The sequence below is a fragment of the Gobio gobio genome (assembly GCF_949357685.1).
Source record: "Gobio gobio genome assembly, chromosome: 5".
NCBI classification, from domain to species: domain Eukaryota; kingdom Metazoa; phylum Chordata; class Actinopteri; order Cypriniformes; family Gobionidae; genus Gobio; species Gobio gobio.
In genome coordinates, this window is record NC_137101.1 from 54,989,431 (window position 1) to 55,061,519 (window position 72,089).

At 37.9% G+C, this 72,089-nt stretch overlaps 1 protein-coding gene across 1 annotated transcript; it reads left to right on the forward strand.

Moving 5' to 3' along the window:
- Positions 1–32,254: 32,254 nt before the first annotated feature.
- LOC307126576 (uncharacterized protein) lies at positions 32,255–50,224 on the forward strand. Its single transcript, XM_079817172.1, has 2 exons — positions 32,255–33,059; positions 48,911–50,224. The coding sequence occupies exons 1-2, from the start codon at positions 32,300–32,302 to the stop codon at positions 49,735–49,737; spliced, it is 1,587 nt and encodes a 528-aa protein (XP_079673298.1). The 5' UTR covers positions 32,255–32,299; the 3' UTR covers positions 49,738–50,224.
- The last annotated feature ends 21,865 nt before the right edge of the window (positions 50,225–72,089 follow it).

Consider the following 72,089-nt stretch of genomic DNA (forward strand, 5'->3'; position numbering starts at 1 on the left):
ATTCACATCATAATGGTGGTCTTCAGTAGCCTGGGAAAACCCAGACAACTTCCGGCAAATTTAGATTTGCTCTGCAAGTAGTCTGGCAAAGAGTCCATTCAAACCCATTTCTAAACCCTAGAAATCGCGGCACCAATTAGAAACGTTGGGGCGGGCTTTACACGATGACGACAGCGCAGCGACGTTGAAGCAGATTTGCCACTGCTGTGGAGCATAACTCGTTCGAATCAGCTATCGCGTCTGTTTTAAGCGATTTAAACTTCTCCTTTTCGTTAAAACCCGAGCAAAGAACAACACTCGAAGCCTTTATATCTAAAAAAGATGTTATCGCTGTTTTACCAACTGGATTCGGCAAAAGTCGTGTGGAAAAACGAATGGGTCTTTGCGAGAGTCCTCTGGCAAGGCAAGGCAAGTTTATTTGTATAGCACATTTCATACACAGTGGCAATTCAAAGTGCTTTACACAGAAATGAAGTTAAAATAGTTACAAGTGAATAAAAATAAAAACATATATAGTATAATAGTTATAAAAGGAATTAAAAGGAAATTAAAAGGAAATAAAAATAAAGATGAAATCCCCTATCCGTGGTTGAAGAAAATGGAGAGTCAGGTTTACTTTAAAAAATATTTGTCAGGTAACTGTGCGTTTAGACAGTACCCTTACAGACAAATCTTCTTGGCCTAACTTGAGGGTGTTCTCTAGATGTTTTACCCGCCAGAGCAGATCTAAACGGGTCTTCCTCGCACCAGAGCGAGTACTCAAAAAATATTTGTCAGGTAACTGTGCATTTAAACATTACCCTTACAGACAAATCTTCCTGGACCGGAACACCAGGGCTATCCTCTTACCACCAAGGCTATACAGATCTATCCGTCAGAGCAGATCTAAACGGATCGTCCTCGCACCTATGTGGACTCGAACCACAATAACATTTATTCAGTGATGCCACTAATCAGGTAGTCAAAACCAAATTCATGTCTTACCTGATCAGAGACATCACGTCGGGGTCTAAATTGAGGATAACTATGTGGACTCGAACCACAATAACTGTTTAAGCTCCCCCGTCTCTCAACCTCTTCCACCCAGACAGCCTTAACAAAATAAAAAGTAGTGTTAATGTTTTACAAAATATAGTTTTAAGTCCTTTTCAGGAGTGAATGAAGTTGTTTAAAGCTCAAATCTGTGGTTTATTTATAAAGAGAGCGCCTTTTTTAAAAATTTTATCTGCCGTTTTCGGAGTTGTGAGTTCCAGTGGTCCAGCGGCGCTCAATCGATCATTGAGCCCGCCGAGAGGCGCCTTTCCTCGGCCAGTCCTTCTGCCGTCTGCCGCTGGCTCTGATGTCTCTGTAGTGGTTAAACCGTCTCGTCTTGTGTAGATCTAACGGCTGATCTTTACTCTCATTAATCTATCATTTGTTCCTAGACAGATCGTTTTATCTGAGGGCAAAGTGAAGTTTCATTACTTTATATTTTTAAGATATTAAACTTTACCGTTGTAGTCTAGCGCTGACTTTGACTGAATTGCTTTATTTATTGTATAGCTTCTTATACCTTTTACTTATACTTTTATAATTGCTATTGATGATCACACATAAACTGACATTTAACAAAAAGAGACTGGGTTGTGTTTTGTGTCATATTTAATTTATTACAGTGATATTCATAGCCTATATTATGTGTGTGTGTTTTTTTTTATGTAAACGAAAAGAGGCTGGGTTTTTTATATTTCGTTTTGTTATAAACATGCATTGAAGATAATATGCATTGCCTGCACTACATATACAAATATATACTGAGTGATACTGTCAAGAGCATAGTATGCGGACTAGTGTCCTCCCGTCCTCGGGAGTTCGTTCTACGGAGTCAAACTTGGTAAGTCACGGACGCAAGTCAGAAGTTCGCGTACGAAATATGTCATAAAACACCACTGCCTCATTTCATAAAAAAATAAAAATTAAACATAATAATAATAATAGCCACACGAATGTGGTTCAGGCAATGCGTAGCTAGGCCTACAATGATTATCTTATATATTTATAATAAAACTGTAGCGACTATGAGTCAGATAAAATAATAACTCAACGGGGAACTGAATTAAAATGAAAGACTCGAATGACACTATGTAGTATAAATAATTCAGAATTAATGTTTACACCTTAACTTATTCGTCCGCCGATATGTAAGGACTTAAAGGGGGCTCTGTTAAAGGGAAACATGTATATTTAGCTCAAATGAATGAATTTAATGAATTCATAGGGAATTTTGAGAGTCTATTTTACAGCCGAGCAAATGACTCTTCTAGCGTTCATTTGAACGGGCCGTAAATATCAACTCTGCAGCGGATATTAATATCCGAACAATAGTGAAACACTATTTAACAGCCAGGTAACTTAGATCGGCAGTTCAAGACATTAAATTGATAAGCACATAACACAAGAACAGTTATCTTTGAATACAAACGGAACTTTATTGACTAATCTAACACATCAAACTAATATCTAACATAAACACACACACTCGCACATTCACACGTTGCAGAAAGGAAGAAGGTGAGGAAAGAATAAGTTCTAAGAGAGAGAAATTATGAAATCCTAAGCAATCTATGCATTTATGAAACATGACCTGAAGAAACCATTGATCAGTAATTTAACCTCCTATCGTTTCTTAGGCAGGGTTATTACATTTGATCTAATGCACCAGTTCAGCTTGGAATCAAAAAGGCGTTACTTGCGTTTGGGTTTCGCGTGTCGTCTGACAAAGGGGGATTCCCTTCTCCTGGCTGTACAGGGATTTTCCCGGATCTTTGATTCGCTGAAGGTCTGGTCGACGTCTGGGGAGGCCGAACACGTGGGGTGTTGGCGGCTGGATGAAAGTCTTGTGGGCGTTGTTTGAAGTTGGAGCGCGCTGTTAGAAACTCGTTGTTGAGAGACTTTTACGGCGAAACTTTAACAGACCCGAGACTTAGCGGAAATAAAATAAACTTTAAGTAAAAGAAAGGAAAGTGAGAGAAAAGCCGATGGCCTGAATGAAATCGTTGTTAACCCATTTTCTCTGATGTTGGTCTGTCACGATCGTCAGATCGTCTCCTGGGAGCTCTCCGTTCCGAACTCTCTCTGGTCATACTGCTAGGACTGAGCTCATCTCTGAACTGCGAACAGGCCGCGAACCAGCTCGAACCGAACTGGAACCGAACTTGAGCTGAACTCTGCACTGCTTCTGGTCTGAACTGTACAGAACTGTAGAGAACAGAACTGTGAACAGAACTGAGAACTGAACTTGAGAACAGAACTGAGAACTGAACTTGAGAACAGAACTGAAAACAGAACTGAACTTTTCGTTCGTGTTCTGAGACTAAACTCAAACATTTGCCCATCCCCTGGATGGGTTCTGGCCAATTAGGCTTCAGGGGTGACTGTGTCTCCACCCCTCCCACAAAATTAGGTTATCTCTAGAATTTAGTTTCCTGCTCTTAAGCAGAGAGTAAATTTAGACCTAATTTCTTACTATAAGGACATGATCAATTCTATAAAGATTTCATTCAGCTCATCTGTTGGATTATACCCATACGAACGCACCGGTACCAAACACGATGCTTTTTCATCCACTCATTCAATAGTTACATAATTGCATGAATTGTGAGTAATATACATGCATGATAGTCATGTGTATTAGTTGTAAACACACTAACAAGTTATGTCGAAGGCTATTTGAATGAAAGTCCAATAATCAGTTATTTGATGTACTCCATAAGCTAACAGTTTCTGTGAGCTTACTCTGAGTTTTAGCTGTCACGTGGAGTTCATTTGCTGGTCATGCAAAGACAGAGGTCTGGTTGTTTCTTTGTCTTGTGACAACCACGAGCCTTTTGTCCTCTTTTAACTGAGTTTGGTGGCGAGTCCATAGGAAGTCAGAACTAGTAGCTCCGGGCAGAAACAAACCCCCCATCTCACTCGTGATGATGATGGTTTCCTGGAGCTGCATTGTGCTTTGTTGAAAAGGATGTTAATTTGATCGAATCATTGGAAGATTAACTCATCTATATGTCTGCGTCCATAATTGCTACAAAACGAAGTATAAAACACCCTGCCTTTTTTTTTGTTTACATTTTAAAAATAATATATTAAACATTAATATGCGGTTTAGGTAAGGTGACCAGATTTTTTAAATGGAAACCGGGGACATTTCCTATTTGAGAACACAAGTACAGACAAGAACGCATATTGAGAAACGGCCAGTCAGATGTTTCTCCGTCGCTCTGCATACGTCATCTCCCTCATCGCTCTGATTGGTTTGAGGTCTATCCAATTGCGCCGAGAGGCATTTGAGCGACGCCCGTTGGTGACGCCCTTTTGGAAATGATTTGTCTATGAAGCTTTGCCAGACCATAACTCAGTTACTACTGAGAATGGTCTGGTTTTAACCAGGCTAGGTCTTCAGATTAACAGCACTCCCTCTCATGTGATGTCGCTTAGCTTCACTTCAACAGCTTATCCCATCAGAACCATGGATGATTGTACACACATAAGTTAACATTACATTACCCCTGGAGTTTCACTTTCAGAGTTTTCTGAGAATGAATCTGGTAGACGTTCACTATAGGCCAACTGGTCATTCTGATCCTCGGATAATTCTGGGAAAAAGCAACAACAATCAAACAGGAAACTTTTACACTGATGTGATGTGAAATTACTTGGTTTGTATTTAACCTTTATACTATACAGAGAACTTAAATGTATATGCAATGTGATTATTTACACAACAATAAGCAAAACTGTTCTCTCAATTTACCTCCAGAAGTGGTTTGGACAGTGATTGCAGGGGTTTGGTTTTTCGTGAGTTCAGGAAGCTTTGGAAATGCCTGCAAACCTGTATTCTTATCTATACATAAAACAGTCAAACGGGTATTTATACATCACTCAGCACACTATGTTGTGATAAATCTGTCGAAAATCCTTATTTCTAATAGGTTCAAGAAATGTATTCCCCCTTACTTGACTTTTTCTTGAATTTTGAGACATCATCTTCTGAGATAAATGGCCCTGCAATTGTTATATCAGTAAGTACTTTTGCAAGTAAAATAATCAGTACAATTTTTTAGAAAACATGTATGCACTTACATTCCATATAATCCTCAAATTTCCTCTTTTTTTACAACTCTCTTCTTATCTGGCATAGTGGCGATATTTTCATGGTCAGTTTGGGCTGATGACGTGTAGTCAAAGCTCACAGTCTCACGTTTTCTGCTAAATTAATTACCAAGTTAAATAGAAATGTAAAGTAAATTGTATGTACTTAGAGGGAGGAGGGGGCAGAAGAATGAGATAAATAAACAGTCTTCAATAAATCAGAACACTGGGGACTTGCAGGTGTAAAGCTAACACATACTACACATAAACAATGATCATAACTGACAGAACAGACATACATGGTGTATTTGTAGGTACACAACAGTGTTTCCCATACATAAGCTCTACTTTCCCAGGTAAATTGTGACCTGCCCAAGAAGATACAATCAAATTCCACTTTACGAATTTCCGTATTTTCTGACCTGGATAACCCGTGTAAATTGCGTAAACCCGTTTTTGGGTTTTTTGCTACCCGTGTTTTATACAGTCTATGGTGATAAATGTGAAACTGCTAAATGGAGAAGGATAGGAAGTAAAAAAGGCCGGAAAAGAAGGAAAGAAGATGCATCTAGCATAGGCAACCAGAAAGGAAAATGTTGAAATCAATATTAAGTTATCTAAATCAGAGGGAAAGAGCATAGTGTGGAATGAAACAATGGATATATGGCAGCAACAGTGGCATAATGAAACAAAAAAGGAGGCATTTATATTCTATACAAAACAGAGTGGATGTATTAAAGGGATAGTTTACCCAAAAATGAAAATTAGCCCATAATTTACTCACCACCAAGTCATCCTAGGTGTATATGACATTCTTCTTTCAGACAAATACAATCTGAGTTATAAATTAATAAAGTCCTGGCTAATCCAAGCATTATAATAGCAGTAATAGTTGCTCTGTTTTTGAAGTCCATAAAAAATGCATCTGTCCATCATATAACTGCTCCACACGGCTCTGGGGTGTTAATAAAGGCCTTCTGAAGCGAATCGATGCGTTTGTGTAAGAAAAATATCCATATTTAAAACTTTATCAAGTAAACTTTCGGCCGACCGCCTTCCATGGAAAAGTGTTGAAAGTTGAAAGTGAAACTCAAGATGCGTCCGTGACGTCTGACGAGCGGACCTGGTCGCGTTAGTCTTTCGATCAGCAGGGGAACTTTCAACAATTTTTCCATAAATTGAACACAGAAGGCGGTCGATCGAAAGTTTACTTGATAAAGTTTTAAACATGGATATTTTTCTTACACAAACGCATCGATTCGCTACAGAAGGCCTTTATTAACACCCTGGAGCCGCGTGGAGCAGTTATATGATGGGCAGATGCACTTTTTATGGACTTCAAGCAACTATGAATCCAATTCTAATGCTTGGATTAGCCTGGACTTTTGTAATATAACTCAGATTTTATTCGTCTGAAAGAAGAATGTCATATAAACCTAGGATGACTTGAGGGTGAGTAAATTATGGGCTAATTTTCATTTTTGGGTGAACTGTCCCTTTAATAGATAATGGTATGAGTGTAACGGAGTCCACTGAAGGCAAGTTTGCTGAACCCAAGTGCAGTTTTATTCATAATATCCAAAACTTAAACAAACACGTGGCAAAACAATAGGGATGGCTGATGCGAAACTGACGTTTCGGCGCTTTGCAGAGATCCCGAAGCGCAGATGTTTCGAAACACTGCTCTGAACTGTGATTCGAAACACCCATGTCATGTGACTATGGCTAAATGAAGCTTCAAATGTTTCATCAGGTGGCGTCTGTCGAAACCGCGTTGATTAAAGAGGGCAGGAACAAACCACACAGTCAGTCAGTCACACATCTGTATAATTCCACACAGTTTAAAAGTTAATCCATCTTCACCTCGGGGGTTTTTGTGAGAGGAGAAAGATTTTGTGATTGCATCGATAGCAGTGATATAGAGATTTATAGTGCACTTTGGTTAGTTATATTTAGGCTAGATTTAAATGAGATATATTGACTGATAGGTATAGACAGTGACAGATAGGATAGATATAGTGACACATTAATATAGGCTAAGTTAGATAGTGACAGATAGCACAGCATAAGTTATAGAGATAAATAATTATATAGATATCGATTAGGTGATATATAGGCTAGATAGATATATTAATAGAATAGATCAAAATGGAGGCTCCACGTAAGAGACATCTGTACATCTGTGGTGTGGGAGCATTTCCATTTGGAAACACCAAATAAAGTGAGATGTGTGTATTGTGATAGGCAGCTAGCCTACAGCAACAATACATCATGATGCGCCATGACGGTAGGTTAACCTTGCTTTCTGGAATAGCCCCCAGACCAGGTTAGGTTCACAGAGTAAGTTACCCTGGTAACTGAGTTTATTATTAAACTTTTAAATTAGTTATTAGTAGTGAGAAGTACTTCAATCAGACACAAAAAAATGAAGTGACTGCATTGTGTGTCATTGCTTAAATATATATTTCTTACTCTCAATGTGAACTGTATTGTTAACTTATCATTGTGATATTGTACTTCAATAATACATTCAACTCTGAATTTGGCCATCTTTTTAAAGGTCCTGATCCCATTTTTCAAACTTTAGTTAGTGTGTAATGTTGCTGTTAGAGCATAAATAATACCTGTAAAATTATAAAGCTCAAAGTTCAATGCCAAGCGAGATATTTTATTTAACAGAAGTTCCCTTTCAAAGCCTACAGCGAACGGCCGGTTTGGACTACAACCCTGTACTTCCTGCTTTAATGACGTCAGTAGAACAGTTTGTTGGCTAACCTCCGCCCACAAGAATACTCGAAAAAGGGGGCGTGGTCTTGTTGCTCTCCCACGTGGAGAAGAGGAAGTGTTGCGTTCGGTTGCGTTTGTAGAGTGTGTTTGTCGCCATGTCGTCGAGACGCTGTTAGGGCCCTATCTTGCACCCAGCGCAATTGACTTTGTACACCGACGCATGTGTCATTCCTATTTTGCACCCGCGCAAAGCGCGCTTTTCCCTCCACAGAAGCACGTCGCTAAACTAGTGAATGAACTTGCGCTACCTGGGCGGTTCAGCGCAAAAAAGGAGGCGTGTTCCGGCGCAAACAATCCCTGGTGCTATTTTGCTGTTCCATTAAACAATTGCGCCACTGACCAGAAAAAACCTAGTCTAAAGTCAGTGGCGCGTTGCGCGTTGTTCATTATGCTATTTTAAGGGCGCATGCTTGACCATAATGTATAGCGTTTACAACGCGCATACACTTTGCTCATGTAATCTACACAGATGCAACAGTTATTTTTGCAAATCATAAATTGTTACACTAAAAAATATTAACACGAGATGACGGAAATCATTGTGGTGTGCCACGAAGATGTGAAAAAATAGGCATAAATCTAGCTTACAAATTATTCAGGCTAATTGTAGTCTAATAATTAAGGAGACCTGTTTGCCCAATAGTGGCAACTTCTGGCAAGACATATATGTATATAAGGACATCTAACAAATTGGTTTGTCCGTCAAGAACCAGGAAAAAAAATCGGTGAGGGTGGACGCAGCGATGTCCTCTGCTGGCGTCAGGTCCTGAGTAGAGGCAGATCCACCTCCCGTTACACGGCGTGCCCGTGGCTATTTCCTTGTGGCTTTTTTTTGTGGCTATTGTGGCTATTTCCTCCCACGCCTGTTTAACCGACGCTATTTTGGGTGGGTTTCTCCCATCCCCATACAACACAACTTCTCTGTCTTTCACTGCTCTTACAAGAACTTTAGTCTCCTCGGCTGTGAACCGCTCCTGGCGTGCGCCTGGTAAATACGCCATAATAATAGCAATCCATAATGGAACTTGCGCACCTGCTTTTACAGGGAAGGTTGGATGACGCTCTGATTGGTTTATTCACGTTACGCCCAAACCACACCTATGAATAATGAAGCTACTTCAGACCAACCCATTTTAGATTTGCGCCGGGCGCAAGAGCCATTTATCCCGCCGGGAAAATAGCAACAGCGCCGAGACCCGCCCACAAAGTTACTTGCGCTTAGCGCTTTGACACTTGCGTTTCAGATCGTTAAAATAGGGCCCTTAGAGTCAAATCACCTTTCTTTGGACAGGGACGCTGTAGTTTGAGCGCATGTATCTCCCCGTTATGGTAAGAGGCGTGACTTTTCCGGGCAACGTGCGCTAAGCTGCTGTCGAATCACAACACGGGAACCGCTGGCACAATCAGAACTCGTTACGTGTTTCTGAAGGAGGGACTTAATAGAATAAGGAAATCATCAAGTCGTTTTTAGGACAGTGAAAACAGCGGTATACAGATAAGTAAATTGTGTGAAAAATACTGTGTTTTTTTACACGCGAAACATGAACACATGTTATATATTGCACACTGTAAACACAATCAAAGCTTCAAAAAAACTGGAAAAACGGGACCTTTAATATATTTTTTCTTAGGTAAATTTCTATGCACGTCTATAATTTTAGACAATACTCTGTGAACGGGACTTTTGTTTTGGTATATAAGTGTGACGTCATAAGGCTGCGTCGCGCTCCTGCATCTGTGGTGCTCTGGCTGGAGAAAGGTTTGCGTTTTAAGCATTTAAAGTGTTTAAAGCAACGCAGAATGAATGATATATTATTAAATGTGACACTGCATTGATTTATCTAACATTTATCAGCGTTGTGTGAGTAAATTAACACAGTGAAACTCATGAATAACAGAAGGAGCGGCTCATTTCGCTCTTTATTGTGAATCAGTTCAAACTTTAATTCAGTCTCTGAGGAGTGGCGAGAGAACCGGAGCTTTCGACTCTCCGAGTCATTTGAACCGATTGATTCAAAACAAATGATTCAGTGATTCGAAGCGCTGTTTCTTTTCTCGAGTTCTACAAATCATTAAATAGCTAAACTAATATATTAAGGGTCTGTATAATTTGCATTCTTTTATTAATTTGTTGCGTTAGTTTTGAGTGTTTTTGTTTAATCAGAGCCTGTATTTATCAAGCCTCTGAGAATTACTCACAAGAACACTGCTAAGAATTGACTTAGTGTAAAAAAAATCTTGGCTCAAAGCTGTGGATAAAAGTTAGTTATCAAGCATTTCAGTCATACTTTAAGTGAAGTGTAGGACTAAATCTTAAGTGTCAGTCTTAGAGATGATTTACGACACTTTGCTGTGCCACAAACAGGATTTTGGATGAAGACATCGGGTCAATGCGCAGATGAATTATCGCTTCATGACGCTGTCAACTTTACTTGATTTATTCATGCAGAGTCACAAGTCAAATTTTCTTCTATTGGATGTCAAACATTTACAAGTGAAAAATTTGTATATATTTAGATTTTACTTAATATTCTAGAATTATCTTTTTTTTTAATTATTCGCAAAAGATGCATGATTTCCTTTTTTATTTACTTAGCCATAAATCATTCTTTAATATTTCACATTTAATAAACATTTGTATTGGTTAAACCACCTTTAATGTTCTATAAGCACACTAACTTTCAAGCCATTTCAGTGCTTAATTGCATAAAAAAATAGTGTTTTTTACTATTTATGAGTTATTTAATAAACTGGGTCTATGACCTTCCTGAAACATATTTTAGCTCCAGTTTATTTAGTGGCCACCGAATAGTAGCTTTGTGTTTTTTTTTAAATGAATTAATCATCATACATTTTTTATTAATTAAACCACCTGTTCAGTACGAAGAAAACAAAAAATGTGCAGCAGCAAAAAGGACAAGACAATAGGACCTGTACAAAGCTTTAATCAAACAAGAACACATTCAGAACTAGAACATCGAACAACAACACATTAAATTGAAAACAATTCCCCCACCAAACTATTCTGAGGGGAATTTATCGGGGACACACACCCCAAGGTTTATCCCCCTGGCCGGCATCTTCCGGCGCTGCTTCACCGGGCTCAGCCCCTCCTGGAAAGAATGAGAACGCCAAAGAGTCAGTGAACACCCCTACACATCACAAACGGTTAAACCGACCCACAAGAAAATAAACTTACCGAAGCGGACTCTCTTGACTCTGGGCCTTCGTGCGTGCGTGGAGGGTGACGGGCTGGCTGCCCCTCGGAGGTGGCGGGGCACTTCCGGGTCGACGCTGCTTTGGGCAGTGGGGGGCTGGTCTGGGGGCCCTTGCCGTTCGGTTCCCCTGGGGTCCCGGCACGGAGCTTGCCTGCTTCCTCCTCCTCCGACAGGAGTCTGTCCGTGACCTGGGCTGATCTCCTCCTCAACTGGAGGTAGTGGCGGGTCACGTCTCTGAAGGCACTGCTCAGCGTGTCCAACTGCCCGTTGAGCTCCGCCACCTGATCCAGGAGCTTTAGGCAGCGAGGGTTATGGCAGGCCCGCTCCTCCTCCTCCTCCAGGTCACGAGACTCATCCAGATCCCGGGTCGAGGCCATAGGTAAGCCCGGTTCACTCGCCCGCAGCTCGGCGAGGTTGTGCAGGATCTTTCTCCTCTTCAGAGCCTGCAGGATCCTTTGCCGGGCCACCACAGTCATCTTCTTGTGGCCCTTCAGGTGGCGGTCCATGCGGGAGGTGGACTTACCGCAGTCGGGCACGGGGCAGGTGCCCTTGCGGATGTCCACCCTCCCGGACGCAATGGCAAGCAGCAGCTTGCGTTCGTCCGTGTTCTTGACCCCATGGGTCACCCTCAGGTGCTGGTTCAGCTGAGAGTAGCCACGGAAGCACAGCGGGCAGTCGTGAAAAGGCATTACAGATGAAAAAAAGTGTGTCTGGTGCAATGTATGTGTGAAGAAATGTCAATGGTGCGTCAATGAACAAATGTAAATGAATGACAGATTGTCTGTGCAGGGGTCAATTATAGACTTTCAGGTCCAGGCTAAAGGGATGGGAAAGTGGACCGACCAATCACCAGTGTGCGGGCGTAGGACTAGGCCAATAACCAGCAAGATTACATAAACGTCATTAAACAATAACAATAATTTGTTTACGGTTGCCATGGCAACTCTCAACGGCCACCAGGCAAGCACATTCTCATTCAGTATCTGTTAGATGAGATTTAGACAGGCCATGTCTGTCATTATTCCAAAGTTTTCTATGAAATATTATGCAATAAAACGTTTAACACCCCAGAAAAAAATTACTATTGTTAATAATAATATTGCCGCGTGGCGTACACTCTTCAGTTGTGGAGGCGTGCGCTGATTGTCACGTGACAAGTCACTGTATATAAAAAGATCGTTCATATTCTTAATTGTTGAAAAGAAACATTTATCTTAAAAAATCTTGTGTCTGACGTTTAATTACACAGTTTAAATGGCAAATTCTGATAATAACAACATAAATCAGAACATAAAGAAACCTGCAAATGATGGTAATGAAATTACGAGCAGGTGACGTTGCATTTATGTTGCCAGTAAGTCATGGAATTACCAATTCCAAAAGATTTCCTTATTTAAGAATATTCTCAGATAAATTCACATTGAATGGTGAAATTAAGGGGAGTCTGCGTTCAACACACAATAAAGAATTTTCAAGAGAATACATCATGATATTCACATTGGAAATGAAAGAGAAACAGGTTTTCCACTACTGTACAATTAACCAAAAAATAATCGAAACCAAAATTCAGAACCTCAGAACCTCATCAAGTGCCGTTTGAAGGCACACAGAGATGCAGGAGCAGTTATCTTTGTTTATAGAGGCCCAGATCACTATAGTAACTGCATGTTTTACACAGTTTATACAGGTCAGTTAATTGCCGTTCTTATAGCCTACGTGCTGCCACACACATACACACACACACACACACAGATGGCGTGCACAAACCCCGAACCCAGATCGCTTTCACTTTCGTCCTCATTAAAGCTGCAGTAGGTAACTTTTGTAAAAATGTATTTTTGTATTTTTTTACATATTGTTAAACCTGTCATTATGTCCTGACAGTAGAATATGAGACAGATAATCTGTGAAAAAATCAAGCTCCTCTGGATCCTCCCAGTGGTCCAATTGCCATTTGCAGAAATACACCGCTCCCTGTAAGAAACAACCAATCAGAGCCAGGAGGAGTGTCTTAGCAGTGTCAATCAAGCTCGTGTGCGCTGATCACACCCCTCTCATGCACAGCGCGTACAGGCGTTCAAATTCAAGCTTACCGGTGTGCCGCAGCTTTGCTTATGGCGGACAAACAATCCAAACTGCCAATTCCTTGAGTGGCACCTGCTCATAAAATAAAGACGGGTAAACGGAAAAAGACAGATGGCGATGATAAAAAGGACAAAAAGAAAGAATTAGATAGAGCCAGAAATAAAACGAGGGTAAATATTGGAGCGGCTTTTCCGAGGTGGAGGGAGCTACGTGTCCTGAAAGGATTAAAAACCGATGCAGAGTTAGCCACATTTCTGCTTGACAAGTAAGTATCCCGGCTTCCTCTTCTCCCCGTCCGTTTACTCCTCGAAGTCGCTGTGGGTGTGAATTCCTCGTCGGAGCCCATTGACTCAAATTGCCCATTGAGTGTCAAAACTCCAGCCGCATAACATACAGATAAAATGTCACGCACTATGCAAAGCAACTATTGAAACCTACTAATTCACTGGCTTGTCATGTTGCTGAAATAATGTACTAGCAAACCTTATTTAGCATTACATATCGGTAGAATAATTACTTGCATACTGTAACGTTAGTTACCGTTATATTATCTTACTAGCTATTTGTTATTTATAGAAATAGTGCAACGTCATATAGTTACATTACATGTATTGCAAAATACGTAATGTTTTGAGGACCAAGGCTGCGTTCGAAACCGCATACTTCCCTACTATATAGTATGTAAAAAGTAGTAGGCGAGCGAATAGTATGTCCAAATCCATAGTATTTATAAAAGAGTAGGCGAGAACTACCGGGGGTTTGGACTATTTCTCGTGAGATTCGGACGTGCGTATACTGATGTTGCGTTCGAATATGCCTACTTACCTACTATATAGTAGGAGAAAACAGTACGTGAAAGGAGTAGTATGTTCGAAACCTCAGTAATCATAAAAGAGTATGCTAGAAATCCCCGGATGGCCTACTGATTCTGCCCAGATTGTGAAGCACCCATCGTCGGACACTTTTCTATCCCTGCCTTCCCATGAGGCCACAGGAAAGGACACATCAGGCGGAGAAAAGCCAATCAAATGTGAGTATTACAAACCAAAATCATGGTTCCTTGTGTTAAAATGGCATTTGTTGAGCTACTGTAGAGTAACGTTAAACTGTTGAATTGTTGAAGGTGTAAAGACGACAGACAGTATAGTGTAGTTGTGATTGTGCTGTAAAAACACGTTTTATTATGTATGAGCTCCAGTAACACACACACACGTCTCCAAAGTGGATTCACATAAACCATATACATCTTAAACTTAAAGATGCTTACTAAATGTTTATTTAACATCTGACAGGAACATTTTTGATAAGTATTGCAGATGACATCACAGCATGAAACAGACATCTGATCAGAGTGATGTGTGTGTGTGTGTGTGTGTGTGTGTGTGTGTGTGTGTGTGTGTGTGTGTGTGTGTGTGTGTGTGTGTGTGTGTGTGTGTGTGTGTGTGTGTGTGTGTGTGTGTGTGTGTGTGTGTGCTATAATGTAGAGTTCACTGTTGTCAACACTGTTAACTTTACATGAACGTCAATAATGTTAATAAATCTACATAAAGTAACTAAACATAAGTTATCTTTTTTATTTGTCCATTCGTACTGTTGATGAATTGAGGAACATTAACACATTAGCAACTACCTCAACATTTAAATGTAGTATTGAGCACATCAACTTATGCTTTAATCAAGGTGTTGTTTAAGATACAGGTAACGTGAATGTTGTCTGATGTTACAGGGGCAGAAGAGCACGTGTGTGTGTGTGTGTGTGTGTTTATCTGGTGGAGACTAGAGAGAGGCTGTTGAAGGAAGGCGGTCATCAAAGGCTTTGAGTGAGTATACTACAGAAATGAATAAAACATCAATTTAAATATTAAGTTGTATTTTATTTAAATTTCAAACAAAGTTATTTCAGCACTTTTCTGATTCTTGATGTATGTGCGTTTGCTGCAGAGCTTCTGTGGTTGAGCCTTGATCAAGGAAACCTTCTGCTTATCAGTTCAGTGTTCAGCCCACTACACCACAAAAGGGATAAAGCTACAATACAAATAGCATGTAATTGTAAAAATATAAATATGGCAAGAAATGGGATGTGGACAAAATGAATTGTAAAATGTTTTCAGTAGTCATGCTGATGGAGAGCAGGCAGACGGATGTTTGGAGCAGACATCAGCAGTCAGAGATTGTCCCACACATGTTCTCACACTCTTGCTTCAGGGTTGTGGGGTTCAGGAGGGACATGATGGACGGCTGGGACAGGTGAAGGTGTTCACGGTGGTCAACTGCTTCATCAACATAAAGCCACAGAACTGGCGGAGCTGTGTTGAGATGGCAGCAGATGTGGGGCTTCACCGTCTGTAAATGTGTGATGGTTTGTTAGAACAATACGTTTGAATAAACCTTTGTTTCATGTGTTGTTGACTTTTATTCATTTTTTACTCATTAATTCATGTTTCCTATTGTTGTCAGTAAATAAAATATTTTATTAACTCATTCATTTATTCATTGCTTGACTGAAAATTGGTATTCACATCGGCTGCATTTGTCTAGTGTGTATTCATGCATCACTATGTCATATGACAACAAATTGCATTTTGCTTGTTTTACTAAAACGATATAGTTTTCAGTAAAAAAAAAAAAGTAATATAATTAAGTATTGGTCAGCATTTGTCATTATTATTGTAAGTGTTTTAGTGGGCTAGCAATGCAATTCATTCTGGGGTAATCTCAAGATTCAAGAGTTTTATCTTAATAATTAATCTTAATTATTTAATAGTGATACTTACATTTATCGAGTATAAATCAACAGTTTTCTCTTTGATCCTCGAGCAGCTGAAAGACGTCTCTGTGCAAACACTGAGGAAAACCGCACAGGTCGGGCTGTGGAGTTACTGATGCTTCGAGCTCTCACTGCACCTGACACTCATATCTTTTATTTTATAATTACATGGTTGTATCTTTAACAATCATAATAATAAAACAAATATCATGGGTTTGTATACATTCTAAGACAAAACAATAACAAGGTTAGATATCTTTGAATAATTCATCATAATGCAATAAAAATGTTATTTCATAAGCCTGAGGGATGAAAAAGGAGTTAAATTTAACAAGAAAAAGGAAAATATAAAGGAGATATAGGCCAATTTTGCTTGTGGATGAAATTTTTTGCTTATAAAATAAAGAAATTAACAACATATTCAAGAGATCACGGTTTTGGGTTTTGGTAAGGATAAAGCTGGGTCAGATTAGTAGGGTTAAGGTCACAAGATAAATGGGCTTGTCTTCAACAAGACCACAAAATTAGCAAGTATTATTAAGATATTTATAGATCGATGAATTAAACCTGTCATTCATAGCTTTCAAGCAGAGGTGGAAAGAGTAACAAAATATTCAATATTAAGTACTATTACTTCAATGAAATTTTACTTAAGTAGAAGTAAAAGTACTTGTCTAAAAATGTTCTCAAGTAAAAAGTAGTTCATTTAAAATGTACTCAGAGTAAAAGTTACTGAGTTACTTTTTTTAACAGCGGGGTGGGGGACTCTCTCGTGTAGGGTTGTAATAGAATGAGATTTTCACGATATGAAAACAGTTTTCACAGCATCACGGTATTAATTATTTCATAAATAAACTGTATTATTAAATTATGGTTATTATAATCACCAGTTAAAATGGCATTAAATGAATGCATTTTTTTTTTTTTGGTTGAACAAATGCTTTATTATAGCAAACTTGAAACCATTTTTTTTTTAAATTGTTTATTAAAATTTCAATAAAACATGTCTAATAAACTAAATAAATTATTATGAATTAGATTAACAACTTTAAGAATAATAGAGTCCTAAGAAATTTTTCTTTTTATGATTTAAGCCCTGGATGTAATGCAGCATTTGTCATTACAGGAAGGCCAGGGTCTGCTGCCACTGGAGGTCGCATTGATGACCCCGGTCAATTCAGCCCCTGCCTGCCCCAATGTCCTGCAGCTTGCACTGCATGAAAAGTGGGATTTTCGACCCCGTAAACGTCTGTATACTCCTGGAAATCTCCCTAATTTTCGGCAGTTTTCGACAATTTAGAGGCAGCGAACGTCGCGTTCGTCTGTGCCACAAATTGTCGTAAACGAACCATGACGTAGGTGGAGAGCCCCCGCTGAGAGACCGCGCGGAGGTGCGACGCCTCTAATTAGCATATGAATAGCAGCAAAACCAGAGAGTCAACGGCCAGACTTGAATTTACTCACTCACTATTGGCTGAAGCCACTACTTTTAAACAAGAAAAATCCCTCGTGATTGGTTGGCAGATCACTGCAAACCAATCATTATTGGTCCCCCTGGCTCATTATAAATGTAAACCCCAATAATAATAATAAATATATAATTTATGTTGTAATAATTTGTTTTATATTAATGTTATTGTGCTATGAAGTATTCATACCATCAAGGAATATATGGGAAAATTATACGGACCGTGCCGTTTATTCAAACAAGGGGCTTCATTTATAAGCATACAGCTGTTCATTCAAAGAAAGGGCTTCATTTATAAACACAGCGGTTTACTCAAAGAAAGAGCTTTATTGTTAAACACACAACTATGTACAGTGCAGCAGTAATGTCTCGTAATGTAATGTAAAGTTTGGCGTGCTCCAGGCTGCGAGAGGGCGGTGGCCGCACAATCCATCCAGACACCCCGTCAACAATGCCGTCTTCCTCATCAGACATGAGGTCAATGGTCGCGGACTTCCAAATGTCCACCTCATCCAGCACACTCTCGCTTCCAGCAACTGTAATACAATCCATAAAGACAATAAGTAACCTGAAAAATACTCACATTAACAAAAAACGGATCTAATATAATAAATCTTACCCTTTTTCTTATTGATCGACAGTTTCCGCCTGCTATGTAAGTTCAGGTTGTTTGTATACAGGCAGCTGGAAAACAATTACATGAGACTGGTATTAATAAAAACAGTCACGGTAAAATTAAACAAGGAATGAGAAACACATTAGAAGTTACTTACACACAATGTCGTCGTGATCAGCGGTTAAATCTGGACTCGCGGAAATCGCTCCAAGCAGATAAGAGCACACGGCTTCGTTATGAGGCGGGGATAGTCTGTGAAAACAAAATGTGCAGTTTTAAGCTCGGATCTATTAACGCATCCATTTCCTTATTCAGCTGAATAAAAGCATATTCTTTAAATCGTAACGTTATATTACCCATGCTCTGGTTCATAGCGCCTGCAGTTTGCCTCAGAGTTGTGAAGACGAAGACAGCTGAAAATTAGTCGAAAAAGTTAGCCGCGTCCATGCAGAGGAGTTGAAGGGGAGCTGAAGGCGAAATGGCGTCCTGTCGTTGTTGATCACGAAAAAGCAAAGCAGCAAAAACACAAAGCAAAAAGAGTCCACACGCGGATCACTGTATACATATACATTTTTTTATCGTATTGGCGTTTCGTCCACACGGATCCGCCGTTTTGGGAGACTGAAACCGCTATTTTTTGAAACCGGGTCCTAAAGTGGATAAATCTGAAAACGACACCCTTGCGGTTTCGTGTGTACAGCCAATCCGTATATTTTGTGAAACGATGATGTCATCACACCACGTCCTGCGCGGGGAAGACTTAAAGGGGATACAACTACGGGCACTGGGCATGCACGCATCAATACTGCGTTGTTTAATTACAGTATTTGCATTATTATAAGGGTATGTTTAGGGTTGGGATAGGTGTATGTGTTAATAAAACACATCTGGTAAGTAGCAAATTTATTTATTGTTATTTTATTGTGAGATTTTACCTATCCTCCGAATGTTGCCGTACCCCTTCTAGCCACAACTCTTCTTCTCCGTTTTTAGTGTATATCTGTGGCAGAATTACAGTGCCACATACTGGCCTGGCATGTATACTACATAGTTTTGAGCCGTTTTCATGCTCTCGTGTGTACGCGGATATATCTTGAAACGAGGAAAAAAAAAAGATCGGAAAGGGAAAGTTCTGGCTTTGTGTGGACATGGCCCAAAACATGTCTGTTTAAAGTTCGTTTTCAAGTTTTGTACGCGTCATGGCCATGACCTGTGTGTGTGTGTGTGTGTGTGTCTGCCTGCACAGATGTGTGTGTGTGTGTGTGTGTGTGTGTGTGTGTGTGTGTGTGTGTGTGTGTGTGTGTGTGTGTGTGTGTGTGTGTGTGTGTGTGTGTGTGTGTGTGTGTGTGTGTGTGAGAGAGAGAGAGAGAGAGAGAGAGAGAGAGAGAGAGAGAGAGAGAGAGAGAGAGAGAGAGAGAGATCAAGAGTCTGGAAATCAGTCCACAGAGGGGCTTAATGTATACCTATTCTTCAACCTCATTGAGGTTCCAGACCACCAAGGAGCTCCAGAAAAACCTATTATATTTATTTTCACTTTATTTAAGTTAATGGGTGTGGCAAAAGTGCTTCAATTACATATAGGCATAACACCGTAACTTTTTATTTTGTGTGTATTTTTTTTTTTTACATGGTTATTGCTAATGACATACAGAGTAATTAATCTACTCTGTTTGCCCGGACAAGTTGAATCTACTTAAAAAATTGGAGCAAACTGGTTGCCCTAAAAAATTTTTTTTTAGTAATGTGAACTAAAACGAGTACATTTAACTGAAAAATGTTTTAGTTTAAAAAATTCAGAACCTAGATAAAACTCCCCCTGCTGCTACTCTGATTTGCATTTGTGTAGCTCACAGCATGTTCATTTACATGATAAAGCCTCCCCTAGAATTAAAGGGGGGGGGGGGTCATGGGGGGACAACTGCCAAGCAAAGCCCACGTCAATTTCCGACAATTTACGGCAGTTTTCGGTGTTGCCTGCAAATTGCCGTGCACAGTCGTAAACCTGAAGTTTCATGGCAATCTACAGTGCCACATACTGACGAAAATCCCACTTTTCATGCAGTGTTGTGGAGTGGTTTGACCATCCCACGCACTACACCATGATCCTGGAGCGGCCTGTTCCTTGTCAAGATCTCCAGAGTTTCAGTGAGGAGAACAGCCCTCTTGATAAGAGCCTGGCCAAGAAAGTGCTGGTGCAGCTCATCACTGCGCTGAAACACTGTGAGAGCCGCGAGTCCTGCACCGGGACGTCAAGCCACAGAACATCCTGATTTCCACAGCTTCACATGACATCAAGCTGCTGGACTAATGCGCATCTATTACTTGAAATGTTATGAAGAGCAGCTACGCTAATTATTTTCTGTTTGCTTTTCTGTTTCTACAGTGGGATTGAGCCAGCTCCCGCCTCTTACGAAGATTTCAGATGACCCAACACCTGCGGAGATAACGCCAACTCTGAATCAACATACACAAATGCCAAATATTTGCTATATTGTAAACAATCCAATATGCTTTCCCAGACATATGTTTTGGCCATATACTATGTAACCTAATTGCATTTACAACAGAAAGCGCAAACATAGACACACACACACACACACACACACACACACACACACACACACACACACACACACACACACACACACACACACACACACACACACACACACACACACACACACACACACATTACTAGGGTTGGGCGTTATTACAAAAATCTTATTCCACATATTATTTAATAATTGTATATGATTATGAAGATAGTATATTTCTCAATATAGCTATTTTGGTTATTTTATCTTTGTTGATCAAATAAGAATTAAGATGCTAATAACAAATACTAGGACAAATATAATAAGAAAGATTCAAAAGAAAACAATAGGGAATAATGAAATATTAAATAATTGAATAATAAATATAAATAATAAAAAAATGTCATAGTATGAAGGTAATATACACTGATTCTTATTAAATCTACTTAAGTTATTGAGTCAAGAGCAGTGAGTGATTTTCTCTTTCTATTGTTGTTTGATTAACATTAGCAGCGTAAGCCAGCAGCAGGCATATAGAAGGCTGCTGTCACTTTAAAAGGATAGTTCACCAAAAAATGAAAATTCTGTCATCGTTTACTCACCCTCAAGTTGTTCCAAACCTGTATGAGTTTCTTTGTTCTGCTGAACACAAAAGAAGATATTTTGAAGAATGATTTTAACCAAGCAGATAGAGCAACCATTGGCTACCATAGTATTTTTTTGCCTACTATGGTAGTCAATGGTTGCTCTATCTGCTTGGTTACAAACTTTCTTCAAAATATCTTCTTTTGTGTTCAGCAGAACAAAGAAACTCATACAGGTTTGGGTGAACTATCCCTTTAAGACCTGATGCACCGTATCTGATTTCTCTTGGATGTTGGAACTGTTTACGTTCGCTAAAGACATATATATCCGTGTTCGCGTCAATATACTCACCAAGACAGGCGAGGCAGTACTTTTTCAAGGATTTTTCACTCAAAACTATTTTTCACTTCTTTTCTAATTTATGCATGATTTGTTAATCGCTTTAACTCATATCAAATATTATTAGATATGAATTCTTTCATTCAAAGACATCAGGCAATCCATTCTCTTTTTTTCGACCTCATTATCGTCAGCACCAAGACGCAACATTATGACGTCACAAATCTCTATGATGTATTTAAAGGATTTTAATATTCGACTGCAAAAAATAAAATCCATTTCCTTTTTTGAGTTATTGTTAGGTTTATTGTTTATTCTTACCTGTTTGGTACCATTTACTTTTTTTGAGTTGTTGAAATTTTATGTTTTTTGTTAGAAATAAATGATTACTCTGTCTCCTACTTTGTCTTTTCCTTATAGCATGGTCAGATTTGTCTGTGCATATTTTGGCATCTTTTCAGCAGTGAGTACATACATAACGTGGCTATTGATATTTCATGTTATTGTTACTTTTATACCAACATATGTCACCAGATGTCACCAAAGTATGTCAAACGTTGAGGTTTTGCCTGTTTCAACTTACTGGAACAAATATTTTAACTGAAGTAAAAACATTTTTTTTTAATATTACATAAAAATAAGCATATTTTACATGAAAAATATGGTACTTTTAGAGGTAAATAAATTCAAAAATCACCAAATAAATGCATACATTGATCGTTTTTATTTTATCGAAGATAGTGATATGACATTTAAAAAAAAAAATGGGATTACACCTGAGATATTCATGCCCAAATTTGTCCATGAAGGACCAAATAAGTGCTGCTCTATGAAGGATTTTTTTTAGTTAGGTTGAGTTTATTGTTTATTACCTCTTTGTTACCATTTCCTTTTTGTTTGAGTTATTGTTAGGTTTATTGTTTATTCTTACCTGTTTGGTACCATTTACTTTTTGGGGGGGTTATTGAAATGTGATGTTTTTTTGTTAGAAATAAATGATTACTCTCCTACTTAGTCTACTTAGATTAGTCTCCTACTTTGTATTTTCCTTATAGTACGGTCAGATTTGTCTGTGCATATTTTGGCATCTTTGTATAGTCTCACCAGGGGCGCGGGAAGATGTTTTAGGTTGGGGGTGCTGTGATTTTTGATGGGGGGGGGGGGGGGGGGTTTACAGGAAATACAAATTGACGCAAAAAAACTGCCTACCTTACCAGAGCATGTAAGCAACCGCCCACCGGTAAAATGACGTGCGCTCAAATCCCGCTCCGATATGACATTTCTCTGTAGCCTATACTATAGGCCTACTTGTAGCCAGTGTTGGGTAAGTTACTCGAAAAAAGTTATGAATTACTAGTTAATAATTACATCTTCAATAGTGTAATTTGATTCGCCTACTGTAGCTACAAATTACTCTCTCCAAAATGTATTTAATTACTTATTACGAATTAGGCTACTTCCCAAATCTATATCAACCTCGACTGCGATTCAAGGATAGACTTGAAACGGTTCTTTTAATTCATTAAAATAAATAATATAAAACTACATCGATTATTCTGACCAAAGTATTACAAATGTTAGAAGGATAGGGTAGAGTGGGGGAAAACGCCCCCCCCTGGGGTAAAACGCCCCCCACCTGTTTTTCCCAAAATAACCACTAGAGGGAGTCAGGATACATTTTCACTGTTGCTATGCACTTCGTTGACAACGGGGATAAACAAATCTCCTTGGAGAAGCTGACACCAGCGATGTATTTGAAGAGAAGAGGATTACATGGCAAGCGCTATAATTTTCAGATATTAGTAAACAAGTGTTTAAGAGAATATTGGTCTGCAGGATATCACAGTGATGTATGATAGATGAATAGTGAAGTCTGTAGTTTGAGAGGAAATGTTATTTATAAGGAATATAATTATATTTTAAAAATTAAACATTTTTTAAAAAAGTCATAGCTTGTGGGGTAAAACGCTCCCTATGCTGAGGGGTAAAACGCCCCCAAAAGGGCATAGTTTCTCTCTATCATAATAACTATAATAACATATTTCTGTCTATCAAATCCTTTGTTTTACACTTAATGCAGTATAACTAGGAGGTAAAATAAAAATTAAAAAATTAAAAAATTACCTCAAGTGAGCATTAGGCTAGCTTGATAGCACAGTTAGCTCACTGATGGAAGGTGGTTAGGTGACCCAATGATAAAACATAGTGGCTTTTAATGCATTTATTGAATATATTTCACTACATAAATATACAAATTTATAAGTTTAATATTTATTTATTGTTTTCTGTTTGTCTTGGTGATAGTGGTGAACAAATACATAAATTATCAACCCCATGAAGGCCTAGTGTAGAAATCTCAACCTCATATATATTTTTTTTCTCTCCATGTAGATGCGGACATATAAGAGAAAAAGTGACAGTGGTGCTTATACAGAGCAAGCTCTACAAAATGCCATCAGAGCGATTGAAGAGGGAACTGCTTTGAAGGCTGCAGCCCATCAATTTGGAGTCCCCCCAAAGACGTTGAGGCGGCATAGGGATAAAAAGGTTTTGGAGCCTGGATCAAAGTGTTTAGGCCGCAAAGCAGTGTTTACGTCATCATTCGAGCTCCAGTTAACTGAGCACATTCAATCAATGGAGAGGGCATTGTTTGGGCTTTCAACGATTGATGTAAGGAGGCTGGCCTATGACCTGGCAGAGAGGTTAGGCTTGAACCATTGTTTTAATTCAGAGCGCAAGATGGCAGGGAAAGACTGGTTCTATAATTTTCTAAGAAGACAAGGAACCCTGTCTGTCAGGACTCCACAGGCGACGAGCATTTCTAGGATGGTGGGGTTCAACAGACCGAAGGTGGACCTGTTCTTTCGTCTTTATGAGGATGAGCTCCATAGGCTTGGTGAAAACGTTGACCCCACCCGTCTGTGGAATATGGATGAGGTGGGTGTCCAGAATGTACAGACGCCAAACAAAATTGTTGCTTCAAAGGGGAAGAGGCAGGTGGCCAGAGTCACAAGTGCGGAAAGAGGCTTTACTGTCACTGCTGCCTGTTCCATGGACGCCGCTGGGCTGTTTGTACCACCATTGTTCATTTTTCCACGAAAAAGAATGAATGAGCGCCTGCTGTGTGGTGCCCCAGCAGGATCGATTGGTGGAGTGACTGACTCAGGGTGGATGGACAGTACACTGTTTCTCCAGTGGCTGAGACATTTTTGTGACACCATTGGATGCACTCCTCAGAGGCCTCACATTCTGATATTGGATGGCCACCACTCGCATAAGACCCTCGAGGCTGTGTTGCTTGCGAGAGAGCGTGGGGTGATAATGATTACCATCCCACCCCACTGCAGCCATTAGACCGCACCTTTTTCAAGTCTTTTAAGGCAAAATACAACACAGCTGCAGATAACTGGATGACCTCTCACCCAGGACAACGCATAGATATTTATGCTGTGTGTGGGCTTTTCGATAAAGCCTACTCAGCTTCAGCGTGTGTGGGGAGGGGCCAAAAGGGTTTCAAGGCCTGTGGGATGTGGCCTGTTGACAAGACCGTCTATAAAGATGAAGACTTTGAAGGAGCCGAAGTAACTGAGGAGCCAGATCCAACCCTTGAGGACAGCAGGGAGATTGAGGAGGAGATAAGTGCTGGTAAACAATTAAAACTACTATTACTATAAGGCTAGTGTCATCGTCATCTTCATCATCACTAAATTGTGTGTGTGTGTGTTCTCTTGACAGGCCCCAGTGGATCATCCGTGGTGCCCAGCACTAGCGCCCACTTCCAACCACAGCCTGGGACAAGTCTCCAGAGGCCAGCTGAACATGGTAATAAAAACTATGTATTTTAAAGAGCTTACTATAATGTGCCTTCCAGTCATTTGAAAACACACTCTAGCTGGTAATTTAATTTGTATTACAACCTCTATTACTGTTGTCATCATCATCATCGTCATCATCTTATTCATCACTAAATTTTGTGTTTTTTTATGTGTGCGTGTGTGTGTTCTTTTGACAGGCCCCAGTGTGTTTCTGTATTCTAATGTATTTTTTATTCCTTTTTAAAGGACAGAGTCAGTCACCCTCCTCGATTCTGGAAGAGCTGTCCCCTAGGCCAAGAATAAAAAACAAGAGGCCACGAAAGAGGGCATGTGAATCTTCAGCTGTGCTGACCTCCTCGCCATATAAAAAAATGTTGGTGGACAAGATAGCTGCACAAAAGAAAGGCACACAAAAAAAAGTTAAACGCAAAAGCGCAGCTGAAGTGAAGAATAAGAAGAAAGATGATACAGAATGGATCAGGTGTGAGGGGTGCCAAAAGTGGGCACATGTAGATTGTTCCAATGAGCTTCGAGGGGAATTCATCTGCGAAATGTGCATGGATGAACAGTGAATGGCTAACGAATTTATTTATTTATTTATTTATTTATTTATTTATTTATTTATTTATTTATTTATTAATTATTACAACATATTTGTTTGCATGGCTTAGTTATATTAATATAAATGTTAAAATGGCTGTGAATGGCTACTGAATTAAAGTTTATTTATGTATGTATGTATTTATTTATGTATATATTTATTTATTTATTTGTTAATTTATTATTACAACATTTGTTTGCATGGCTTAGTTATATTAATATAAATGTTAAAATGGCTGTGAATGGCTACTGAATTAAAGTTTATTTATGTATGTATTTATTTATTTGTTTATTTATGTATATATTTATTTATTTGTTTATTTATTATTACAACATTTGTTTGCATGGCTTAGTTATATGTATAAATATAAATGTTAAAATGGCTGTGAATGGCTAATGAATTAATGTTTATTTATTTATTACAACATGTTTGTTTGCATGTTACAAACTAATTGTTTGCATAAATGGTAAAATTTTTGATATTTTGGACATTCCTCAAATAAATATTAATATATATACATGTTGATACATTACTTGCCTTTTACTTTGAGAGATTTGGTACAAAAATATTTTCAGTCAAAATACTAATTAATTATGAAGGCTGCGCAATTTTAATATTTGGTGAATAACTCCTGCCATAGTCACTCAAAACCGGGATGGCAATTCAAGTCACATTTATGTTTTGTTTCACTGTAATTTCACATTTTCCTTAAGGGGGGCGTTTTCCCCCACTCTACCCTACATAAAAACATGCATTTTAAAGTTAGACTTTAAATGTTGATGTTAATTCCATTATTGTATTATATGTAATTGTATTTAGTATTTAGTTCAATTACTTCAGAAGTAGCCTAACTGTAATTAAATTACAGAAAAAATAATCCCTTTTCTTTACTTTTTCAAGGGAAAATTACAGTAACTAATTACTTAGTTACTAGTTACACCCAACACTGCTTGTAGCCATTAAAACACGTAGGCTATTTAGTTTCAGTTTAAATATTATAATGTTATTTTTTTATTAAATGTAGGCTACGTTGAAAAGTGAACAGGACACATAAGATGCATAGCCTTTATCAGAAGACGGGGGTCTTCAATAAGTTAAATAATAGGCTACTGCAATAAGTTTTGTTTTGTTGAAAGCCTTACATTGAATTTCGTTTTGTATACATTGTATCTTAATTTTAATAAATATTTGATCAACCAAATTGCCCGGATTTAATAAATAATAAGCAAATAGCCTATAACAGACAATGACATGGAGGCGGCGCGCTGCGTGAACAACGGCTTAAATGAACAACTAGCCTACTAAAAATAAAAGCAAAAAACCTTAGTCTGTGGCAGCCCTATTTCAGATAGGCCTATATTTGATCAAGAATGTCACAAAGGGAGTTCTGGGTTGAGCGTGCGGTGCTGAGCGGAATGAGCTTCAGAAATCAACGGAATCTCCAGAAAGGCGCTCTCTCTCCACTGGAGGAAATATTACCGCTCTTTCTATACGCACACACCGCAACGGTCACAATATGACCTCATGTAGGCTATGTTTTAAAAACATAATTCAACATATAAATAATACTTTTTAATGGGCCACTTAAAATGTTTATTACAAATAAATGATTAAATCCTAAAAATGAATAAATGTAAATGAACAAAAATGTGCATTGCAATCCTTTGAAACCAGGGGGTGCTGCAGCACCCTCAGCACCCCCACTTCCCGCGCCCCTGAGTCTCACCCAACACAAATGTTTTATTTTTATTTTTTATTATTCTACAATTTTAACTTGTGATAAAATTTTAAACTTACAACATTGGTTTATAGATTTCAGCCTATGCAGCAGTGAGTACATACATAAAGTGGTTATTGATATTTCATGTTATTGCTATTTTTATACCAACATATGTCACCAATGTTTCAACTTACTGGAAAAAATATTTTTACTGAAGTAAAAAAAATAATAATTATATTACATAAAAATAAGCATATTTTACATGACAAATATGGTACTTTTAGAAGTAAATAAATTCAAAAATCACCAAATAAATGCATACATTGATAGTTTTTATTTTATCAAAGATACTGATGACATGAGGGTTAAATACCACCAACACGACGACGGATAACCATCTCTTATTGGCCTGATGAGACGCCTGTTGTTGGTGCTGCTGAGATTGAGGAGAAAAAGAGCAAGAGGAACTTCTGGAAGTGGCTCCACTTGCCTTGTCGCAGAGCTGCCAAATATGACCTGGTTCAAATTGAGAAGGAGTACCAGTGTGAGGCTGGATTATATCGAAAACTCACCAATTGTGGTAAAATCACACGAGCCTGTCCTAATGATACAAGTTTTGATTAATGGCAAAGTCATGGGAACTTCTGTTCTTTTTCCTTTTTAACAAAGAATCACTGTCCTTAAAGTATTGACTTAAGAACCACAATAAATCATGTTCATATTCACTCTCAATTCAATTTTTATATGGTAAAACTTTTACATTTAAAAGTAATTTACTGGTCAGGCATTATTGTTAACTCGCAAGAGATTTAAGGAGAAAATGACAATTTGACTCTTTAATCACATTTAGGTAATGTATTAATTCCACTGTCACATCTGAGTGCAAAACACTGCTTGGATGGTTTCAAGACAGTTAAAAATAATTAATACTACAATAATAATTTAACGGTTAATGTGTGTTTATTCTTGTTAGAAACTTTTGGTTTTATCTTACTGATTATGAACACGAATTAATCAAGACAAACCAAATTAGTTTTAACTGTAGGTTATTTATTAGGCTATACCATTGATGAAAACAAGAGCTGATACCAAGGTGTTTGCCCAATAATTATAACATTTATTCATGAAAAATCATGATTATATTTTTTTTATCGAAAGTAACGTTAATGATTAGAGCCCCTGTGAAATCCTAGTTCAGTCTTTTCAGTTTTAATTTGACTCCATTTCCCAGTGAGCAAACATTTGTCTAGAACACGTCTAAAAGACGTAATTGTTAGACATCCAGAAGACGTCCTCAACGGAGCCAGAATGAAGTTTTTTTTTTTACGTCTTTTCTGGACATTGTATAGACGTCAATAAAAGACATACTACATACGTAACTGTTAGACATCTAAAGGCTGCCAGAATAAAAGTTGAATTAGACTCGTTTTCTGTAGTAGAAATGTCAAAGACTGTTAAAGACCCATATTGACATGGAAATCCCATCTGTGCATATATGCAAGGATCCAACTTTAAAAAATGTTTACTTAAAAACAGTGGCAGTGAGTTAGTTCTCAGTGAGAAAAACCCAGTTACTCATTGTTAATGGTTGTCATGTCATGAAACTGCAGACACACAGACCATAGACCTAAATTACATTTGAAAGAATATTAATTATATTGAATATTCAATTGAATAACTGTGTTGTGTATATTCTAGTTTTGCATTTTTATATCTTATCAATATAATTGTAATAAACTGCTGTCAGTAATAATAATAAACACTATCAGTGATAGTGATTTGTCACATATAATTTAAACATATAATATGTGGAATAGAGGTATATGTCAATATATGCATATATTTTTTTACTCTATATGAGCATATTAGGATATTTCATATACGAGACATATTTTATACATACATAAACATATATAATATATGGGATACATTTATATGTAAAAATATGGAATTGTTCCGATTTCTAATAGGTTTCATGTTTTTACTTTATATATCGCATACATTGATATTTCATACACATATATTATATTTCCGTATGGGTAGTGGCTGAACCGTCTGGATGAGAAATTAACATAAATACTGTGTATTTAGATGTGAGTCTACATGGAAAAGTAAGTAATAAGAAGTACATCATAAAAAATTATATTGCTTTAATTTTTTTTTTTTTTACTCTTAATGTGAACTGTATTATTAACTTACCGTTGTGTTATTAAATATATTTCATCAATACATTGAAAATCTGAATTTTGTCATTATTTTTATTAATATATTTTATGAACATAAATGTTTGCACTTCTGTGGTTTTAGTCTCAGGCCTGGTTGAGCAGGACTTTTATTTTGGTCTTGGTGTATGACGTCATAAGGCTGCGCCGCGCTCGTGCATCTGTTGTGATTCAGCTGGAGAAAGGTTTGTGTTTTAAGCGTTTAAAGTGTTTAAAGCGACGCAGAATGAATGATGTATTATTAAATGTAACTCTGCATTGCTTTATCTAACATGTATCAGCGCTGTGTGAGTAAAGTAACAGAATAAACTCATGAGTAACAGAAGGAGCGGCTCTAATGAAAGATAATCTCAGGTACAGTTCAGTTTGTCTGCAGACTCCAAAACTTGTTATTGATGTGTTAATATAAAGATATGAAGTGTAATAACGCTTACATCAGAAATGGCATTACTCGAGATATCAGTTGGTGCCCAAAGGCAGTTTTGAAATGGAAACAATATTTCTCTTTACTTTCAATTGAGAAAGTTGGTCAGTAAGTAATGTTTTTACTGCCAAATACGGTAAAGGTCATTAATGTTAAAATACTGCACAGGTATTATCCATGTAATGTGTTTCTTAACCAGTTTAAAGAAGACTTCTCTCCACAATGTTATTTCAGTAAAATCAAATCTGAAACTCATACATTTATTTTGTAATTGTGAATATTCAGAAGACTTCTGGAAGTGGATATCTGTGGTGGTTTTTGAAATATTTTACAAAATAATTAAATTGAAGAGTCTATGATCCTCTTCATGGACTGTAATACTGGATCTGATATAATTGATAACACATTAATGTTAATTATTCTTCTTGGGAAGTTTCATATTCATAAAGATAAAGTAATGCATATCACACCTGCATTTAAATTTTTTATATCTTTTTATTACTTAAAATATTTTATGACTCATTGAATTCAATTTCTAGTTATTTAAAAGTGTATTAAAACATCTCTCGTATTGAAAAAAGTAATTAGCAAAATGTAATGTTTAAGATCTGTTGTGCGTATTCCCCAACTTCTGTTTGTTTTTTGTTTGATGTGAAATGTCATTGTATGTTTTGTTGGAAAATTTAATTAAAAAAATAATAATTATGAGAGAACTGAAGCTTTCGACTTTCCGAGTCAATTGAACCGATTGATTCACAGCGATTGATTCAGAGACCCCAGTGAGTCAATGTATAGAAAAATAATGTAGGAACTATACATGTAGAACATTTTACTTCCGCATCTAAAAACGCCAAATCCGGACGTGACATAACGGGAGGGAGTGCGGTGAGGAAAACAATGGATCGCAATGACAGTTCAGACGCTGAGGACATTATAGATGTGTATTAATACTCATATGGCAGACCACAGCCATACAATAATGACACACAATTAGGGACAGGCCAGGATTAGACAGAGCAACGATTAGAGGAGACACATTGTGTGAGGAGAACCAGTGGAGAACGGCAGGTGTCGGAGAGAGAACAGTGTTAGCTTATAGATATATATACTGTTTATACGCTAGCTAATGATATGAACACTGTGCTCAGATCACAACACTGTACTGATTATTATCATGTCTCAGGCAATAGCAAAGCTGGGAAAGTGCTAGAATTATCGAAACCGATAATGCCATTTTCGGCGGCCGAAATTTCGGTGCACCCCTACTTTTATATATCAAAAGCTCAAGGGAAAGTTGATTTCTCAGTTCATGACCTCTTTAAAGTGCTAGAGAGGACTCGTGCTCTGCTTGAACTGAGGCGCTACAGCCATCTGTCACGTCACATGTAGGAGCGACAAAACTGCATTTATTCTTTGAATTTCGTAATAAAATGGACAGAATTGGAAAGATGTTGATTCTTTTTAGAAGTAACAAAGCAATTTATGTGTGATTACTGGATGAGAGGTGCTACAGATCATGTTTAGTGTAGGGAAAAACCGCAGACCTGCAACCCTGTCTTGAGCTACGGGTGATTCATAGGGTCAAATAGAGAAGCTTTTATGTTGCTATTTCTAACTGCCTGCATTATTGTTGCGTTATCTTGCCCTCAATTCAACACGAGACATTTTCTTCACACACAGTATGATTTGCAGTCGGACACGTTTTTCCGCATCCCTGATCTGTTTTAAACAGTCAGCAGATGGCCAATGGTGAAAATAACAGCTTTTATCAGCCGCTACCAATCATTGGCGATACTTTGGTAGTTTAGTTGAATAATAATTTGAATTCTGTAATTTTGAAAAAAAAAATCTATCCCTCTGACTGACTCCATTACTTGTGCGATGAACTACTGAAATGATTTGGCGTGGATTTATTTTTCTTTGTTAATTATTCTCATCTTAAACAGGAAAAACTGAAGCGACTGAGATCCACATGACACACTGTTATAAAGATGGCGTTTAATAAAGAGGAGATTGAAGACCTGAAGATTGAAAATGTATTCAGTTTGAAACATGAAGAAACTGAGGAACAAACAGAGAAAGAGGAGACTGAAGAACTGAAGATTGAGGAAACATTGAGAGTGAAACATGAAGAAACTGAGGAACAAACAGAGAAAGAGGAGACTGAAGAACTGAAGATTGAAGAAACATTGAGAGTGAAAGATGAAGAAACTGAGGAACACACAGAGAAAGAGGAGACTGAAGACATGAAGATTGAAGAAACATTGAGAGTGAAAGATGAAGAAACTGAGGAACAAACAGAGAAAGAGGAGAGTGAAGACATGAAGATTGAAGAAACATTGAGAGTGAAACATGAAGAAACTGAGGAACAAACAGAGAAAGAGGAGAGTGAAGACATGAAGATTGAAGAAACATTGAGAGTGAAAGATGAAGAAACTGAGGAACAAACAGAGAAAGAGGAGACTGAAGACATGAAGATTGAAGAAACATTGAGAGTGAAAGATGAAGAAACTGAGGAACAAACAGAGAAAGAGGAGAGTGAAGAACTGAAGATTGAAGAAACATTGAGAGTGAAAGATGAAGAAACTGAGGAACAAACAGAGAAAGAGGAGACAGAAGAACTGAAGATTGAAGAAACATTGAGAGTGAAACATGAAGAAACTGAGGAACAAACAGAGAAAGAGGAGACAGAAGAACTGAAGATTGAGGAAACATTGAGAGTGAAACATGAAGAAACTGAGGAACAAACAGGTTGGTTTCATTCTCAAAGCTGAACTCAGTCATTTGATCTTTATTCAAATCTCCAGCTCTACAGAAATGAAGGATATTTTTTGAAGAATTTCAATAATATTTTCCCTTTAATATTTTACTAAAAATCCCCTAAATACTGAATTGACCAGATTTCTGAAATGGAAACCGGGGACATTTCCTATTTGAGTGGTCAAAATCTCATTTGTCATTATCTTTTAATTAAAAAGCAGGGACAATATATTTTTGAACGTTTGTTGTTGTTGTTGTTGTTGTATTATATATTATATTATTATTATTATTATTATTAACATTAATAATTATTATGATTTAGTTTGATGTTTGATGATTTTTGGTCTGGATTTAATACAATTCAACGCAACCGCAAAAAAATAAACAATGAAAACAATTAATAGAAGCCTAACCATTGTAAATAACAAGCAGTTCAAAACAATATTATAATACGACTCAACAAAAATTACAAAAATAAAACAACATAAATATAAAAAAAAAAACAATTTAACAAATATTTTAACATTTTATAATTGTATTTAATACTTTAATTTTCACAAGTTTATACTATATAAATTACTTTTTTTACTTCAAATGTTTTGTTACGTTTGTGCTTGAAAATAACTCTTACTGTCCTTCATTGGGCTAATTAAGGCTTATTTTAAGCAGAAAGTGTGTGTATTCTGCACATGTTTTTGTTGCAAGTGTAATTGTCTGGGTTTTTTATAGTTCAGATGTGTGGTGATCACTGTGTTGTGACTCTGTTATAAAGCACATGCAAACAGTATTACTTTAATTTAACATGAACAGTTAGTATGTTATGTAGAAGATTTTATTAGTTAAAAATTAGCAGTTTAAGGCTAATGAAAAGACACTATTATGTTCATTATGCTGACATCTCAAGTGTGTTCAAATGTGTGCTGACTGTGTTTGAATGTATGCTGACTTTGAGAATGCCCTTTAGAAGGACAGGAACAGAATTAGAACTTAGAATGTGGTGATATGTGAGCCAGGGGGTTGTTACCATGTTAGGAAGACAACAGTGGTTACTAAAATAGGAAGACAACTATGGTATATATATGACAGAAAATTCAAGTAGCAGGAGGGCCGGTGGCTGACATGTTTTTGTTGCAAGTGTAATTGTTTGGGTTTTTTATAGTTCAGATGTGTGCTAATCACTGCGTTGTGACTGCAGAACCTTTGGGGACAAAACAGTCCCGCACCTGTTGAGGCTCTGTTATAAAGCACATGCAAACAGCATTACTGTAATTTAACATGAACTGTTAGTATGTTTCTACCTTGAAAGCGATAACAATGTTTCTTTTGATATTTGATGATAATGGCGTTCTGCTCTCTGTTACGTTCTTCATAAAGTAGCGACGCGTGCAAGTAGAGTCAGCGTAGCTCACAGCGCCATCTGCTGGAGATATAATCACTACACGATTGCTCCTATAACCAGCAGCTGCTATTGTTGGTTGGGTGGGTTTTTTTGCAATATATCTACGGGTTGTTTTGAACGAGCTGTAAAACGGGGACATTTCCGGGGACAGCTCCAGTTAGGGACAGAACAACAAAAATCAGGATTTCCCTGGAAAACGGGGATGTCTAGTCACCATACTAAATACTTAGTAAATATACTAAATATTTACCTCTAAATTATGCACCATTTACCATCTGCAATATCAAGGTGTAAGCACTAGATGGCTGTATAGCCTTAAATATAAATAGTTGCTGCGGAGTGAGAACACAAGATAAAGTACATTACTTGTATTGGGTTTTTCCTTTTGATATATTTGTAACCAGTCCTATTGACCCGCTTTGAGCGAGATTAGAACCAGAGTATCCGGTGTGGGAGGCGGGCACTAACAAGGGCGCTAAAGACTGTAGCCGCTAGCACACCTCTTGAGGCAAGGGGGAGTGAGTTTTACACGCACAGCTTTCACTGGCCTACATCTGTTACATATATAGATCAGTGGCGAGCGGTTTTAACCCAGGTGTGCTGAGTGACGTGTTGTGTCAAAAATGCACCTGTATGTTTGATGAGTTTGAAATAAGCGTGTTCGCCGTCGCTCTAGTCGGTGTGTTAGCTGATCAGTTGCTTAATCTCACAGCTAAAAGTGTTCTAATATATTTGTCCATTTTTTGAAAGTGGCCTACATTTACCTGTTGATTCCTTCACAAGCACCTGTAAAAGCTGTTGAGTTGTTTGAGTTGAGTCTGGCATGACGTGCGGAAGAGCCGTTTGCAAAATATGCTGTATTTGTGTAATTCTGCCAAGTGGCACTAATGTCACATAAACTAAATGCTTCACCTTCAAACGGTACAGCACATCGGCTGAGGACACACATCTAAATCAGAGACACCATGACAGGTGTCAATTTAAATGTGTCTCAGAAGTGTCTAAAATATATAGTGTGTGTGTGTGTGTATATATATATATATATTTATATATATATATATATATATATATATATATATATATATATATATATATATATATTAGTAGCCTATTATGAAGTAAAATATCACTAGAATAAATGTAAGTAGTAAAAATATAATTATTCTTTTAAATAAGTTGAAATAATGCAATTGATGACTTTAACAAACACACAGACTACGGTTAACAGCCTCGGATAGTTACAGGTCAGCTTACAGAAGGTCAGTATTTAACAGTTAACAGTTTTCATTCAAAATAAAATGCTATGAAAATAGTTTCAGTTATGACTTTTTTCACTGGATTCAGTCTATTTAGTTTTGTATCAAACACAATGTGATTGAGATCAGAATCAGAAAGAGCTTTATTGTCAAGTGTGCTTGCACACACAAGGAATTTGTCTTGGTGCTGAAGCTTCCAGTGCACATATACAATACAAACATAACAAGAAGAACATAGTAATACAAATTCTAAGAATAAAAATATGAAAATAGTATAAAAAAATATTAGGTCACAGTTACGTTTAGTCAGAATAGACATTTACAGATTATGAACATATTTACAGTATTTGAGTATTACAGTATTTGCTGTATCTGGCAGTAACAGCAAATTTTTCCTCTTGGGCGAGCGATTCGTTCACAGCTTACCCTGCTCATTAAATCCCTCATATGCCAGCGAACCAATGAGAACGCAGGACAGTGATGACGATACATAACAACAGAGCGGAGAAACCAAAGCTGCTGTGGGTCCGCATACCCAGAACTGCAGATTTGAAGAAAATTGCCATTGTTTGGCAAATAAAAAATGACAGTTACTTGTGTATTACTAACATTTATAATGTGAGCTTTATGGTACACCTCAAACAAGGGAATTTATAGTAATTTACTTTTATATAGTAATTTGCAGCTTATATATATTAGGGATGTACCGACACCATTTTTTTAAGGACAGAGTATGAGTACAGATTTTTTTTCTGGTGCTCGGCGATGCAGATACTTATACATTATACTTTTCTTTTTTTGTGATGCAGTTTTCAAGCACAACACAGTGAGACTAATGAATGTAGGACAGCTTCTTTATTGTTAGGGTTAGGCTTTCTATTGCACACGTAAATAACACTCTGTGGCTCTCGTGCAATCTGGTTGCTGGCGTTTTCAGCGTTTATAAGTTAACGGTCTCTCGTTGACATAATCATCCATTAGCTGTTCTGAGTGTTTTTTCTCCTCAAAGTAATGTTATACTCTCTGCCCCTCGGTTTTCACTGGTTACCCGGCAGCCTGAAGCAGAGGTGGAAAGAGTAACAAAATATTCTACTCAAGTAAAAGTACTATTACTTCAATGAAATTTTACTTAAGTAGAAGTAAAAGTACTTGTCTAAAAATGTACTCAAGTAAAAGTAAAAAGTAGCTCATTTAAAATGTACTCAGAGTAAAGAGTTATTTTTTTAACAGCGGGGTGGGGAATCTCCTGTGTAGGGTTGTGGTTGAATGAGATTTTCACGATATGAAAACATCAGTTTCACAGCATCATATTATTCAATTATGGTTATTATTATCACCAGTTAAAATGGCATTAAATTAATGAAAACTTTTTTTTTTTTTTTTTGGTTGAACAAATATATTATTAGGCCTATAACAAACTTGAAACCATTTTTTTTATTTTTTATTAAAATTTCAATAAAACATGTCTAATGAACTAAATAAATTATTATGAATTAGATTAACAAATTTAAGAATAACAGAGTCCTAAGAAATTTTTCTTTTTATGATTTAATACAAATACATTACCAAAACGGTGGTAATCAAATACTTATCCTTTCATTTTTTGGGCAAAGCGCTGCTGTTTTACTAAATTAAACCATGGATTTAAAAATATATTCTTAAATAATGTTTAAATTATGTAATATTATTATTGTTGTTAGTTATTATTATTATTTTGACAAGTATTCTATAGGCCTACAATAGTAATATATTTCTGTCACAATTTCATCTAGTTAAACCGTTTATTTTGACGGATTTTAGTGAGGACCTATTTCAGGGAAGATCTGTTTCAGAGTGTATTTGATAATGGCTTTTAATCAAATAAAATGATGAAAATGTTCATTAGGGGGTCTCAGATCAGCTCTGGAAATGTTCATACTGTATGTTAATGCCCAAATATGTTTTTTGAGACGTTAAACAACACAAGCATCGCGTAGGCTACTTAAGTGTAGGCTAGTAGACGAAAAGGCGCTGCTCATTCACAGAGACAGAACAAGCAGATCATATTCATATAGCAGTGTTTTGAGCTTTAATATTCACAGACCATGTCGCTATTTGATTTATTGTACAGCTCTACTGTCGATGTATTCATTCATCCATCACTTTGCGTGTTTTATGTGACATCTGCGTTATACTGTAATTCCGGGATTCCCTCTGCATCACAGAAAACATTCGGCCTTAAGTTATAAACGTACCTTTATCCGCACAGAGGGATGGTGTTCCTGAACATGTTCTATGTGTTTCCTCCAGTGCATCAACATTTTTTTTGCTAATTTGATATCCTCCAGGACAGGCCCGTCGCAAGGGGGGTGCGAGGCCCTGTGCGAACGTGATGTGCGAGGCCCGGGGGTATAGCCTATTGTTGGGGTAACAGCTTAGGACCCAGGACCAGTAGTGAAAAATGAAGACCAGGAGTCAGGAGTCAGATTAATTAAAGAAAATTTTACTGAAGAATAGTTTGCAGTTTCATCAGCAGAAGCCAGCTCAAGAGGAGTTCGTAGGCCGCGCTCCCTCTAACAGTCTCCCCGCCTCCGTCTAACGTACATACAATTTTCTGAACAGTTATACTGTTTTCAAGGTCTAGACACGTCATTACTGCCATGTGGAATGATTCTGATTGGTTCTAACAACATGCAACGTAAGCAACTTTCCACACGTAGACAGATAGGAGCATATATCTCTAAAAATGCGTAGACTTGATGTCGCCCAGGCCCAGATTAGTCTCCAGTGACCTCGGAGGTCACAGAAAAGCGTCTAAAGGTCTGGCATCGCCTGCAGGAAGGCCCATATCCAATACTGAATCTGCACAAATCATACAACGCACACACACAATACTCCAGAGAATACCAGTTTTCATCCAGGTCGGGACATCTTAACTAACTATCAACAAAGCCCTTCTCCAAAACATGCTGATACTACATTTAGTACAGAAGTGACTTTATTCTATAAAGAAAGAAAAGTATCAGAGAGGTACATTTCTCCCCAAAAGAGTCCCATAGCTGTTACATGGATGACCCCAGGGGTCACCTCAGTAAGACATATAGTTAACACATGCTGATCTCGTCTTACTCCCTGGAGTGTATTACAACACCAAGGAAAGTTGCCTGTCAGCACGTCTTGACACAGACATCAGAGCAGCTCCTGAATAATCTGGATTCAAAAGCACAGAGCAACTAAAACACTACAATATCCAAAATCACTCCTTGAATATAGAGAACTGATTTATCAAATGTAGGAAATGGTTATAACTTGATTATCATTCATTCTTATTTTAGTATTGAACATAAAATCATTCTTGAAGGATATGTGTCTGATGAAGAGACAAGTGATGTTTGGCTTGACCCTTGACCCTTCACTATTAATTCAATTCAATTCAATTCAAATTTATTTGTATAGCGCTTTTCACAATACACATTGTTTCAAAGCAGCTTTACAGAAAGTGCATTTCATAGATGTACAGTAAAAATGTTAGAAAGACAATGTTAAAGAATAATGTTCGAAAAAGTTAATCAATCGTGTATTAATTTAGGCCATAACAACGCTGGCGTTGAGTCGTCTCTTCACAGGCGTGGAGTCGTCTCACAGGTGTTGGGGCATCCGAAGTCTCCATGAGAGGCTGGATACAAACTGGAGCTGATGAACTATTTACCTCGGGACTAGTGTCCCGAGATAACAACAGAAAAGCAGATGGGAAATGATTAGCGTAGCTGCTGTTCAGAATATTATATTAATGCTTTTGATCCGATTTAACTGTAGTATAAAAAGATAATTATAATGTGAATGCTTGGCTAAAGAGATGCGTCTTTAATCTAGTTTTAAACTGGGACAGCGAGTCTGAACCTTGAACAATATCAGGAAGACTATTCCAGAGTTTAGGAGCTAAATGTGAAAATGCCCTCCCTCCTTTAGTGGACTTAGATATCCTAGGAATGACCAGAAGCCTAGAGTTTAGTGATCTTAAAGAGCGCGATGGATTGTAGGGCGATAGAAGATCCGTTAGATACACTGGAGCTAAACCATTTAGGGCTTTATAGGTCAGTAGCAATACTTTGTAATTGATACGGAACTTCACAGGTAACCAGTGTAGAGATGATAAAATTGGTGTTATATGATCATATTTTCTTGACCTAGTAAGAACTCTAGCAGCCGCGTTTTGGACTAACTGTAGTTTGTTTATTGAGGATGCAGGACAACCAGCTAATAAAGCATTACAGTAATCTAATCTCGAGGTCATGAATGCATGAACTAACTTTTCTGCATCAGAAATAGATAGCATGTTACGTAGCTTAGCAATGTTTCTAAGATGGAAAAATGCCGTTCTTGTAACATATGAAATATGATTTTCGAATGTCAGGTTGCGGTCTAATATAACACCCAGGTCTTTTACTGTAGTGGATAAAGTGACAGGACATCCTTCCAAGGTAAAATTGTATTGCGAGAGGTTTTGTGGGCAGTTTTTTGGACCAATAAGTAACACCTCCGTTTTATCTGAATTTAATAGCAGAAAATTACACGTCATCCAGTATTTAATATCTTCAACACACGCTGTCAGTTTAGATAATTTAGCGTTTTCATCCGGTCGTGATGAAATATATAATTGAGTGTCATCAGCATAACAGTGGAAATTAATTCCATGTTTTCTTATAATATTACCAAGTGGCAGCATGTATATAGAGAATAGCAGAGGGCCTAACACGGATCCTTGCGGCACCCCATAGTCTACTGACGTCATCTTTGATTTTTCCCCATTTAGACAGACAAAATGGTAGCGGTCTGATAAGTACGATCTAAACCAGTTTAATGCCTGTCCCTGAACACCAGTATAATTTTGAAGTCGATCTAAGAGTAGTTTATGATCTATGGTATCAAACGCAGCACTAAGATCGAGTAGAACTAGTATTGAGATACAGCCTTGGTCAGAAGCTAGAAGTAAATCATTTGTGATTTTAACGAGTGCAGTTTCTGTGCTATGATGCGGCCTGAATCCTGATTGAAATTTTTCATAGATATCATTTTCTTGCAAGAAAGCGCACAATTGAGCGGACACAACTTTTTCTAGTATTTTAGACATAAATGGAAGGTTTGAAATTGGTCTGTAATTTGCCAGGTTATTATGATCTAATTGTGGCTTCTTAATGAGAGGTTTTATGACTGCCAACTTGAATATTCTTGGAACATGACCTAAAGATAAAGATGAGTTAATAATATTGAGAAGAGGCTCTTCCACTACAGGTAACAATTCTTTCAGTAGTTTAGTGGGTATTGGATCTAATAAACATGTTGTTGGTTTAGATGCAATGATAAGTTTATTTAGCTCTTCCTGTCCTATGGTTGTAAAGCGGTGTAGTAGTTCTTGACGGGCGATATTTGCGGTTGAATCATAAGACATCATTAAAGATTGTACATTTACAATTTTGTTTCTGATGCTTTCTATTTTCTCAGTGAAGAAATTCATAAAATCATTACTACTAAACTGTAACGGAATATTTTGCTCAGGCGATGTTTGTTTATTTGTTAGTCTAGCCACAGTGTTAAATAAAAACCTTGGGTTATTTTGATTATTTTCTATTATTTTGCGGAGATGCTCAGCCCTGGCTGCTTTTAGGGCCTTTTTATAACGTGACATACTATCTTTCCACGCGATTCTAAAGACCTCTAAATTAGTTTGTTTCCATTTATGCTCTAAGTTATGAGTTTCTCTCTTGATAACATGTGTAGCACTGTTGTACCATGGTGCTTTAGGTTTCTCTCTAACCTTTTTTAATCTAATTGGTGCAACAATTTCTAATGTGCTAGATAAAATCGTGCTCATACTGCTAGCCATTTCCTCTAGTTCATCTGTTTGTTTGGGTTCACTGAGCAGCTGAGACAGATCAGGTAAGCTATTTGAGAATCTATCTATAGTGGTTGGAAGGATTGTTCTGCCTGGTCGATAACGTGGCGCAACATGACAGATTTCAGCAGTACGCAGTATGCAAGTTACCATGTAATGGTCAGTGACATCATCACTTTGCGGTATAATATCTATATCGGTTGGGTTGGTTCCATGTGATATAATTAAATTTAGTGTGTGATTAAGACGATGAGTGGGACCAGTGACGTTTTGCTTAACCCCAAAGGAGTTTAATAGATCTGTAAATGCAGCCCCTAACGCATCATTTGTGTTATCTACGTGTATGTTAAAATCTCCAACAATTAATGCTTTATCGACGTTGACCAATAGATCTGAGAGAAAGTCTGCAAACTCTTTTAAGAAATCAGCATAGGGCCCTGGAGGTCTATACACAGTAGCCAAGGCTAGAGATAATACGGATTTCTTTCTTACATTTAAGAGCGTAACATTTAGCACTAGTACTTCAAACGAATTAAACCTGTGACCTGTTTTCTGGGTAACATTTAGAATATCTCTATAGATTGTTGCAACACCGCCGCCACGACCAATCAGACGGGGCTCATGCTTATAACAGTATCCTGGTGGAGTAGACTCATTAAGACCGAAATAATCATTTGGCTTAAGCCAGGTTTCAGTAAGGCAAAGTACATCGAAACTATTATCTGTGACCATTTCATTTACAATAACCGCCTTAGGTGTGAGCGATCTAATGTTTAGAAGACCTAGTTTTAGAAATTGTTTTTGTTCACTAATATTGAGATTTTCTGGTTTAATCACAATTAGATTTTTCCTAGATCCTACAGTAGATTTAATGTTTGACCTCACTAAACGAGGAATAGACACAGTTTCTATATAATGTTCTACACAGTTATGTTCAGACACAGTTTCTATATAATGTTCTACACAGTTATGTTCAGACACAGTTTCTATATAATGTTCTACACAGTTATGTTCAGACACAGTTTCTATATAATGTTCTACACAGTTATGTTCAGACACAGTTTCTATATAATGTTCTACATTGGTACTTATGTCAATTAAGTTTGGACAGCATTGTTTTTGTTCACTAATATTGAGATTTTCTGGTTTAATCACAATTAGATTTTTCCTAGATCTTACAGTAGATTTAATGTTTGACCTCATTAAACGAGGAATAGACACAGTTTCTATATAATGTTCTACACAGTTATGTTCAGACACAGTTTCTATATAATGTTCTACATTGGTACTTATGTCAGTTAAGTTAGGACAGCAAATACTGTGATTTGGACTTTGACTTACTAGTCATATGGTGGTGTGCAGCGCTCTGGAGATGTTGTCCGACAGAAGAGCCGCTCCGGTTCTGCTGGGGTGAAGGCCATCAGGACGGAAGAGCCTAGGTCGCTCCCAAAACAGATTCCAATTATTTACAAAGAGCAGCTTCTGTTCATTACACCATGACATTAACCATTCATTTAGAGCAAATAATCTACTGAACTTTTCATGTCCTAGTCGGTACGTGGGAAGAGGTCCAGACACGATGATCGTTGCTTCAGGCGATGTTCTGCGCACCGTCTCGATCAGGCTCCTGTAGTCCCTCTTCAGAACCTCCGTCTGCCGCAGCCTGGTGTCGTTCGTTCCCGCGTGCAGCACGACAGCTCCGATGCGCTCGTCACCGTTCAGGATCTCGGGAACCTGCGCAGCGACATCGAGAACACGAGCACCAGGAAAGCAGTGAGTGATAACCTTGCCTTTACCTGAGGTAGCGTGGACATGCCGGACGATGGAAGTACCGATGACCACAGCGTCGCGTTCCGTCTCGCGAAGAGGGGAGAAGCGGTTCCGGGTGGAGATCTCGAAGACCGGGAGGGGCGGAGAGGTCCTAGCTCTGGTCCTGGCTCGCGTCTTCCGCTGTGGAAGCACCCAGGGTCGTGTCGGCGCCGGAGTGAACGAAACCAGGGATGATGATCGCGTCCTGGGTGCTTTGGTCCTGTGCAGAGAAACACACGGAGTAGACGAGGTCGGAGTCAAGAGGTTACTAACCGCATCGGCGCGTGATGTTTCAAGCGCTGATCGTCGCTCTCTCAGCACGGCTCGTCTCTCTAGTAGATCGCTAATCTGCTTCTCCAATTAACTGGGGCTCTGTTAATTAACTGGGGCTTAACTGGGGCTCTGTTGCTATAGTGACGAACAATTTGTTGTTTATGTGGATATTTAAGAAAAAAAATCGTATATTCAGTTTAACAGCAGGTTTAAGAAGTTAAACGGTGTAACTGAACTGGGCAGTGCACTGCGCACATTTTTACGCTAAAAATATGTTCTAAATTATGAATGGGTCAAATGCGTTTGCAAAACGCCCTGAATGCACTTGAATTAGTTTGGACTGCTCTCTCACTGAATCATCAGAAGCCATTTCTCAGTCGGTAATACAGACAGTATTGAGAGTACCAGCGCTGTTTTTCAGTATTTCCTCTGTGAAAACGAACAAAATGGATGTCTGACAATTTCGTTGCTTTTTGCAGTTTTCAGATTTAAAAAACGTTTAAAACGTCTCGAGATAGAGGCTTTACTCATTCTGCGGTGCCATTGCTCTCACTGATGCTCCGACAGGCTAGTAATAGTTAGGTTATGCTTATTTAACTTTAATAGTGTTAAATAAAAAACCTTTTGTGCATACCGTAAGATGAAATGCAAGCGTCCATATAATGCACATGCTTGTGTAAGCGCACATTTCTAGCGTATTTACTTGAACTTCGTAGGTAATATCTATGGTTTGACCCATGTCAGAGGCGGCCAAAAATCTGAAATTTGAATGGACTGGGAATAAATCTCTATGAACTTGACGTGCGATGCCCGCTGACTGACATGTATGCGCATAAATCACCGTCACACGCACAGAGAAATGGGCTATTGCAAGTTACTGCATAATACATTTTTAACAATCAGAATAATAAAGCATCACCATACACACTTTTAGCTATGTTTTTTAAAACTATTATAGTATTTTGAAGGACAAAAACATGAACTTTAACTATTGGCTTTACATCATCAAGTCAGCTGTCGTCTTTACTTTTGCGCGAGGCCCTGTGCGGTCGCACGCTTGGCACAGCCCTTGCGAGAGTACTGCTCCAGGACAACACCCGGCAATTTTTTGTCTATATCCAAAGCTTTTCCATACTATCCAGGGGTTCACGATGGCGTTTCGCTTTCAGCTGGGTCTGATGTCTGTCTTGTCCGTCCGTCTCCATCTTTTTGTGATTTTTGCGTTTGTTCTCCCGCCCTTCAATTCAATGCAGTCGTTTCCGGATCGCGTTTCCCCCCCTTTGTATTATTTATTTTTACTCAGTAACGGATGTGGTTTAAAATGTAGCGAAGTACAATACTTCAAACAAAACATACTTAAGTAAAAGTAAAATTACAGATTTTTAAAACTACTTAAAAAAGTAGAAGTATGCAGAAAAACTACTCAATTACAGTAACGCGAGTAAATGTAATTCGTTACTTTCCACCTCTGGCCTGAAGCCACTCGTCAATTGACGCAGGTGGAGCGAAACCCTACCTTTTAGGATGTCTAGTTCAGGCACGGCATCACTATGCCACATCGGAGCAACGTTTCCGTGGCATGTTACACCTCAGTCACAGCCCCCTCAAAGACCTCATGTTACTGCTACAGTTTTCCGGCCACCTCATCGACAGTTGCCAGGAGGACCCCATCAGCGTCCTAGCGCAACCACTAAAAAGCGCACACATAAAGCCTGAGATACTCAGGCCGGTGGGCGATCGTTTTACTATAGAACTATAGAGCTGGAGTACTGGAGGACCAACACATCAGACCCCTGGGCTTTGACGACTCTGAGCAGGGGATATACTCTACAGTTTCAATGCCGGCCTCCCAGGTTTTCAAGAATTGTTCCTACGGTTGTCAGTTCACGCAATGGTTCTCTGTCAGGAAATGTGTTCACTGTTACAGAAGGGAACCATAGACAGAGTTCATACCTTCATTCATGGAGACTGGTTCTATTCAATGTATCTTCTTGCTCCCAGGAAGGATGGTGGTTTCCGACCTGTCGACCTGAAAGATGCATACTTTCACGTCACGATTGTTGTTCATCACAGAAAGCTTCTGTTTCAATTTCCTGAATCAATCCTACCAGTTCAAAGTGCTACCAACTGGCTTCCTTGTGCCCCCACGAGACTGCTTTTGAGACGTGCAGAAGTTGTGCTTTTCCATGAACATGAAAAAGAGCTGTCTGATTCCAACACAGACCACTACGTTCATAGGAATGACCCTGAATTCCCACCTAATGTCTGCCTCCCTGTCTAAGGAATGTGACAAACATTTTGCAACTTTTGACTCGCTTTCACCCGGGTGTGTCTTTGCCGTATGAGGTGGTCCTACAACTAATAGGAATGCTAATGGCAGCTACAGTCGTGATTCCCCTGGGTTTACTCCACCTCAGACCACTCCAGTGATTCCCCTGGGTTTACTCCACCTCAGACCACTCCAGTGATTCCCCTGGGTTTACTCCACCTCAGACCACTCCAGTTATGGAACAACGGTTTGTGGCTAGATCCCACCAGACATTGGCATCGACTGATTGTAGTTTCTCACCATTGCATATGCTTTGAGGCGGTGGAGACAGGTAGTTTCTGAAGGGAGGTGTGCCCTGTTTTCCCTCTTGTCGGGAGTTGGTCACGACAGACGCTTCCCACAGGATGGGGGGCAACATTGAGTCTGAGGGGTATTTGTACACTGACCCAGGCCACAGAACATATCAACCGGCTGGAACTGCGTGCAGTGTTCTCTCTGAAGTATTTTATGCTGGTCCTGACAGGCCTCCATGTTCTCCATGTGGATATTTTTGCTTCAGAGATGAACACTCACTGTAGCTTATGGTTCGCAAAGAAGGAAGTGTCCAGTCCCTTGGGCCAGGATCTTACGAATGGCCGAAATGCCTATGGGCCCTATTTTAACGATCTGAAACGCAGTGTCAAAACGCGAAGCGCAAGTAACTTTGTGGGCGGGTCTCGGCGCTGTTGCTATTTTCCCGGCGGGATAAATGGCTCTTGCGCCCGGCGCAAATCTAAAATGGGTTGGTCTGAAGTAGCTTCATTATTCATAGTTGTGGTTTGGGCGTAACGTGAATAAACCAATCCGAGCGTCATCCAACATTCCCTTTAAAAGCAGGTGCGCAAGTTCCATTATGGATTGCTATTATTATGGCGTATTTACCAGGCGCACGCCAGGAGCGGTTCACAGCCGAGGAGACTGATGTTCTTGTAAGAGCAGTGAAAGACAGAGAAGTGAAGTTGTAATGTTGTACATTATGATAAAGGTGATTTCACAGTCTTTTTTTTTTCAGTCTTTCAGTTTTTTCAGTTTTTCAGTCGATTTTTTTTCCTGGTTCTTGACGGACAAACCAATTTGTCAGATGTCCTTATATACATATATGTCTTGCCACTATTGGGCAAACAGGTCTTATCCTTAATTATTACAATTAGCCTGAATCATTTGTAAGCTAGATTTATGCCTATTTTTTCACATCTTCGTGGCACACCTCATGTGTTAATATTTTTTTAGTGTAACAATTTATGATTTGCAAAAATAACTGTTGCATCTGTGTAGGTTACATGAGCAAAGTGTATGCGCGTTGTGCACGCTATACATTATGGTCAAGCATGCGCCCTTAAAATAGCATAATGAACAACGCGCAACGCGCCACTGACTTTAGACTAGGTTTTTTCTGGTCAGTGGCGCAATTGTTTAATGGAACAGCAAAATAGCACCAGGGATTGTTTGCGCCGGAACACGCCTCCTTTTTTGCGCTGAACCGCCCAGGGAGCGCAAGTTCATTCACTAGTTTAGCGACGTGCTTCTGTGGAGGGAAAAGCGCGCTTTGCGCGGGTGCAAAATAGGAATGACACATGCGTCGGTGTACAAAGTCAATTGCGCTGGGTGCAAGATAGGGCCCTATATGTGCGTTTCCACCTATCCCTCTGTTATGGGAGACATTACACATGATTTCTGCAACGTGACAATCTGAGCATCTTCAGCTTTTTTCAACGTATACTGGACGAGCGTACATTTCTGCATATAATGTTCCAGTTGGTGGATCTCCTCTTGGATCTCACAGTCTTGTCTGCAGTTTTCTGAAGGGTGCACGCTGTCTGAACCTTGCTCAGAATCCTCACTTTCCTGCGAACTGTGCTTGCGTTGGTTGCTGGATGTCTTGAAGTGTTATGTGAACTCTACTGCTAAATTTAGACCGTATACAGCTCAATTTTACATCAGGTGGATGGCATTCCTCATGACTATGTTAGTATGTGTCATGCAGTAGTGATTACACTGCCACTGGTGGTCAGTAGGAATGAAAACAAATGTTAGTTACGCATGTAACTGTGGTTCTGTGGATTCTGGATGACCGCCTTAATCACTCGGAATGCGCCAGAAAGGTGTTTTTCGAGGCAGATTGTTGAGCTACTGTGGCTTATAACCCCCCAGGGCTCAGCAAACGTATCCACGTGTCTTGTCTATATTTTCTCAACCTAGCTGGCTGGCCCTGCGATAATTCAATAGTGTTTACACTGTGGTTCTTTGAGTTCTAGGTGAATGCCAGAGGCAGTTACATGCGTAACTAGCATTCGTCTGGAAGCGGACCGAGACTCATCTTGTTTGGTGCGTACCAAGGTTCGGATGGCAGCGTTCACAAATGTTTCACACATCTTTGAAATCTTTGATCCAATATGCCACAGCAGAATTTATATTCACATTGTACAGATAACAGCAAGTGAACCTGCATTCTGTTAAAAGCTGAGGTGAAATCAATAAAAAGTTCCCTTACGTAAGAGTCCTGAACATGCTTTACAATAAAATCAATTAAAGTAATTGTGGCATACTCTGTACCCCTGTATGGTCTATATATAAACTGCAATGCATTTAAAATAATACTCACTGAAGAAAGAACATGATTACTTACAATTCTTCCCATACATTTTGCCAGGATAGAAGTCAGTGCAACTGGTCTAAAATTGTCAGGTAGTGTTTCCCTGATGTTTTAGGCATAGGTATTATCGTAGATATTTTCCACATACTGTGTGCTTAATAAGTAATCTCTGACTTTTTTGAATGCAACCAGGAATCCCTCCAAGAACTGAGTTTGGCACCCCTGGCGTATATGATCCAGTATACATGTTATTAGTTTTAATGTTTTGTGTGTCTAAATGTCTGTTGCTTTGTGGCACTAAACTGGGATTAACTTTTGTTTTTTTGCTTTAGACCTGATGGCGTTGAGAGAGAGTCAAGATCTGAATAAAATGGAAGAGAAAGATCAGGACAGGAAACATAATTTTATAATTGATGAAAAATATTTTAGTTCCTCACAGACTAAAAAAACAACCTCACGTAAAAGGGCTCAAAAGACTATCGGTAATTTCACCTGCCATCTGTGTGGACTAAGTTTCAAAGAGCATGGAAACCTTGAAGTCCACATGAGAGTTCACACTAGAAGGAAGCTTTACCCCTGCCAACAGTGTGGAGTAACTTTCAATCAACAAGGAACCCTTAAAATCCACATGAGAATTCACACTGGAGAGAAGCCTTACAACTGCCAACAGTGTGGAAAGAGTTTCAGGCAAAAGGGAAACCTTAAAAGGCACATGAGAATTCACTTAGGAAAAAGCCCTTTCATCTGCCAACAGTGTAGAATGAGTTTCACTCAGAAAGGAACCTTTAAAGTCCACATGAACATTCATCATAGAAATGATCCTTACACCTGTCCTCACTGTGGAGACGGTTTCAGTCAAGATAGAAAACTTAAAGTTCATATGAAAATTCACACTGGAGAGAAGCCATACACCTGCCAACAGTGTGGAAAGACTTTCAGGCAAAAGGGAAACCTTAAAAGGCACATGAGAATTCACTTTGGAGAAAGCCCTTTCACAAGCCAACAGTGTGGAACAAGTTTCACTCAGATAGGAACCTTTAAAGTCCACATGAACATTCATAATAGAACTGACCCTTACACCTGTCCTCACTGTGGAGACAGTTTCAGTCAAGATGGAAACCTTAAAGTCCACATGAGAATTCATTCTGGGGAGAAGTAGAATAAAGGAAACATTTGTACTTTCCAAAAGTATTTATATGTCAAACTGATTTAGAAGCTGTACATACGCCCATTAGTGTTTATGCAAACACAAGTGTGTCAGACTGACTTTGCGTACTAATAAGCTCATGAGATCATGATAGATGCATAACTTGTAACAGGAAGATCTTTAAGTGATATGAAACATGCTTATGTGTGATAGTTTAGACTTTATACAATGCTTTCTGCATCCCCTAATCTAATGATTTATTCATGTGTTACACATCATGTATAACAGGTGTTGAACACTTTAGTTTGTGCTGCAATGTAAGTGCTGACTGGTGAGGGTACACATCTGTCTTTTCTGACACATGGATTCTTTAACTTCTGTGCACCTGATGTGATCTTCAGTGGAAGGTAAAAACTGTTCACATTATCACTAGATCCCACACTGAACCCAAGTCTGTGCTGATGAGTGAAATTATTTACATTAAAGGTCTCATAGAATGCATTGATACAATATTTTAAATTGTTTTCTGATATCTACATAGAAGGGATGTGGCTTTGATAAGGGCAAATACTCCAGATACAGTTTTACATGTCCATTTACAACACTAGAAATTGTCCCTAGAATGAAATGGGCTGTTATTGCCTCATTTGGAAGGGTCATGAATAATAATGTTGAGCTCTGCTCTGATTGGCTCATTTCAGTAGCTCACACAAGTGCAGTTATTCAGCAAACTCAACCACAAACAGCACAAGCGGCTTGTGACTCGTGACAGAACACAGACCAACTTACATGGTTGTCAGATGCACGTTTAAGTAAAACACAGGATCGAATACGTGTTCTTTTAACAGAAAAGTTCTGATTGGGGGATTAAAAATGACTGAAATATGGCAATCGCAAGCATGAATGCTCAAACGCTCCTCTTTTTTTCCCCTGACAAAACCTAAGAGTGCTTTTTGTTCTTGTCTTTTTTCGTCAATGATATTGCATGTTTATATAGTCACAGTTATCGTTTAAGGACGTTTGTGTCATCTCGTCTTGTCTTAGTCATGGAAAAAAAGGTTGTCAATGAACATTTTTCGTCATATTTTCGTTTACGAAATTGACACTAGTCAGAGCAAATGAACAACTTTGAATAAAATTTGTGCTGTATCCTGTTATAGATAAACATCAGCCATGCCTGTTGACAGTTCTGTTCTGTGGGAAGGGTATGAAAAGTGCTCACATCCCCTGCACAGCCTGGAACATAACATTTATATCCATGATCTGCCATTTTCCTCATCTTCACAATACCTGCAGAACTTCTGTTGATTCGGTGCAGGTCCGTGTTAAAACTGCCTGGCCTTGAACATGGGCTGGTCATATGCAAATTTGAGGAGGCGTAGATATTAATGATCCTGACTGTTACGTCACAGTCTGTGTTATGTTGGGATTTGTTTTTCAGTGGTCTTTTTCAAGCACAAGATTTACAAATGAAGGAGGAAACAATGGTTTGTGAGGCTCATGGTATGTTAGTTCCATGTACAGAGCTCTTATAATTCAACTATGCCAAGATGAATACAGTTTTCCATTCTAGGGCACCTTTAACCAACTGTAATCCCCTGACTACAAGTCATTTGTAAATGTTTATCGACTTGAAAACAAATTACTCTTCTTTAAAACACTTGCATGCAGTTGTGTAATTTAGTGAAGTAATAATACTTTGTTATGACTATTTTTGGGGAGAATCTGTACTTGTGTTTTTATATTTCTGTCAACTTTTACTCTGATACATTTCCCCAAGCATATCCGTTACTTAAAACAAAAAACAAAAAAATTGAAACAGACTGCAAAAAAGAATGTCCAAACAACTGCACGCACAATAGCGGTTGTTTTTATTTTCCGGGTTGCGTCCGTTGCTATAGCGGCTGACACGCGGCTCAACACACACACACAACACACAGACACATTACACAAATGGGCCATTTTCACTGTTGCACAGCGGTTTCCTGTCTGCCTGAGTGAATTGGGTCTATAGCTCCATATAGCTCTATTTTCTATCTTTCCTGCTGTTTATTTTGTTTAATATGATTTAATCATCACAATATATCTGATATGATCTAAGTTTGTCTGTCACATTGATCTGACATCGCTAGCTTTCATTTAAATCACTATCGCTAGCACAACGCAAAGCCTGTTAACCTGCCATCCATGCTAATGGCCTTTTTTTCTGGCATGCAATCGCGTTGAGTCCATCAAACAAATGTGGTGAGTTGGATCAGTCAACAAACACGGTGAGTCATGTCATCTTCCCCTGTTATTGTCACTGCCATATGTATAGCATAGCCAACTCTAAGCCCATGCAGTAGGGCAAATGGGTGACTGAGATGGCATAGTCACGGGACAAAACACTGTTCTGTTCAAAACATGGTTGAACATCATGGTTCTCCCAGCTCAGAGACGCACCCACTGAGAATCCTGTTAAAAGTGCCCTAGTGACTGGCGATTATATTACACGTAACGTAAAAATAGAGACACCAGCCGCCATAGTCAGATGTTTGCCAGCAGCCGAACGCCTAGACAAAGCAAATTTAAAAGTGCTGGCTAATGCTAATCAGAAATTATTATTATTCACATCGGCACTAATAATGTTCGGAGATCACTAAAATAAACATTTAAAGAAGTGTGTAAATGAGCAAGTATGATGTCAGAAACTATAATTTGCTTTGACCTGCTTCCTGTTCGCCGGAGTGATAAAATACTCATCAGACTCTCCTCACTCAATGGCTGGTTGTTGAAATGGTGTCCGCAGAATAACATAGGGTTCATAGACAATTGGAAAAGTTTTTGGGGCAGACCTGACCGGTTAAAAAGAGATGGTATTCATCCCTCCTGGGATGGTGCAGCTCTTCTATCTAGTAATCTGGCACATAGTCTTAGAGTTGAACCTTGACTAACTGGAGACCAGGTCAGGAAGCAGACGGACTGGCTTAACCGACCGTCTGCTAGCTGTCTCACAGAAGTCGGATAAATCCCAACACATAGAGCCTCTTTCTCCTAGATATCATCACATAGAGACTGTAGCTAAGTTTCCATCCACTTTTTCCACTGTTTTGTTATCAACAAAGTGAATATGTGTTAAAAAAGTGCACACTTTTCTGTCTCCAGGCTGTTTCCGGCAAATTGGCCTTTTACCGATAAAATGGTGTGCGTCATGACACCATCCCTAAAAAAATGCATTGTGGCATAAATTTTGCGTTAATCGCAAATTATATTGTATCTTCATGCCCCAAATATTTGTAAAATGCAGAGTAATGAGAACGTTGCAATTCGGCTGTTTACTGCTTACTATTTTCATGAATAATAGGCCTATTGTTAAATTAGGAAATATTGATGGTGTAAATATTAATCACTCCATGCAAAGTTCACAGGTCCGTACTCTGTGAAAGAGAAACTTAGTGAAACAAACTATGTTAAAGAGATTTGTTTGTGACTCTAAGCCTGATTCTGTAGCTCAAACAGTAGAGCGTGGCGCTAGCAACGCCAAGGTCATGGGTTCGATTCCCAGGGAAAGCAAGAATTGACAAAATGTAAAATGTGTACCTTGAATGCAATGTAAGTCGCTTTGGATAAAAGCGTCTGCCAAATGCATAAATGTAAATGTAAATGATTCCCAGTGTAACCTTGTAACCCTTGCCGGTTGCTGTAGCAGTGCAAGTTGCCGATCAAGATGGTAAAAGACTACAAAACTCTGCTGTAATGGAAGATATACATTTCTCTCATCTAGAACCTGGGCAGATTATGTATTTAATGCATCATTATTCACCCGTGCCAGGGAGAACCACGGATCTTGAGCATGACATCAATGTAGGTTCAGATCAAACAGTTCTCCTATAGAATTAACCTAACAAAGAGTCAGATAATGAAAGCCAAAGTCAAGTACATGTTACAGCACGGTCTGGCTCATAGTCGGAGCCCGTGGAGCTCACCGTGTTTACTAGTTCCAAAGGCAGACGGTACCTACCGATTTTGTACTGACTTTCGAAAGGTGAACGCAGTGACTATTAATTGAAACATTGTGGCACAGCTTGTCTGAAAAAACTGCATTATGATGTAACTGGCTTTATGATGAAGCCCATGGGTTTGTACACAGGGCAGGACATTTGTCCTGTATGCAAAATTGTAGTATCCATAAAAAAGATTGGTACAGTAAAATGTTTGGTCATATAGAACAATCTTTACCGTTAGCCTTGAACATGCAGTCAAGACAGTCGTGGTTTGACGTGGCAGAGAACGCATGTATTCAGATGATTCAAACCAATAAAAGTTATTTGTTCTGGTTTCTAGAGTTCAATAACATCAAATCACTGCAAATTTTTTCTTTTAGAGACAGATGCAGCTTAACGCTAAAGGCCCTTTCACACCGGACGCATAGCAATAAAGCAAATATTTTGACAGTGGCACTGCATCTGACGAGACAAACCACAGCCTTCAGGGAACCAATAGATCCAGAGCAGCGTCTGGCAGTCTGCTTAAGGTGAGCTGTCCTCTTAAAATCAACTCACTGATTGTCATGTTCAAGTAGGGGTGTAATGATACACTCCTGTCACGATTCGTTATGAATCGCGATACAAAACTCTCGATACGATATGTATCCTTATATTTGAAGCCAAAATAAAGAAGAGGGATTTTTACTTTATTATTATTATATTATTATTATCAGGACCCACAAGTATTCCCCCATTGCATTATAATACATTATATTCAACATTAAATATAGTCGTTTAATGTAATAATGTCACTGAAACTTTCAATGCCAGCAGCATCTCTCCCGGTGCTCGCTATGTCCCGCCTCTCCTGCTATTAATGCACTATACATATAAGAATGAACCATCTAAAATGCTTTGAATAATCATACTATTCAAACTAAATGTGATCTGATGATTTAAATGATGTTTGCGCTTTCACTAAGGAGGCTATGCACGTCGTGGTAAATCTGTTCATCATAAACCATCGTTCGTGTCTCTTCAGAAGACTTGGATTTGGATTAGACACTCGATTCGTTTTTTTTATGATGCCTTTATGACATTTATTGGATCTTTCAAGTTTGAGAGGAATGACTTTAAATGGAGGGACAGAAATCCCTCCGGTTTCATAAAGAATATCTTCATTTGTGTTTGGAAGTTAAACGAACAACGACATGATGGTGAGTACATGATGACAGAGTTTACATTCGTGGTAGCCTACTTTGTAAATTTGTGTTTGGGTGAATTATACCTTATAAATAGGCCGACTACAGCAAGCTGAGCCTTGGATAAAACAACTCTACACCACGAATCATATCGTTTCCATCAATGATACATATCGTCACATTTTTATATCGCAATATATTGTTAAATGATATATATCGTTACACCCCTAGTATCCGGTTATAAATAAACATCAACCATGCCTGTTGACACTTGTTTCTTCACAATACCTGCAGAACTTCTGATGATTCGGCTGTGCAGTTCCGCCTGGCCTTGAACATGGGCTGGTTTATATGCTAATGTTGGGGGCGTACATATTAATGATCCCGACTGTTGTTTAACAGTCGTGTTGAGATTCGCCTATTTTTCTGTGGTGTTTTTCACAAACAGGATTTACATAAAGGATGAAGCAATGATGTTTGAGACTCACAGTAAGTGTTTTACATGTACTGTACTCTTGTTATTCAACTATGCCAAGGTTAATTGACCTATCGGTAAGCCCCGCCCCCCATAGTTACTGTTGCGAACTCGAACAAACAAAGGGAGTTGCTATATCTTACAATGTACAGCTGAGCTGTCAGTGTGAAAACCTTATCCCAAGATGTTTTTGGACACAGAATGTAGTGTATACCCCGTCCGAATGATGGCCAAACTTTACTGATGGTTTATTAAGTTTATCACATAGTTTTTCACTCGTAAGAGCTGAACAAACAAACAAAGTATAAGTGCGCATTACCGTCTCATTCACAAACTCTCTCTCTCTAGCCCTCTCTCCGTGGCATTAACATACACAGCAAATTACACAAAAACACTCACAGTAAACAAACATATACACAGACCTTATGCCTTTTCGGGGGTCCAGTTAATAACTGGTGAACTTTGTATCTGCAAAACAACTCCGATAAACTGCGTGCAAGCTTTCCCTTTCACTAACGTTACCCGTAGACTATAACACCCGTCAAAATAGGAGTCCTCCTTATAAGACAGATAATGCAGACCTTTAAACATATCTAAACTCACAGAAATAAAATAAATATGGTGAGAGATTAATTTGGAAGCGATGGTTTACAGATCTCAATGCAAACGGGAGAAGCCTCTTGTTACGATCGCAGATGATAACATCCAGGATCAACACTGTTCGTGTACCGCAGGGTAAGATTACATAAATTCACATTTAATCAGTTTAATATGGAGAGATGCACTGAAATGTAGACCTTCGTGTTTCTGACCTACACCGTTGCATGAGAACAGTTAGTTATAGTTAGTCGGTTTGTACGTTAACAGGGAATTACTAACTTTAATAGTAACTTAACGAGAGTATGACAACCAGAAAATCCTCTCAGGATCCCTGGAATCAGTGTTGCAGTAACTCAGGCACGACATTTAGCATTTTTGTAGCATAAACACCATCAAACCGATGACAGCTTTGGATTTTCCAATGTTTCTCTATGGCACTGACACCTAAAGATGTCCGAGTTCCGGTCCCAGCGCGACTGATACTCAACTGCCATTGGCTCATCTGCGTTCGATGGGAGGGGCTTACCGATAGGTCAATTAAATTTTCAATCTAGGGCACCTTTAAAATAAGAATTTTAGGAGTTAATTGAAGTAGTTTTTTTTTCTTTAACTAGTTCCTATAACTTTAACAGATATCTAATTCAGTTTTTTTCTTTCCTTTCATTATGACAGACCATATGTCCATTTTAGTTCCTTAAAAATAATATCTTTGAATGTCAGGGGTATTCATGATAGCACCAAAAGGAAATCAATCTTTTTATTCAGTAGACGAACATTTTTTTTAATTTTTTTTTTACAAGACACTCATTCGGTAGGCAATGATGTGAAGTTTTGTAAAGCACAGTGGGGTGATATATGTTATTTCTGTCATGCCTCTCAACAATCAGCAGGTGTCGCCATTCTACTCAATCATTTTAAAGGATGATTGTGAACAGTGAAACAGTGAAAATGGCCCATTCGGAAACCTGTGTGTGTGTGTGTGTGTGTGTGTGTGTGTGTGTGTGTGTGTGTGTGTGTGTGTGTGTGTGTGTGTGTGTGTGTGTGTGTGTGTGTGTGTGTGTGTGTGTGTGTGTGTGTGTTGAGCCGCATGTCAGCCGCTATAGCAACGGACGCAACCCGGAAAATAAAATCAACCGCTATTGTGTGTGCAGTTGTTTGCACATTCTTTTTTGCAGTCTGTGTTTAAAATGTATTTTGTTTTAAGTAACGGATATGCTTTGGGGAAATGTATCAGAGTAAAAGTTGACAGAAATATAAAAACACAAGTACAGATTCTCCCCAAAAATAGTCATAAAGTATTATTACTTCACTACATTACACAACTGCATGCAAGTGTTTTAAAGAAGAGTAATTTATTTGTTTTCAAGTCGATAAACATTTACAAATGACTTGTAGTCTGGGGATTACAGTTGGTTAAAGGTGCCCTAGAATGGAAAACTGTATTTATCTTGGCATAGTTGAATTATAAGAGTTCTGTACATAGAACTAAAATAATTTAATCAGTGACTTTAAATGAGGATAGATGGATAATCTTGGTTTTCAAATTAGACAATTCCTTCTTTATAGTTTGGAATTTATATAACTATAACAATACAGCTCTAGCAAAAATTATGTTTTTACAACTTTTATATTTATTTCTTACAGCGATTATAATGATGCTCCAGATGATCTTGTAGATAGAATACCTATAAGATTAATCTCACATTCAAGATTCAAAAGTACTGCATATATCTGTGAACAACTGGCAATTATAGACGTTTGGCGTTTTTTAAACCCTGACATTAACAAATTTACCTGGAGCAATGTTGCAGTCTAGAATTGATCTATGGCTTATATCTCCCTCTTGTCTGCAATTTGTGTCAGAATCATCACAGCTATGCCCCATTTTCTGATCAGAAATTAATTTCAATCCATTTAGCAGGAAAAAAAAACAACAAAATGGTAATATATGTGGTTATTGGAAACTAAATAATTTATTGAAAGATGATGAGTTTTGTGATTTAGTAAAAAAAACCAGCAAAAAGCATATTTGATAATAATGAAGTGAATTGCATACAAAGATGGGAATTTTTCAAGTTTAAAATGAGAGAAATAGGAATTAAATGAAGTAAAGTAATTAAAAATAATAATATAGCCAAAGAAATAAGTATTATGGATAAATTAAACATTTTAATGACTGAGGATAGTCTTTCAGAGGAAGAAGAAACAGTAATAAAAAATAAATAAAAAAGGAAATAGATAATATGTATATTGAAATGGCTAAAGGGACATTTGTATGGTCTTGAGCAAAATGGCTGAAAGTTGGAGTTATTTCTTTGCTTTTGTAACTGCTCTGAGAGACACAGGTCGAGGATCCAAATGCAGCTTTATTGAAAGGGTAATCCACAATCATAGTCAAGAGTTCAGGCAAGGTCAAAACACAGGCAGGCAGTCCAAACTAACAAACACAACAAGGCAGAGAACACGGGCAAAAGAGTAAACCAAGAACAGGCAGATAATCCAAACACCCACAGACAATAAATCAGGGAGAACACTCAGAATTGCAGTTGTTACTCTAAACAAGACTTCGCAGTGAATGACAGAGTTAACATGGTTTATAGGATGGCTGAAAACAATCATGGCTGATGAGTCCAGGCAAAGGATTATGGGAAATGTAGTCTGAGATGTTATGGCAATAGTCTATGGTGCAGTGCCCTCTGGTGGTGATCACGGGCTCTCTCACTGGTGATCGTAACAGCTTTAGAGAAACGAAATCGCAAGAGACATAATTGAACTATTCTTAAAATTGATTATAACATCACCTCTAATTCTTTAGACATTTCAAGATACATTTGGTACATTTTATAGCAATATATATGTCTAATATTCAATTAGATGATTGTGATAGATTTGTCGAGTCAATTAAAGCATTTACACCAACTATATCTGAACGATTTAAAATGGATTGTGAATGTCCCATTACTAAAGAGAAAATCTCAGAGGCTGTTAGCTCAATGAAAAAAGAAAATCTCCGGGTAATGATGGGCTTTCAGTCAAATTTTATCTGCATTTTTGGGAAATTATTGGAAATCCTCTATTTGATCTATTTAAAGAATGCATTTAAAAAAGGACATGTCCATGAGTATGAGGTTTATTATGTCTTCTCCCTAAGTCTGATAAAGATCATTTAATGATAGAAAATTGGAGACCTATTACGCTCTTAAATATTGACTACAAAATTTTGACATTGATTTTTGCTAAACAGTTAAAAAGAGGTCTTCATGAGATAATAAGGTTATCTCTAACCAGGTTTATGTCTAACCGTCACATTAGTTCTAATATAAGACTTGTTTTCCACCTGCTGGACTATTCTGATAACATCAATACTGATGCACTGATAGTATTTCTTGATTTTTATGAAGCATTTGATACGATAGAACATTATTTTTTATTTAAAGCAGATTTTTGATTTCAGACAATTTTATATCGACAGTTGAAACTTTATAAAAACATTGATAGTTCTGTGATATCCAAACACCACTAAAAGATTTCCTGTGATGAGATCATCCGTTTTTGTTCCTGCTGGTGGTTGAATTATTGTCATTACATATTAGACATAGACCTATTATTAAAGGATTGTCTATTTTTGGCAAGGAAATTAGAGTAACTCAGTTAGCGGATGATACTGCTCTCTTTTTGAGTGACAAACATCAGATTGATAATGCTATAACCCTAATTGACCAATTTTCTGCTGCTTTGGGTTTGACGCTTAACAAATGTAAATGTGAAATCTTATGTCTGTATCAGACTGAAGAGAAAAATATGTTTAATATACCTGTTAAGAAATGTGTAAAATACTTAGGTATTCATATCTGCAAGGATCACAAGGAACGTCAACAACTTAATTTTTCGCCTAAATTGAATAAAACCAAAACAATACTGAATTTATGGCTTCAAAGAGACATTTCTATTTTAGGAAGAATTCTTTTGACTAAAGCAGAAGGGATTTCAAGATTTGTCTACCCTGCCCTCTCTCTTAATGTCCACGATTCAACATGTAAAGACATAAATACCAACTTTTGGGACTTGAATTATAGCTTTAAGGTGAAATGGTTAAAGGAATGTGTGAGAGCACCAGAGTCCTTATGGTACTTTAACCCCAAACAACATTTGAATAGTGTAGGAGGCCTTCAATTCTTATTGAAATGGAACGACAATATTACAAGATTGCCACTAAAACTATCCCGATTTTATCAACAAGCTCATTCTCACAACTTTTCTCCACACAAGTCCATATTATGGAATAATGATTGCATCACTAAAGGCATCACTGAAGTCACTCTTTTTGCAGCAATGGATTGATAGAGATATTATTCTTTTTAAAGACCTTTTTGATTGCAATAACCAATTACTTAACTATGAATCCTTTCTCTGAGAGAAGGCATTTCCGATAACGTTCAAAGAATATAACTCAGTTTTCAAATCTATACCTAATGGCATATTATAATTAATGAAAAGTTATAAAAACAAAGTGAAGTTCCTGGTTTTAAGTTTACTCTTTATATAAAAGGTATGGATATTATGAACAGCAATTGTACTAATAAGCATATCAGAAAATGCTTTCTAAACTTAAAGAAAATAACACCTCATGGGACATTTTTCTGGAGTTGACATTTTACTGAGATTCATTGGCGTGGAGCGTGGCTTGTTCCTTTTAGATTTTGTATCATGAACAAAGTTAGGGAATTACATGTGAAAATACTGCATAATACATATCCCACAAACGTGTTTATCTCAAAATTCACACCTGTTGATAATTATTGTAGTTTTTGTAAGACAGAACAAGAATAATTAACTCATCTCTTTTATGGTTGTTCATTTTGTATTACATTCTGGAAAAGTGTTGAACATTATTTGGCATCTAAAACAACACATACAATCACACTTGAAGGAAACAGATTATTACCTACTTTGATTGTAAAGATAGGAGTTTATGTAATATTGTAAATCTCTTTATTTTATTAGGTAAGTTCCAAATTCATAAAGCAACATTTTCCAAATTAAGACCATGTTTTAAATTATTCTAAATTGAAACTGACATATATTTTGAGTCTCTTAAATTGGTAAAAAAAACAAAAAACAAGAAAGCTATGTTAATAACTGATAAATACTCAATTATACATCACATTAAGGGTGGTTTGTTTAGTTTGAATTTTTTATTATTTAAAACTAAGTTATTTTCTTCTTTATTGTATCAATTACACAAATCAAAATGCCGAACACAATAAAACAGAAACATTGTTCCAATAAAACAATTCATCATCATGAAGCAAACGGTCTGACATTACTGAAGTAAATCAAAATGCTTTATTTAGAGTTTTTGTCCACTATATGCTCACGATCCCCTTATAATGTATATTCAGCAGAGCTTTCATCTCTCTCTGCTGACTCTCATACAACGCTGATGAACTGCACTAGAACCAGCTTTTGCTCTTGTTTGTCCCAATTTTGTCTGTAGTCTACCGGCCCAGTAAAGGGAAATCTTGAGTGACCATAAACCTGCTCTCAGCGTGATTACACACACACACACACACACACACACACACACACACACACACACACACACACACACACACACACACACTAGGGATGGGCGATATGGACTTAAAAATGTATCCCGATATTTTCTAGTATTTATTGCGATAACGATATCAATGACGATAAATGTAGAATCATTCCCCATGTTTTTGGATACAATTCTGCATGCAGACTCAGAAAAACAAATGATCTTACTTAAAACGTACCTGTCATCAAATAGGCTCCTATAATACATAATATATATATATACATTTATTTTTTTATGTAAAATTCCACACCAGCCTTTTCAGAAATGGAAAAGTTGCAGATATAATTGTCTTCTGTAAAAGTGCAGGTAATGTTTAAATAGTGCAACTGTGCTGAAAAACATCACACAATACAAACAATAATAATTCAAATGACAAGTTTTAAATGTAAACCGATTCTGTATTCATACACTCATGGTGCAAACAGTGGTAAAAATAGCAGAAACAGCAAAAGTAATTATCCCAACCATGTCTTCAGATTACAAAAAAGTTACAAATAAGGATTTAATTATAGAACTTCAGTAATTTGAGTTGATAAAATAATACCACGAATTCTTCTACTAATAAAAATAAACTGCACTAAGGATTAATGAGCTTCTGGGTTCATGAATATTAATCACGTTGTCAGCGCTCATTCTAACTGATTTGTTGAAATCAAACAGGCACAGTAATAGGTGCACGCCAGCCAATGAGATTCCCGTCTGTGCATTCGTTTCTTCCTGTTCACGAAAGGCTGAATAATTCCAAATAAACACCATTATTTTACAGGAAAATACAACAAAGGATATTGTTTACATGTAGCACGTCAATTCTGTGTTGTGTAAGACTCTCTCGCTCTCTCTTTGAGTGTGTGTGAAACACTGAGCGTTCTCAGTCGCGCGCCTCACACTAGTGTTTAATGTGCGTCAAATACACTGCGCGCATTCATTGAGATTAACTGAAATAGTTTGCTTTACCGATCGATTGAGACAGAGCGAATCTCTTAAGCGGTCAGTCCAAGTGCTCAGCGAGTGAAAATACATCTGTATGTACAGGTTCAGATCGCCCTCAGGTAGCCCATCGTTTAGCTATGAACTCTTCCGCAGCTCTGCACGTGAGATGCGGATTCAGTGCCGCCGCTCCCATCACGCGCTCCGCATAGGGCACCAAGTGCTGCGGGGAGCACCACAAGAAAAGTTCATATATACTAAGTGAGGAACGCAGCCACCGCGGCCATCATAAAGTAATAACGCTTAGGGCATCAACACGGCCAGCGACGGCACTGTGCGGATGGGTTGCGCCATCAACTAGGCTTTATCGTTATTATCGCGGGAAGACAAATTCTTATCGTGGGGAGAATTTTTACCGGTATATCGCAAACGATAAGATATCGCCCATCCCTAACACACACACACACACGCACAGACACACACACACACACACACACACACACACACACACACACACACACACACACACTCTCTCTCTCTGACATATCATGTCTCACACAAGAGATTAAATCAAAGTCTTCAAAGTTTATTCAGGACACAAGCAACACTTTCAAAAAATATATTTTATTATGATTTATAATGTGTTTTCTTCATGGGGACCGATAGTTTCTTATCACATTGTCAAAAAATTCAGGTTTTACTATGCTTTTGACATTTGGGCCCCACAACAAAAAGAATATCTGGAACACACACAGACAAATATTATACATTTTGTCCATTCTCTGCAGTTTCACGTCTAGTGTGTATTCCTGTGTGCTGGAATATTGCTTTTGGAAAGATGAACATCAGTTTATTGGACATGTATCACTGGAGTTTTTATTCTCAGTACATTATCAGTTTATGTAAGCGTTCTTTGTGTGATATGAATCCGTGTGTGTGTGTGTGTGTGTGTGTGTGTGTGTGTGTGTGTGTGTGTGTGTGTGTGTGTGTGTGTGTGTGTGTGTGTGTGTGTTCAGGGTCTGATCTGAAGTTGTTTTACAGCCTAATGTCATTTTTATTTTTTACATGTGTCAAAAATATCCTTTCATTATTGATGAACCACTATGTACTTTATGGTGGTTTACACACCCTGGCGAGCCTATGATGAAGAAAAACAGATAAAAACATAATCTTACCACAACAAACTCAGACGTTTCAGTCTAGCAGATGTCCATGAACACATTATCAGAAGTGCAGATTCTTGCACTTTCCCATAACTCAGGATATTTTTGCATGTGAAGGAAAAGCACACATATAATGATTAACTCAGTCCACCGAATGATACGAGCACACATCAGTGGCTCAAGGCTGGAAGCTTACGCTGCTGTTTTAACCAATAATCAGAACAAAAAGCAGTTGAAGGATGACCAGCATAATTCAGTTTAATATAATTTATCTAACTCCATTAAAGTTGTTGTTCTTTAACCTCTTATTCTTTAACGGTAAAAGTCCACCCCCAAGATTACTGTTATAAACATGAGCCCCATCTGAAAGGCAAAGGCGGAGGTGTTGCTGTAATTTATAATCATATATTTAGTATTACTCAGAGGTCTAGTTTCAAATATAATTATTTTTAAGCGTTGGTGCTTCTAGTGTAGATGATAAATCCCATTTGACTTTGTGCTGGCTACTGTATACAGGCCACCAGGACACCATACAGACTTTATACACTTTACAATAAGGTTTCATTAGTTAACATTAGTTAATGTATTAACTAACATGAACTAACCATGAGCAATACATTTGTTCATCTTTGTTAACGTTAGTTCATAAAAATACAGCTGTTCATGTCATGTTTTCGCTGTGTTTTGGTTCATTATTGAGCACGTGAGCCAGAAAGATGTTCAAGGAGACCGAGAAGAAAAGCGCATCCTGTTGTTTTCTTTAGTTTTCAAAGGCTTGACATTGTGTTGTAATTTTTAATGTACAAAAATTAAGTTGTTTCCACTGCTGAGAGGAAAATCGAAGTGATCGCGCCGGCGCCTCACACACGAGCATAATATCTCAGTTCTAGCACTGCCAATTTGACATCGCAGCCGGTTCATTATCCAAATTAAATACATGTGTGTGTGTGTGTGTGTGTGTGTGTGTGTGTGAGTGACAGAGTTAAAGCCTTTCTTATAGTATGAGGTTACACACAGTCATTACAGCATTTAGGTTACGCACCGGTGTGTGTGTGTGTGTGTGTGTGTGAGTGACAGAGTTAAAAACACACAAATTTGACTAGAATCTAAATACACAGCAATGGCAAACAAAGGGTAAAACGAGAATAGGAAATAGACGTGCACAATCAAACAGTAGCATTACAGCTTTTAGACAGACTACTCTACATATGAACCAAAACAGAACTTTTACAGAAGCACTCTATAAAAACACAATACTTCCAATCTTTATCAAGATAAATGCTTACCATACACAATAATAAACTCACTGCAACAGTTCACTTCCACCAAATGATACGTACACTCATTTATTTACATTGCTAATGCTGACAACAACAAGATGGAAAATGGCAATATTATTCATTTTGTAAACATCTTAAGGTTTTTCCATGGCACGTTTTCCATTTGCTGCTAGTGCTTTAAAATACTATTGTCTTTTGTTTCTATTTTCTTCTCTGTGTTCTGTAAAGCTGTGCAACAATGTTCAAAACAATGTGATGCACAAATGAACTGGACTGTAATATATATTGCTTTGGATTAAAGCATCAGCCAAATGTATAAATGTTAAACTGGTTGCACTCTCTGGCAGAACCTGTGATTCTACTGTGGTTTTATTCCTAGAACCTTAAAAGAAAATCAGCCATCTTGCTGGAGTTTGCTGGAGTTCAAGGACATGAAAAGGCAGACAGCAAACACCTGTGAGGCCTTGAGAAGGATCTTGGAAACTTTGGGAAAGTTACAACTTGTGTCAATATATGAAAAGATTAGAACCTAACTTGAGCAGTAAACAACAGGGGTATAAAGGCACATGAGAGGCTGTGGGGATGACAGAGCAAGAGCTGGAAACAGACATCAGTGAAGAATGAAGGGTTTAGTGTGTTTACTGCTGCTGTTGGAAACCTTTGTGTTTGTCAATGGAGGACTCAATGAGAACGAGATCAGTCAACAGCTCAGCTCTGAGGACAGAAGACAGAATCCACCTCAAACAGACACTTTGAGAGCTGAAGCTTCAACTGACAGCCAACAATACTGCCATCTGTGCTTCCCTGACATCCATGCAGCCCTGAGAGAACTGACCGCCACGGTCACAGAGCAGAAAGCAAACATCAGAGAACTGACCACCACAGACACAGAGCAGAAAGAAAACATCAGAGAACTGACCGCCACGGTCACAGAGCAGAAAGCAAACATCAGAGAACTGACCGCCACAGTCACAGAGCAGAAAGCAAACATCAGAGAACTGACCGCCACGGTCTCAGAGCAGAAAGAAATCAACAGAGAACTGAAAGAAATCATCAGAGAACTGACCGCCACGGTCACAGAGCAGAAAGAAAACATCAGAGCTTTAGAGACGCGACTGAGAGATGCTGAACAGGCTGCAGAACAACAGACGATTAGCCTGGAAGAGCTGAAGAAGAAAACTGATGGTACCTCACCAAAACATTCACTCTTTTATCAATGATCCTCAGAGTAAAACACCAGTGCAATTCACTGCAGTGTAAATGTCAGTGTAAAGTTGAGAGTATATTGTGTAAATTGTGTTATCTATTACAATAATCAGTGTGAATGTCATTTAACAGAATCTTTATTCCTTCACAGAAACTTCAAATCTTACTCTGAGTCAAGTGGAGGAGTTGAAGAAGGAGAACAGAGGTCAATGAGAGCTTGAGTGATGTTAAATTCAGTGAATACATTCTCAGTGTAATACAGTAATATATCACAATATTGCTTATGTTTTTAACAACAGACAGAGAGATTGCTTTTTCAGCTTCACTGATGGAATCTGGCAGTGGATATGTTGGTCCTTTTACCACTGAGATCACACTAACCTACAAGAACGTCTTCACAAACATAGGGAACGCCTACAACCCAATCACAGGTAATTATCAATGAAATGAGTCATAAATATTATAGTGTTAGATCAGAGGAATCTTCACGTCAGAAATATCAAATCCAGCCCCGGATCTTGTCAAAAAATAGTTTTCTATCAGCCTGAGAGTTTGTATAATAGAAAACAAAGTAAATAAACCTGTATGTAGGATTGATCACAGATTGCTTTTGAAAATGTTCAGATCTGATGTTGTGTAATGTGTGTAAGAGAATTAATGAAATGATCTTCATCTTTTAAAACTATAACACAGTGTGTTTGGTCATTAAACTGTGTGAAGCTGATTCTGTATCTCTTGTTGTTTGATTCAGGTGTTTTCACAGCCCCACTGAGAGGAGCCTACATGTTCAGATTCTCTGTTTATGGTAATGGCCCAACTCCAGCAACTGCAGACATTGTTAAGAATGGAGAACGTGTGGTTATAGCACATGATTATCAGCCTCAGGATCGGTTAAACTCCTCGAATGGAGTTGTGTTGATCCTGGAGGTTGGAGATGTTGTCTATGTGAGACTTTGGTCTGACAGGAGGATACATGATAACACAAATAACCACAACACTTTCAGTGGTTTCCTGCTGTTCCCCTTAAGAGAAGATGAGCTTTGCAGAATGTGATTCCAGTAACTCTGAACCTTCAGCGAATGATTTAAGATGATAATCATGAAGAATCATTAACATATGAACCTGAATTAATGAGGAATAATGTGTGTTTGATGTTTGCTATAGATTACTGTACAAAAGTCAGTATGAGACACTATATTCATAAGTTCTGAGCTGTCTCTACATGTCACATTATATAAAGAGTTTCATCACTGAGACAGACAGGACTCATGAATATCACATGACTGTTTTGTTAAAGCAGTAAATCTATAAATGTGGAATAATATCTTTTGAAGTGTATCTTGTTGCTGATCCTGGATCTGTATCTTCATCCTGCATAAATAAATAAGAGAATAAAGAGACATTGTGGTATTTTCTTCTCAACAATATTTGTTCTGAAGTCATGATATCATGTGGTATAATAATGGCGCTGTCATGTAATTCATGAGATGTAGTTTACATTTAATGTACAGTTTTTGTCTCTAAAATGGTGGATTATAAACTAAGAAGTGTATTTTTTGAATCCAGTATGTAATGTAGCATTAGCTCAAAGGCTAATCTCATGTCCTTATATATAGAGCAGTGTAAGTCCAGCAGTCGGGAACATGCAGGGATTCTCCTGGAGGCCTGAAGATGGCGCTCCAGAGCGGATCAGGGTCTGTGTGTGTGTGTGACGTGTCCACTGGTGGAGTGGCCACAACATTGCCTGTGACTTTATTTCATCTTCATCTACTAAAGATGAAGCTAACAATGATGTGAACCATATGAAAAAATCATCAACAGTTACAATGATAGATAAATAAATGTACACTGTTAAAAACACACACACCAAAAAACATGGTTCCCAATTATTTATATTCACGATTTCTAGTATTTGTACAGGCTTTACATTTTTATTTCAATGTTGTAGCAACTAATTTATCTATTTTATCTTTGTAGCAGATTTGTTATATGACAGCATTAGTTAAAGTTTCTTAAGGGTCAAGATCAAGTTCTCTGCATCTCCTGCATCAAGACATCCCATAATCCGTCATCACTCAAATGAATGCACGGCTCAGATTAGTTTCAGTTAACCGACATCTCAAGTTTTGATTTTGTATGGCCTCGACCACCACAAGCGCCATTTTGTGTTTGTTGTATTTTGTACAATAAATAAATATAAAAAGAAATGAATGCATAAATAAATAAATATAAGAATAAATGTAAAATAATAGTACAATTTATTAACAAATGAATTAAAAGGTTAAATATATTTTTAAATGTATAAAAGCATAAAATAATAAATTAAGGGAACGATAATACACAATTTAATTTGATTAAAAATTAATCATATTTTATCAAGTCATTTATTCTGTTATTTATTTTCCTATTATCACATTTATTTATCTATTTATTAATGTATATATTTGTATATTTATTTATTTACTTATTCATTAATTCATTCATTAATTTTTAATCTCAGCAGGTTTGGTCCTCCATAATAGTTCACCCAAAAATGTCCATTCTGTCATCATTTACTCACTCTCAAGTTGTTCCAAACCTGTAGGAGTTTCTTTCTTCTGTTGAACACAAAAGAAGATGTTTAGAATATATTTGGGAAGAATAAAACACTAAGCGAAGGTATTTATCTGACCAAATCTTTTGGCAAAAAACATACATCTGAGGTGATTGGACAGATCCCAGATCTGAGTTGTCTGAGATCACTGCGTGTTCTTGTGTTCCCTGAAGAGGGCAGATGCATCGATACTCCAAACTATGATCAGCAGAGCAGCGATTGGCTGCCGGGAAGACAGCAGCGTAATGACATCATATAATTAAAAAGGGACATTAAAAAACAACAACTGCCAGGTTAACTGACGTTGCATGGAAGATGTATCGGTTTATAAAAGGCAAGAGAAAAGCAGTAGATGAGGTCACACAGACATCCCAGGCCGGTGCTGGTCATTCAAAAGCATTCAAAAAATATGATGAGGCATATCCTGCTCTCGGCTTCCCTGTTAATGTGGTTGGCGAGGAGGAGAGGCTCATGTGTGTCTTGTGCTGCGTTCACACCGAATGCGAATAGATTGTCAAATTCTCGTCTAGTTGGACGATTGAACATTTTGAATCCACTCACACGTCCACACCGAATTGGAGTTCAAGGCGCTCCAGGAGCTGTGTCTGGATGATGGCCGCTTTCAGCTGTACTTCCGCCTCTCTCGCCTAAGTTCGACTCATCGACTCGCTGATTCATAACGCTTCGAAGCTTCATGATGCCGTGTTTTGAAATCGGTCATATAAGTCGTTATTTAGGCTTTTTTTGCGCACAAAAACTATTCTCGTCGCTTCATAAAGTTATTGTACAACCACTGTACTGCCCCTCAAAACAAAAAGGCAGTAACTGCATTTTTGGTCAAAAATGAGTTATTATCATTTTCATGACATTCAAGGCATCCTTTATGTGACAAAACATCTTATCTCAAATGTGTGTCGTTTTGGAGAAAAATGGTAGTCGTTTGTACAGAAACTGCAAAAAGCCCTATTGAAACAAAGTATGAGTACAGTTACATCCATTACTGTTTTCTTGTTATGTTTTACCTAACAAAAAATAACCGTGTTGCTGCGCAGTGAAGTTACTGTTTCCATGGTGAACACACACAGCTGATTTCGCGGCATCCTCACAGGACGGTTTTAACAACCTTCACCCTTCTAACTTCACACAAATTTTGTTTGAGATGGCACAAAGCCAGGGAAAGAGCACCAAAAGATAACCTTTGGGCAGAGGTAAAACTTCTAAAAGCATCAGGCTATCCCATAACATCCAAGCAGCCAGCGTGATCTTCTTCTTCGATCTTCTTCACTTCTATTAGCCTACATGAACGGCGTCTTCTTTTTTCATAGGCTAATCATTCACGGCATTGTTGTCCAGCAGGAGAATATAACTGTCCATAAACACAGTTATCGGTGTAACAGTTATTCGTTAACGTGACAGGTGTCTGTTCAACTTAAAACACACTCTCTTCGCGGCCGCTGTTTGAAGACATAGTCGCCAAGTCCGCGTATAACACGCGACTTTGGGCTTCTTTTTTTGGCAAGTCGCGTTAAAAAATCACGAGTCGCAGGTTGCGGTTTTTTGGGCTTATTTTAAAAAATGTGGTTGCTTGTTAGGAAAATATAATAAGCAACTTCGTTTCTTTACATTTATGGTCGCTGTTTTGTCCAATACATTGACTGACACTGTCTTCAGCCATTCAGTGCAACGATACAAGTGCTGTAGTAACCCGTCCTCATATATCCTGCCTCCTTCTCCCCCTCACTGAAGAAAAATTGCATTCCACGTGCAGGTATGTGTGACGTTATAAATGCACGTAATGATAGTTCGTTGACTTAAATAGACGTATACATTTTTACAAACCATGCCACCAGCAGAGATGTACAGAGATGGAGAGGAATCAGGGAGGAGAGGCACCTAATTTAATTAAAAAAATATTTTTGTAATGTGTTTAAAATTACAGGCTATTATAAAAAAAACAAGTATACTAATAATAACAGTGGGTGTGGTTCGAATTTATTTTATTATAAATATGTGGCTATATTGCAGCGCTCCCTTAGTGCTTGCCTGTGTCCCAATGTGCATAGGCTACTATCAGTCGTATCGTAATAAATAGTGTGTGACATTAGTAATTTTCAATACTATTTAGGCAGATAGTGTGCACATTGAGATGTAGATCTTTTACAAGGTTTGCAGTGTGTGTGTTCACTACTTACTGCCCATAATATGTGTGCACTAACTCTGACTATGGGTTACCATAATTGGCCTTCACGTCACTTTTTCTCTTTTTCCATCTCCAAACCTCTTCTGTTCACAGCTGATCAGAGGATATTGAGTGTCTTTTATTGCAATTTGATGATTTTTGTAAAATCACATCTGTTTTTGCTTTTCAAACTCCGAAAGGTTTCAGTGTAATATGTTGCAGGCCCATTTATTGATAAAAAAAATATTTATTATAAATAAAAATTGATGATAATAAATAATATAATAATATTGGACTTGTTTTGGGCTTGTTTTTGAATCTGAGAGTTGGCAACACTGTTTGAAGACTATGTCGGCTGTTATAATAATATATAATCTATATACAATCTATTATTAAATGTATGTTTGCTAATTTGAAATATATGTCCCATGTATTCATTTCATTCAGTACTTTGTGTTTATAAACCTACTTAAACAGATACTGCACCATATAAAATCATCAACTTGTTTATCTTATCATCATAACAGTTTGAATAGCCTTAGAAACACTTAGGCAAAATTATTTTGTTTTGAATATAAATATATATGAAATAAATTGTCCCCATTTGGGCCTTGATACAGCTTAGCAATGTGAGACTTTAAGCAGCCGTTTCAGCACCAGAACAGCTTCTGGGTGGAAAATATTGACCTAAAATGGTCAAATTAGTTTGGGTTTGGTATATCCATGTTCAGGAAAACAAATGGTTCCAATTATTTCAAATACAGTGTATCTAACACACAGGGGCGCAACTACCCAGTGCCAGAGGGGTATGCAGCAATAATTTTGGCGCCCCCCCCAATAACAAATAGTTATTAATAGGCTAATAACAAACATAAAAATAAACATTCGTTTGAAATTAATTAAAGAGGAAATTATTAGTTAAGCAATATCATACGAGCAAGAGTGCTATTTTCCAGAGTAGCCTATATCAGCACAATTGCAAAATGCGATATTAATTTTAATTTTCAACAGCTCAATAAACAACAAGTTGTCATTTTTTACAGTTTTTCTCTATTTTTCCAACAAAAATAGATTCAAACAAAGTATAGGTTTCGTTCTCGAATAATTCACCATTTTTGAACAGTTGATTAGAACGAATTAGTTGAATGATTCTAGAATCCACTCACGCC

Bases quoted from the DNA above. Each gene is read 5' to 3' on its own strand.
- LOC307126576 (XM_079817172.1), top strand. From the start codon at position 32,300: ATGGCGTTTAATAAAGAGGAGATTGAAGACCTGAAGATTGAAAATGTA. The intron at 33,060-48,910 runs GTTGGTTTCATT...TTTTTGCTTTAG, and splicing joins AGAAACTGAGGAACAAACAG to ACCTGATGGCGTTGAGAGAG.